Source organism: Equus quagga, chromosome 8 (assembly GCF_021613505.1).
Source record: "Equus quagga isolate Etosha38 chromosome 8, UCLA_HA_Equagga_1.0, whole genome shotgun sequence".
NCBI classification, from domain to species: domain Eukaryota; kingdom Metazoa; phylum Chordata; class Mammalia; order Perissodactyla; family Equidae; genus Equus; species Equus quagga.
In genome coordinates this window covers 102,542,711-102,614,799 of record NC_060274.1, presented here as the reverse complement: position 1 = coordinate 102,614,799, position 72,089 = coordinate 102,542,711, and the positions used below count along the sequence as shown (strand labels likewise).

At 38.3% G+C, this 72,089-nt stretch overlaps 1 protein-coding gene across 1 annotated transcript; it reads right to left on the bottom strand.

Annotated features, from left to right (window-relative positions):
- Positions 1–13,892: 13,892 nt before the first annotated feature.
- Positions 13,893–48,306, bottom strand: LOC124243330 (uncharacterized). Its single transcript, XM_046668940.1, has 6 exons — positions 48,140–48,306; positions 46,796–46,932; positions 45,855–45,980; positions 29,432–29,492; positions 14,046–14,174; positions 13,893–13,941 (listed from the first exon to the last, which is right to left on the bottom strand). The coding sequence occupies exons 1-5, from the start codon at positions 48,304–48,306 to the stop codon at positions 14,051–14,053; spliced, it is 615 nt and encodes a 204-aa protein (XP_046524896.1). The 3' UTR covers positions 13,893–13,941; positions 14,046–14,050.
- Between the last annotated feature and the right edge of the window lie 23,783 nt (positions 48,307–72,089).

Here is a 72,089-nt window from a genome sequence, read left to right as displayed (position 1 = left end):
TAAGAATAAAACTACCATATGATCCATCTATTCCCTTGCTGGGTATTTATCCAAAGAACAAGAAAACACAGATGCGTAAAGATTCATGCACCCATATGTTCATTGCAGCATTTTTCACAATAGCCAAGACTTGGAAACAACCCACATGCCCATCAAGCGATGAATGGATAAAGAAGATGTGGTATGTATACACAATGGAATACTACTCAGCTCTAAAAAAAGATGAAATCTTGCCATTTGTGACAACATGGATGGACCTTGAGGATATTACGCTGAGTGAAATAAGTCAGACAGAGAAAATCAAATACTGTATTATCTCACTCATAAATAAAAGATAGAAACAACAGTGATAACCATAAACAAACACATAGATACAAAGATTAGACTGGTGGTTACCAGAGGGGAGGGAGGGAGGGAGGAGGTGAAAGAGGAGACTGGGCACATGCGTATGGTGATGGATGGTAATTAGTGTTTGGGTCGCACATGATGTAGTCTGCACGGAAATCGAAATATAATGATGTACACCCGAAATTTATATAATGTTATAAACCAATATGACCTCAATAATAAAAGAAAAAGAAATGTAAAAAAAAAAAGATTGTTGAATGTATCTTTTTGCTGACCCATGCTTTATAAGTTTTTGAAAACCTTGTTTCTTCAAAGACAGTGCGTAACATTGTAGAATTCATCTCAAGACCTGTTGGACTAGATGTGGCAACCAAGAAAAGACCCACCTTACTCTATGTGTCACATGGTGAAATGGCATACCCTTGACAGATGTCAGTGTAGGGTCTTCTTAACTACTTATCCTCTCTGAATGGCATGCAAACAATGAGTTTCAGTCTAGCTGATTGTTATGCCTGAATTGAGCAGAGAAAACTCCAGGCCCATGTCATAGCTAAACTATGTAAATATGGTCTGAACTGAAGGGATATGCTCACATCCGCCATCTCTTGGCAAAATGGAATATCTGAATTTTGAGTATACTGAATTCAATTCAGCAGATGTATCTCCCTGCTTTGCCATGCAGCCTGCTGTCCTAGACACTTCAAGGGCTTAGAAAATGAGCCACATTCTCTGTCTGTAAACAGACGTTTGTGACATCACAGATGTTACATGCTCACAGCAGCTTGCCCATTTTCTGGCTTGAACTTTTTTCACGTCAAAAAGACCAATGCCTGGCCTTTTCTAGACAGATAAACAACTCTGTACCTGGAACAAAAAGACAAACCTACCAGCTCCGTAGTTGCCTAACACTCCTCAGTGAGGAACCAAGTGGGCCCTGCCTGGATGCTAATGGCAAGTTTGGCTCTTGGGAGCTGAAACTAAAAGGGACAATGTATTGTGCTCAGAGGTACTATACACAGGAGGAGCCTGAAGCTGACTATGAGCCAAGTCTGTAGAGAGTACCCAAAGTCAAGATTCCTTTAAGTCTCCCAGTCTTCAAAACCAAAGGTGAAGCGTGGAACTGGATCCGGATGACAAAGCAGAAAGGTAAGCGAGACTGACACTCGGCGGGGGGGGTAGGTGGGAGATAGGATGTAGAGAGAGAGCAGAGGCGGGGGTCTAGGACATCCACCACACACAGAGCCTCTTTTATTTCCCAGAGGACTTGGGGCTACAAGAGTCAGCCCAGTTTAAAAGTTCAATTCCAGGGCAGACGGCAGTAAATGAACAAAACTATTATTCTTGCGTTTATATTGTACCTGAATTATTAAATTTTCCTGAGGCTAATTCCAGTGCTGTTGAAAACATAAAGAGGTGCTTTTTGTTTCATTACCTATAGCGTAGAAGCTACAGCACACATCATTTTTTAAAAAATCTTTCAGGCCACATAAACGAAAGCTGTAAAGCAACTATCTTCACCGAACAGCAAGAGAAAATAGTTGTTTCTGAAATGGAATGTAGAAGCTAAGGTGGAACACTTCAGACTTCGAAATGACAAAGCAATTTTCAGATAAACGTTTTACAAAGCATTTTCCAGTAAAGTGACCTTCTGGGTCTCTGGTCAAAAACCATTAAGTCATTTTCTCACCCATTCCGTGAAATGTTTTGAACTGAAGTCAGCTTATTAGAGCAAAATTTTTCAACCTTTGTTTTCAAAATGTTTCACATATTTTATCTGACATTTCTTCTCTAAGGGTCCATCTTCTAATCTGCTATTAACATTGAAACTAAAGTTTATAAGTTAAAAAATAACTGCAGTAGCTGGAATTAATGCAAGTAACAGCTAAAGAAAAAAATCCCCAGTTATGAAAGGACTACAGAGACACTCGTTGTAACAAGTTGTTATTTGCATATGCATTCAACAAATATGTATTGGCACTTACTCTGTGCCAGGCACTGTTCAGGGCCCAGGAGAATAAGCAGGGGACAAAACCTGGAGGCAGACAGAGTAGGGGAGGTGGGAAATTAACAATACATATGTAATAATAGTAAATGGTATATGGTAATATATATAATAATGTAAGGTAGATAATTCTCTAATAACATAAAGCATTTAATAATGGTAAATGCAGGGAAGGAAAAATAAGGCAGCTAAGGGCAAGTGATGGAGGTGCCACTTTAGATGTGGCTCTTTGGAAAGTAAATCTAGAATCAGTATTGTATAATGATTAAGGGCTAGAGATCTAGAGGCAAAGACACCTGGATTTCTTAATCCAAACTGGACAATTTATTAGCTTTGGGTTCGCAGGCAGGTTATTCTGTCTCCCTAAAATTGAGTGCCCTGATCTTTAAAGTGGGGATAATAATGGAACATTCTTCAAAGGGCTGGTGTGAATGCTTAGCCCGATGCCTGGCACACGTCAATGCTCCATAAGTGTTCATTCTTATTATCTGAGATTTGAATCTGTGATTTGTTAAAAAATAAATAAATAAAGTAGGAGGCTGGGCCTGTGGCCTAGTGGTTAAGTTCAGTGTGCTCTGCTTCAGCTGCCCAGGCTAGGATCCCAGACCTGGACCTACACCACTCATCGGTGGCCATGCTGTGGCAGTGATGCACATACAAAATAGAGGAAAATTGGCAGACGTATTAGCTCAGGGCAAATCTTCCTGAGCAAAAAAAAAAAAAAAAAAAAGCATTTCTGCTGTGCATCTCTACTAAAATAAGGAAGCTTCTTTAGCCATCATAGCCCCATGATCACATCTACGGCTCTAACAAATAGACTTAGATTAGAAGCAAACTGCCCGGACCTCATCTTACATCCTGCTGCATGTCTCCAGTGGTCCGTGGACCCACAGTGTCTCTTATGAACTAATTTTCCTTGGGATGGTCCTAAGTCATTTTTACTGATGGTCTGTACTCTAGCAAAGTGAAGTGTTTAATTGTTTAACTGCCAGAGGTTATAGTAATCATTTTATTTTCCTATATCATTTCCAGTATGTAGACATTTTTTCCTACCAATTTTCTAATCTATCTTCCAAGCCCTGTAATGCTACATCCTCCACCCAGTGGGGGTAATTATAATAAGACACAGAAAGAAAGGAACTGGCCTGCACATAAAAAGACAACTCCACATATAACCAGAATTCCCAGACTGGATTCTAGCATTGCCGCGGGTAATAGATGTGACCTTTGTGGACTGCTGAAGCTTTTGTTTTTTTCCTGCTTTTACAGACGAGAACATCCAATAATGATGGCAAGTTGCAGCAGACACAGCCCCTGCCTGCACGCTGCCTGACCTCACCAGCACTTGGGCACCACATCACCCAGGAATACTACTCAGCTTGATTGCATACTCCTCAAACCCCTTTCCACATAACCTGGTCATTCAGATTACCTGGGGCATCATCAGAAAACTACTTTATCAGAGTAGTTCATGAGAGAGGTGAAGTGACTTGGGCAAGTCATAATTGGTGACAGAACTAGAACTAAAAATCAAATTCCCTAATTCCTAATTCTCCACATCCATCCTTTTTTTTTTGAGGAAGATTAGCCCTGAGCTAACTGCTGCCAATCCTTCTCTTTTTGCTGAGGAAGACTGGACCTGAGCTAACATCCGTGCCCATCTTCCTCCACTTTACTCGTGGGGTGCCTACCACAGCATGGCCTGCCAAGTGGTGCCATGTCCGTACCCGGGATCCGAACCGATGAACCCTGGGCCACCGAAGCGGAATGTGCGCACCTAACCGCTGTGCCACCGGGCTGGCCCCCACGTCCATCCATTTTACTCCCAGCTTCCCTGCTCTGAGTGAATATGACAAACTCATCCCATAAGATCAACAAGCAGGACCATGTTAACAGAGAAGGGGTTGATATTTGCGTAGCGTACAGATTTTTCTGCAAACTAGCCACAAATGCCATCAACACAGGCCATATCTAGCTGTAATTTTATTTAAATGTAGTTTACTTTCATAAAAAATTGTGTAGCAATACAAAATAGTAGTCTTAACATTTTGATCAATTTAGCAGATAATGGGATCATGGGTACTGAGTAGTATCACCAAAGACTACAAGGAATCGTATAAAAATCAAGCTGTAGCAAAGAAATTGCAATGTGTCACTATGTTTTTGGTAATTGTATCATTCCAAAATAAACCACTCATGGGATGAGGTTTTATATAGAACCCATCTGGTGCTTGTATCCACAACGGCCCTTTTTAATATTCACTCACATTGGTGCGTAAATTGCTATACATCTGTATCTATCAAGAGAACACATTTTGAATTCCTGATGATCATTTCAATAGGGTAAACATATCCACGAGGCATCCATCATCACAAACAAAAGCAAACCAAGAATTCAAACTGCATGTGCCTCCACACACAGTTATTGACAAAATTCATTGTTAAATATTGCTTGAAAAATGTAGGTTAAAATGTTGCCATCTTTCCTCATTCCGAAATAATGAGTGGGCTTTATTCAAAAGCATACTTAAATAAGGATTGCCTTTATACCCAAGCAAGAGGAGCCCCTGGCCTGGGTCCTGTCCTTTAGGTGGTCCTGCATAACACAAACACAAACAGAAAAGTGAATGTAGTAAAGAACACTTGGGTGCCACTGTCGCTCACAATCCCTCAGTGTTATTACAGCACAGCCGGTCACGCCGAACACCTGTTCTGTAACTAACACCACTCAGGCCGCTGAGACACAATTATCCACACTCTTACCTTGTATTCTAGCAACAAAAGGCAACTGCGTGTGAGGGTTCTGGAGGTCTGTGGGCTGTGCCAATGCCAATGCTGGCAATGGACATCCCTTCAAAGAGAAGGAGAGTGTGAGAACAATGTGTTAGGTCAGAGAAAAGATGAATCTGTCTACTCCTTAGATCCTCCGCTCAGACAGTGTGGATACAACAGTCCTACACAACAAAGTACAGAGCATCCACTTCCAGGAATATATTGTAAAGCAAAAATTCAGAATCTGACTTTTAAAAAAATGGGTTTTTTTAAATCAGAGCATCTATTATACTTTTAGAAAGGAACAATCTAGATTTCCAACAATAAAGCTATGGTTAAACATAAGTATACACCAATATGATGTAATATTGTGACCAAAATTTTTTTAATTACATTTTTAAGGACTATTTATTGACTTAGGATAATAGTCAGGGGGAAAAAAGCAGAACACAAAAAGCATGTTTTATGTGATCTCAAACTTTAAAAAGTATTTATATATTATCAAAAGGAAATTTACACATCTTTACTTGATATGAGTATCTTATTGAGTTAAGAAATAAGCTGTTTGAAAACAGGACAACTTCAAACCCCAACGTGGTATGGAGTTCAGAGGCGTGACATTTCAGGAGGGCTTATAAAGTGAAAATGAGGAGGTTGTTTAACCCTCACAATTATTGATTATTGCAATGGAGGCTTCCAGATGGCAAGGGACTGGTTAAAAATGATTCTCTTATACCATTTTAGGAAAATGACTTTAGTTTCATTTGTGATTATGGGAGACATTTATAAGAATTAACCTAAGTTAATCACATGTTTATGAAATAAGCTAAACTAAGTTTTGCTTATGTAGCTTAAATGGTTTTGTCTTTTTGGCGGATCTTTATGTCTGGTTTCCATTTTTTCATTTTAACAACATGAAAGGAAATACATCAGAAATGCTCATACTAGATGTATGAGTTTGAATGAGTTGGGGTCAATTAACAGTACTCAGATAACAGCTACTTAAAGCAGAAGAATATCTACTGTTAATTTAACAAGAAGTCTTGAGGTAGGCTATAGTAGTATTTGTTCAACAGCTCAACTCATCAATGATCTAACTTCCTTCTAGTCTCCTATTATGTTGCTCTTAGCATGTTAGTTTTGGCCTTCAAATTGTTGCCTCATGATTGCAAAATGGCTGCTGCAGCTCTAAGCCTTATATACTTACAGGGACTGCATTCAAACAGGAAAGTAAAATGGATGTTAGCAAAAGAGGCTTTCCCTTAAAATGCAATCTTCTTTTCAGGAGACAAAATCTTGCCATAACCCTAAGACGTCTTCTGTATCTCACAGGCCAGAACTTGGTCACATGCTTAAACATGGGAAGAATAATGATATTGTTCATGCTTATTTTAGACTAATCATGAGCCATCCTCTGAGGCTGGGCATATTGTCACTTCTAACCTGGTTTATTTTAGATGAGAAAAAAATAGAAATGACCATTGGCTAGGTAATCATTGATATCTCCGAATAAGAATTATCACTGAATAGCAGAATTATAACTGATTTTTACTTTTTGTCTTTTTATATATGCTTCCAAATTTTATACAATAAGCATGGATTATTTATAATAGAAAGATTATCTTTTTCTTAAATAAAATGCCCCCAAACATTGCAAATCTCCTAAAGAGTTCCTCCAACCTGATGACAAATGCATGAATTTACTGGCCAGAGAGTTCTCAAGGGTCACAAAAACATAACCCAATAAATTTGCAGAGACCTATTATGGCTGCACCGCTATTTATGACCTCAAATCAAATTGACCTGCTCAATATGATTTAGCTTACAGCTAGGGCAAATGTTTGTCTTGCTAAATTTAAGGAACAATAAAAAGGACAGGATAAATCTGAATCTAAGTCTAGTCAGGCAAGACTAGTCTTCACACCAACCCAGTTCATGTAAATTACTTCTCATCCAGCTGCTTATTCCCTCCTTCTTTGGTGGCTCCTATCTCTGGGTTCCAGATTTCCCAGCCAATGTAGCTAATTTTTAAGTCTAATAAATATTTAAAAATATAGCCTTAAACAAAAATGGGAAGAGAAAATTCCAGAACAGAATTTCACAGCAGTTTTAAAGCAGCACTCCAATTCAAGCTCCCTGATCTTCGATGCCTTTGGAATAATGGATTTGCTGTGACCAAGAGCGAGCGGAAGCCACAAAGGCAATTAGGAGCTCATTTTGAAAAGATCCATTTCAGTTTCTCATTACAATGTCAAATAAAATCAGAAATACAGTAGTGTTTATATTTTTAAATTTAGATAACAGAGCATACATAAATATTAGCATACATGTTCTGTCAGTGTTAACATTTATCTGCTCCTTAAATTCATCTGTCTGTCACTACAAAATAAGAATTTTCAGTCCTAAATGTGACTGAAAATCAAAATAAGTTAAGGCAGTCTAGATTTTAGAAGGACACTATTTTACAGTAGACTGCTCTTTCAGAAAGATTAAAAAAATAAAAAAGCTTTGTATTAGCAAATAGCGTTCCATCCAATATTAACATGAGAAAGTAAATGATATATAGGTATATAATTAATTTGAAAATATATAAAGTGTTACTCGCCAAATTATTTACCATGGTTATCATATACATATGTAGTTGTATTTCATTTTCTACAGTTAAATAGCATGTATCTCATGCCATTCTCTTCAAATGTTGGTAGGCATCATGGTGCCAGAGAGTTCTCTAAGACACAAAATAAACCTGGCGGATTGACTCCATAGTTAATAATTTAAAGCCTTATTTTTATGTTAAAGTAAATAAGATGCAAAATTTGCTCAAATTATTAATGTAAAGCATGAGACCTCAATCAATGTCATCTTTGCTTTGAGCCACTTAGGGCTCTAGTTTGTAGAAAACTTGAGAAGCCCTAACTCTTCCCTCTTTGTTTTAAAGGCTAAAAGTGAAGCTGGCAGAAGCTTATTGACTTGTCCAAGTCATAAGCTACTGGTATCCATTGCTGAAGAAAAATTATTCTGACTCTTGTTTAAAATGGCAAGGAAGAGTTTATGCAGGACTCTTGCAAGAGGGAGAAAGATTGAGCTCAACGCTGAATACAGCAAAGACAGGAATTTACAGCCAGAGTGAGAGGATCAGTAGATGGAAAATTCCTAAGAGGAGGTATCAAGGGTAGGGGAATTCTTGCTAAACTGGCTTAGCAGGAATTTTGCTAAAGAAAGGTCAAGGTGGAGGCCTACTCAAGAAGAAGTTCGGAAAAGCCTGACTAAAGTTTGGTCGAAGGAGTCTTCATCATTGAGGGCTCTGTTTTCTATTTTGTTTTGCTTTTTTCTTCCAACCAGTATCTTCTTCCCCTAAGAGTTTGTACTGGTTAATTGACAAAACCAGTCTTTGGTAGGGAGAGAAAAAATAGTAAGATATGGCAGAGTTTAAAATAGTTTCATGGACTTAAGAAGATTTTCTAACAATTAAAACTGACAAGAAAAATGTTTTCTGACTTCTAAAATATTTATAAGAAAACAAAAGCATCCTTCCCATGAAATGGTTAAAAAGACGTTTTTGAAATGATTGTCCTTACAAATCTGTCAGAAAATTATACAAGTTTTGACCTCCGTCCATCCACTTCCTACTCAAACAAAAAACATGAAATGATGCCTCTGCTAAAAATGGTCAAGCTTTGCTTTCATCCCTCCTCTCTCAAATTTAAAAACAAATTCCAAGAGGCTGAAGAAAACATATTATTTTGAAAGTGTAGTTCATTTCTCAAAGATGTTATTATTTCCCTCAACATACAGTATGAGGTTTCGTGGGGTAGTCCATGTAATTTTTACAGCTAAGCATATGGTCTGAGGACAAAACAGTCATGGTCCATAGAAAGCCTGGAGACTTAACTCACAGCATCCACTGCTTCACTGAAGAGCGCTGACATTGATTTCCTTATATATCTGGGAAAGTTTATGAAAGAGTCTCTATGATTTAAGTATCTTGGGGCTCTATTCTTCACAGGAACCACGTGAAAAGAAGTAAGTCATGGAACATTTTTATCTTTACAAAGATTTAGTGTTAAAATTCTGATTGCCAATTTGTACCATATTTATGTTTAGTCGTGGAAGGGCTCAATTCTCTCTATGCACCTTGGCTTCTGGATGTAAGGCAGATACCCATTTTTTTCCCCTTGGAAGAGATGTTGGCATTTGAGGTTGGGCCAAGAAAAGCTAAAGAGTCTAGGAAGCGCTTACAGATGGAGATAATTAGCATATAAAAAATAGGCCAGCCAGATTTTTTTTTTTTTTAATCAGGAAGTAGTGGGGTAAATGCTCTCTCTGGCAAGACTATAGAAGCTGTGTGGACAGAGGAAATGTGATTCAAACCCTGGTATGAGAATGGTATTTTACTTGAACCAGGTTTCAAAAGACTGGAGCAGGAGTTCCTTTTACTGAAAACCATGGAGTTGGCGGGCTTTGTAGGGGGCCTCCCTTCAAATTCTGCTCCAAGGCCACTGTTTTGAATTTTGTTTGAAAGTCTTAGAATGGGAGATGCTTGGTTTCAGAAGACCCAGGATAAACATGGTGAACTCTATTGCTTTCCAATGCATGGTAGCGGAAGTGGTATTTCTGATACCACCTCCCATTGAAAGGGGATTATAGAAGAAGGTGGGAACCATGGTGCTAGGACAAAACTGCTCAGGCTTCCAAGGGCTATTTTGCCAATCCTAAAGCAAAGGCCTGAGGCTGATCTGGATTCAGCTGCTATCAATTGGGTATGCTTAATTGCCAGATAATTCACTGTGGTTTCCTGAAGTTCTGATTCAGAGTCAGCCTTTCAGGTCATGTGTTCCACCCATTTTCTGAAGTCTACTGTTATTCAAAACAGACTTAAGGGATGTCTGTCCTGGAGCAGGGCTTCTCAATGGGTGGTATGGGCAATGATGACTGAATACGGAATTATCCATGTGGGCCAGCGGATTTATAACAACTACTAAAAATTAACAATTTCTCAGTTCTCAGTTCTCATGGCCATCTGGAAGTGTGGTCAGCCATCTCTTCCTGACTCTACCATGCATGGATTTTACAAATTCAACACGTTAACAATTCGTATCTTGTAAAGCTTCTCTTTTATTCTACAGGTAATTAAATACTGCAAAAAAAAAAAAAAGATTATGGAATTTCTATGAAAAACTGAAAAAAAAATAGAAGGGAAAATTATTAGTCTCGGATAATTTCATTGGTAACCTACTTAGAGGAAGGGGTTAGACCCAAAGACTCTTTCTTTATTTCAACAGCCCTAACTCTACACTTAAAAAAGCAGCCACTCCTTCTGTTGTCAAGCTTGGGTCTTGGCTTCATTAATGAGCAGAATCAGTGTAGGAGAGAGGTGGGGCAAGCACTGCTTATTTTTAATATGCTTTATTTGACTTTACAAATTACATACACGTTTCCAAATTTACATAAAATGGAAAACTTTAATTTAAAAAATGGGAAATAATGACAACCAAAAAATACAGCTTTGGAATTGTTTAGGAGCAATTTTTATTCTGGTCCAGTTTCCTAGATGTGAAGTGTAATTTTCCTCAGCCCACCACTCATATTAAAGACATAGTTCTGGGAGTTATGTCAAAATGAGATATAAGGCTGTTACAGACTGAAAGTTTGGGTCCCCCCCCAAATTCCTGTGTAAACGCCCTGACCCCCAATGTGATGGCATTTGGAGATGGGACCTTTGGGAGGTAATCAGGGCCAGATGAAGTCATGAGGGTGGAGCCCTCATAATGGCATCAATATCCTTAGAAGCAAAGCTACCAGACAGCTTGCAGTCTCTCTCCCCTCCCCATGTGAGGACACAGCAAGAAGGCAGCCATCTACAAGCCAGGAAGGGAAGCCTCATGGAACCCAACCATGCTGGCACCTTGATCTTGGACTTCCAGCCTCCAGACGGTGAGGAAATAAATTTCTGTTGTTTAAGCCACCCAGTCTATGCTATTTTGTTATAGCAACCCAAGATGACTAAGACAAAGGCCCACAGGGTACTTGGTGTGATTTGTTTGACCAAGAAATGCATCACAACATTAGCTATCCAAAATGTATTTCTTTCACAACCATACCTTTTTGCAAGGGAAAACCCCAAAGAACCTTAGAAAAGCATTATCTCGATGCCTATTGGATACCTTGCTTCTTAAACAGTATTTAAAACGACCATCAATGTTTTACTTAAAAAAAATATCACAAGGGGGCCAGCCCTGTGGCATAGTGGTTGAGTTCATGTGCTCTGCTGCCGTGGCCCGGGGCTCGCAGGTTCAGATCCTGGGTACGGACCTCCACACTGCTCATCAAGCCCATGCTGTGGTCGCGCCCCATCTACAAAGTAGGGGAAGATTGACATGGATGTTGCCTCAGGGATCATCTTCCTCCAGCAAAAAAGAGGAAGATTGGCAACAGATGTTAGCTGAGGGTCAATCTTCCTCACACATACACAAAAAAAACATACAAGGAATATGGCATTCTGCTGTGTTCTTGGCTACATTACGGTGTTTGGTTAAAAGTGCCCCTTAGCAATGGTCAGAATTGTTCTGGCTGGTTTTAAAAACACCAGAGAAATTCTCATTCTTCTGCATGCCTGCTTGACTAAACAGACTTTGAATTGGGCATATTTGGACAGTAGGAGGAAGCAACGGGACAGGAAACAAGTCCTTGCATATTGATGAGTTTTCTTGTTGTGGACGGTGTGGCAGATGAGAAATGGTTACAAAAACTGCAAGTCGGTTAACCCAAGACTATTTGATTCTTGAATGAAATATTGAGGATGACAGGGTTTTTTTAACCCTTATTGTCATTAATTTTTAAATTTACTATTTTTTTCTCCCGAGTAGAATTTAAACTTAAACCATGCTAAGAAAGGCATAGTGCCCTTGATTAATGCAGGAAAACCCTACAAAGATTTCCCCATCTGTCTTACACTCTCTGTCTGACAGCTGCTCATCAAAGTGATAAAATATTTGCATCCATTCATTAGGCAAACAACCTGACCCCCTTTTCTTGAGATATAACCCATAAAAAAGTAAAGTTACTACTATTTCAAAGGGTTTACAAATCCGACAGATTTTTTTTTCTTTATAAGAAATTATCCTTCAACACCATAAAGTAAAATAACTGGTAGGGTGATTGTAGAATAAAAACCAATTAGCATTCAGAAAGGTTCATGAGCTGTGCAACTTGCTCGCATCTCTGGAATGATGTCTGTTCTTGACGTTTATGGTCTACCTCTTCCTTCCATCCACCAAACACCCTACTGTGAAGGTCCTCAGGGACTAACTCTTCTTCCAAATGCTACTTTTTCTTCCTCCACCCATTACCTGGGAGCAAAAACATCAATAATATGCAGAATGGGGTCTTGATCCTACCTGGAATGAAAAGAAATGTAGTTTTCTCAGAGCCAAAGAAATTCTAGCACTACATTGCTTCTAGAAGGGAAGATATTGAGGATTCCAATATCAATGGAGGCTTAGAAATGACAGTCCAAAGCAACTGTCATAAAGAAGCATTTTTTAAAACCTCTCCATGTACTCAGAAGGGAATCTATAAGAAAGGAGGACAAATGGGAATCATAAACCAAGGGAGTGAAATGAGGGAGCTGAAGTTTCAAGGAATCCTCTGGATCTCATAGTCTATGACTCAATCCTGTTCTTTCCCATTTTACAGCTTTAGCATTAAGGTAAGTTGGAAGGGAACTCAATCCTATGTGTAGCAGGGACATGGTTTTCTAGACTATTATTTGTAAGCCATTTAAACTTTTTGTACAGATGATTAAGGCGAAATCCCCAACCTAGGGGGAAAAAACCATGTAAATCAAAGTGCCATTGATCAAAAAAGAAAGAAAGAATGAATGAATGAAAAGAAAGAGAAGAGAAAGAAGTAACTAAGAGCCTGGGAATGTAAGAGAGAGGTAAATTTGGGATTAAAATGAGGTCAGATTCCAATAATAATAGTTAATACTTAGCAAATGCTTATTTAACCCTAGCATTTTGCTAAACATGTTATGCTTACTACCTCATTTAATAGAGGCTGGTACCACTAGCCTCCTTGTTCAGAGAGGCAAAGCAATCATCCCAGGCCTGCTGAATACACATTACAGTTGGAGCTAGAAGTTGAAGCTCCATTCTCTGCCTCCAGGGCCAATGGCCTGGTGTTTATAACTGTGCAGGTGTTTATAATCTGGAGCCTTAAAGTCTGCCAAACAACCTCTGATTTAAATTGTTCAGAGTGATTGCTGTTAGGAAGGTATTTCATTTTCACAAGGAGCTAATTAACTCAAATGAATTGTGAGGTGACTTGTCAGTGGCACTCACAGGGCAGTGACTCTGGCTCTCAGGAGCCCACAGGGGCTGGAGGGTGACATCCCTGGGCTCTTCCCTCTTCGGGGTCTGTACTTTTTGAAGGAGAAGAAAATGGTGCTCTGATCACTACTGCAACCACAGAGACAGAGAGCATATCAGCCTGGGAACAGCAGAACTCATGGCTAGGGCAGTGGCCTGAGATCATGAAAGAAAACCTGAGAGAATAAAAGAAGGAGAGCAATGATTTGGAAGCCGTGACAGGAAAGCGTTAGTGGCCTTGAAAGAAAGAAATCCGTTAAAACAAAGTAAAAATTGAAGAACCTCTGGGAAATAAAAAGAGAAAATACTGGAGAAGTCAAGGATTTCTTCTGTTTTCTTTCCCCTACGTCTGCAGGTAACCGCTCCCTGGCGCAGACACACCTGGTGGGATGAGATGGGACGGCGCCTTCCTCATCTACTCACTTGGTAGAGCTAGTTCACCCTCTGCCCCTGGATGGAAACGGAAATGTTTGGTCATTACAGTTACTGTTAGTCATTAAATAGTCTCACTTCAGTTAAAATGGTCAGTTTCGGATAGTAACCAAAATTCAAACCATGATTAAAAGTTGATGCCTCTCCTTGCCTCTGGAGTATGGTCAGCTTCTCTCTTCTTACACCGTGCTTCTGTTCTTCCTCCCCGCTCACTTGTCCAAAGGTGACCCCTGACCCTTCCAGGGATGGAGCTGGAGGGAAGAGGAGATTTAACAGGGCAAGGGTTCTCTAGGTTACCTGGTTACTTATGCTTGCCTTAGCCCCTAGCAGTCTAGCAATACCTCCCTCCAGCTTCTCTCTGAGTCCTTCTGAAAGGACCTAGGATGCCTATAGGCCCAAGCTCTCTCACCCATGGCCCACATCACACCCACAGGAAACACTCACCAGTTGTCAGCCCCAGTGAACTCTAGGAACACTGGTGGGTCCTAACACACCCCTTCTCCTTCAGCTTGGCTGTCCCAGCTACCCAGCCAATCTACCAACCTTGGGGAACAAATATTAGAGGGGGTCCAGTTACAGGTCCAGCTTAAGGTGAGGGGCAGGCATCCCTCAGAACTTGCCCTGTAGAGGGTGTGGACTCTCAGTACAGCTCTCCAGAGAAATTCTCCTAAGAGGTTATATTTCAATCTCCTTCCCTACCCTTTCATATCCCTGATAAGAGTGAAGTGTGAGAATTATCTACTAATTCTCAGTCTCCTACATTTCAATCTCAGCCCAGCACTTCAGCTTGGAATAGGTATTTGCTGTTTTGCAATCAAGGCTTCCATTCTACCATCCTGTTACAAGGTATCACATATGTTTTATATTTAGCGTTTTCCATTTTAACATGTACCCCATGTTTCCTGGCCTCACCAGATTTGGAAAACAAAATAAAGTTGCAGTCTATTTATATGCCCAAATTATGATGGCAAGAGTTCCAATTGGTTTGATGACTAGTAATCAGTGCAACTCCAAGTGTCCCCAAGTTATTTTGGGGAGTTCCCCAGAAGGATGCCTCACACATGCCCACAAACCAGTCTGTAACTGCGTGGTGTCTGCTCTTTCCTTCTTTTCCTACCCTGGCTTATAATTTTCCACATTCTCTGTCTGCAGATTTGAGGAGTGTCAGATCATTTCTGGTTTCCAAGGGGAAGTGGGGGAAATGGCCTCCTCTTCAACTATGCACCACATTTGGTCCCTAAGACTCTAAAATGACTCTCCTTTCTCAGAAATTAACTTTTGGCCCTCCCCTCCTTCCCACAAACCTTCCACATCCCTCCTAAAAAAATAGTGCCATTAGTATTCTGACTGCCACATTTCTGACCTTAGGCATATAACCCCATCTAAGGTTATAAAATAGTAACTCCCATCCTTAACTCCCCACCAGCCACAGACATCACCTCGCCCCCAATTTCTTTCTTCTCTTCTGCATGCTCCAGTTCAAAACAGGAGCCTCTGTGCATGTTAATGCACGAAAGGGAAGGGGAGCTGGAAGTTTCACTAGCATCAGATGGGCCAGTGCTTTGCTGCCTAAGGAGGGCCAACGTTATCTTTCTTATACTTTTTAAATTCAAGAGCCATTCAGAAAAAAAGCAATGTAGATGACAATGCATACCGTCTGCTGCTAGTGGAGGGGAGCATATAAATATGTAGAAGTATAAATGCAAGAATATCTCCAGAGAGACCCACAAGAGACTGATAACAGTGGTTGCCTCTAGGGTGGGAACTTGGTGCTTGCGGTGCAGAAGAGAAGTCTTTACTTTTGATTCTGTTTCATTATGTGCCTTTTGAATATTTGAATATTTTACATGTGTATGTCTTCCCTATTCAAAACGAAGTTTTAAAGAATGCTCGGTAAAAATATTTTCTTTCAACTTCAATTCTTTAAAAGAATTATGGCCTGATCATTTTTGATAGCTCCATTGGAAAAGGATTTGCAATGAAAAAAAGATAAAAATCCTTCCCTCTTCTGTGTGAGATCACATTTTTCAAAGAAAAACATCCTTTTCTAAGAAGCATTGCTCTAACGTTTTCCCTCTTTTCCAGTGCTATAACAAAATACAAATTCTTTCAGTAAGTCTCCGTGTCGCTGAGGAATTTAGACAGCGACAAATTGCAAACAGTGGCTGACTCATTTACTTGTTCTTGGTAGGCTCTGTATTACAGATTCAAAATCCCCTACTGAATCCTGTCAATGTCCTTTAAAAGGAACAAATATCAAAAGTTTCAAAGAAGCAGAGACTTCAATATTATGGTTCCATACATTTTTAATTTAGCAATTCTGAATTTATGTATAGCGTATCCAGAGTGTGCTTATACTTTCAAGGAGTTAATGTATCACTTGTTATTTTTCTCTGAGGCTCTGTCTACATGATAGTACAAAAGGTGTTTTATAAATAAAAGTGGAGACCAGGATTTGTGGTCTTTATGACACTCAAAGATTTCCACTGACAAGGAAATGTGACCTAGTTTCCTCAAATTCATATCAGTGGAAGTGGGCAGAGGGGAGACAAGGACAGCAATTAGGGGAACAATAGACACCATCAAAATGTGTGCACGATAATAAGACACAGTAACAAAATAATCTTCATTCCAGTCCTCACAGCCAAAAATCACAGAACCTCAGCCCTCTGAGCTCCTCCTTCCTCTAACTAGGTCCTGAGGGCTCACAGCTTTCCCTTGTGACTTCTCCCTTCCCACTGACTCTTTTTTTTTTTAGATTTTATTTTTTCCTTTTTTTCTCCCCAAAGCCCCCCGGTACATAGTTGTATATCTTAGTTGTGGGTCCTTCTAGTTGTGGCATGTGGGGCACCGCCTCAGCATGGCCCTGATGAGCGGTGCCATGTCCGCGCCCAGGACCCGAACCAACGAAACACTGAGCCACCTGCAGCGGAGCACGCAAACTCAACCACTCGGCCACGGGGCCAGCTCCCCCACTGGCTCTTTCTTTTCAACTTGGGAATATGTTCAAGTCTCTTTCACCTTACACGCTCTCTCCTCAAACACACACACACATGCAACTCTCCCAGAGAGATACACACACCCACAGATACATGCACCAATAAAAATGTAATTTAACAATAAAAACTGAGCAAAATGTTTACAATAGCTGTTATGCCAATGTATCTTTTTTTTACAGCCTAGTTATCAAATTCTCTGCAATTTGCTACAAAATAGAAAATAAAGGAGGTAGTTGCATTCACAGCTTTACATGTATGATGTATACTATTTGCATGCATTACGTGTATTATATATACTATTATTCGAGGTGAAAAAGGAAGACCAGATCCATTTTTGTTTAGGTGGCAGCAGCTCCTCTGGCCGTAGTGGACTGAGCTGAAACCAATCATTTCTCTCTACTTTCTAATTTCTATGGGGTGAAAGCACAGTATGTGTCTTAATGCTCTGTCTCCCAACAGGGGCTCCGGTAACTCTGTCTCAGCTGGAAGTAGCTCTTTGCACATGTCTCTGAATCATAATGAAAATAATCTCTCTCCTGGAAAGTAAATGCATCTAATGTAGAGGTCATAGGTACAAAAGAGAAAAAAAATGGTGTCATTAACTATCTTGACCCCAACCAATTGCGTCTCTCTTACCCTCATAACATCATTTCTTCCTTCTTTCAATCTAATGCTCTCTGGTTCAAAGATTCTGGGCTCTTAGTGCCATTAGAAGCAATCTTAGGAGTGTGTAATTTACATGCACCAAGGGTTTTAATGCCAATGAGCTCTATAAAATATGCTGTGAGAACACAAATTTCCAAAATACATTTAAAAAGTAATGATTTCACTCCTCTTTTTTGAATTTAGCTTTAACTATAGGATTTTTTTTTTTCTCTCTCTTTTGAAGATAGTCCTGGATCTATACCACAAGGAGCTATTCTTATGCATCACTATCTCAACTTCTTTCACGATCCTTTCATGGTCTCTGTGAGCTCTCCAAAATAGAATCTCAGGGGCTAGGCCCATGGTGTAGCCGGTAAGTTTGGCATGCTCCTCTTTGGTGGCCCAGGTTTGCGGGTTGGGATCCTGGGCACAGACCTATACCACTTGTCAGTCATACTGTAGCAGCAACCCACATATAAAGTGGAGGAATTTTGGCACAGATGTTAGCTTCCTCAGCAAAAAAAAATCAAAATTTTATGCTACTTTTTAAATTTTTTACTTTTACGTATATTTTTTATTGAGATAACATTGGTTTATAACATTACGAAACTTCAGGTGTATGTCATTATATTTCAGTTTCTGTTAGATTGCATCACGGTCACCACCCAAAGACTAATTACCATCCATCACCACACACAAGTGCCCAGTCACCTCTTTCACCCTCTTCCCTCCCCACTCCCCCTTGGTAACCACCAATCTAATCTCTGTATCCATGTATTTGTTGGTGGTTGTTGTTGTCTTATCTTCTATTTGAGTGAAATCACATGGTATTTGACTTTCTTCCTCTGACTTATTCTGCTTAGCATAATACCCTCCAGGTCCATCCATATTGTCACAAATGGTAAGATTTCATCTTTTTTGTGGCTGAGTAGTATTCCACTCTGTGTATAGATACCACATCTGCTTTATCCATTCGTCCCTTGATGGGCATGTAGGTTGTTTCCAAGTCTTGGCTATTGTGCATAATGCTGCAATGAACATAGGGGTGCATATATCTTTACGTATTCTTGTTTTCATGATCTTTGGATAAATACCTAGCAGTGGAATAATTAGATCGTATGATGATTCTATTCTTCATATTTTAAAGGAATCTCCATACTATTTTCCATAGTGGCTGCACCAGTTTGCACTCCCACCAGCAGTGTATGAGAGTTCCCTTTTCTCTCCATCCTCTCCAACACTTGTTATTTCTTGTCTTCTTAATTATAGCCATTCTGATGGGTGTGAAGTGGTAGCTCATTATAGTTTTGATTTGCGTTTCCCTAATAATTAGTGATGTTGAACATCTCTTCATGTGCCTGTTGGCCATCTGTATATCTTCTTTGGAGAATTGTCTGTTCATATTTTAAATGAGTTGCCAGTTTTTTTGTTGTTGAGATGCATGCGTTCTTTATATATTTTGGATGTTAACTCCTTATCTGACATATAGTTTGCAAATATCTTCTCCCAGTTGTTAGGTCATCTTTTCATTTTGTTGATGGTTTCTTTGCTGTGCAGAAGCTTTTTAGTTTGATATAATCTCATTTGTTTATTTTTTCTATTGTTTCCCTTGCCTGGTCAGACAGAGTATTTGAAAATATGCTGCTAAGAACAATGTTGAAGAGCGTACTGCCTATGTTTTCTTCTAGAATTTTTATGGTTTCAAGTCGTATATTCAAGTTTTCAATCTGTTTTGAGTTAATTTTTGTGTAGTGTAAGATAATGGTCTACTTTCATTCTTTTGCACGTGGCTGTCCAGTTTTCCCAACACCATTTATTGAAGAGACTTTCCTTTCTGCATTGTATGTTCTTGGCTAGCTTGTTGAAAAGTAGCTGTCCATAGATGTGTGGGTTTATTTCTGGGCTCTTGATTCTGTTCCATTGATCTGAGTGTCTTTTTTTGTACCAGTACCGTACTACTTTAATTACTAAGGCCTTGTAGTATATTTTGAAATAGGGAGTGTGATACTTCCAGCTTTGTTCTTTTTCTCAGGGTTTCTCAGGGTTCCTATTCAGGTTTCTTTTGTAGTTCCATATAACTTTTAGGATTCTTTGTTCTATTTCTGTGAAAAATGTCACTGGAACTTTGATAGGGATTGCATTGAATCTGGATTGCTTTAGGAAGTTTGGACATCTTAACTATGTTAATTCTTCCAATCGAAGAGCACAGAGGTTCTTTCCATTTCTTTATTTCTTCTCCAATTGCTTTCAACAATGTTTTATAGTTTTCAGTGTACAGGTCTTTCACCTCTTTGTTTAAATTTATTTCTAGGTATTTTATTCTTTCTGCTACTTTGTTGTTAGTGCCTAGAAATGCAACTAATTTTTCTAAGTTGATTTTGTATCTGGCAACTTTACTGTATCCATTCACTACTTCTAAAAGTTTTTTGGTTGATTCTTTAGGGTTTTCTATATATAGAATCAAGTCTGCGAATAGTGACAGTTTCACTTCTTCCTTTCCAGTTTGGATTCCTTTTATTTCTTTCTCTTGTCTGATTGCCCTAGCTAGGACTTCCAATACTGTGTTAAATAAGAGTGGCAAAAATGAGTTTCCTTCTTTGGTTCCTGTTCTTAGAGGAATAGCTTTCAGTTTTTCTCTGTTGAGTATGTTACTAGCTTTGGGTTTGTCATATATGGCCTTTATTATGTTGAGGTGCTTTCCTTCTATACCCATGTTATTCAGAGTTTTTATTATAAATAGATGCCGTATCTTTTCAAATGCTTTCTCTGCATCTATCGAGATGATCATGTGATTTTTATTCTTCATTTTGTTAATGGGGTGTATCACATTGATTGATTTGCAGATGGTAAACCATACCTGCATCCCTGGAATAAATGCCATTTGATCGTGGTTTATGATCTTTTTAATGGATTGTTGCATTTGATTCGCTAATATTTTGTTGAGGATATTTGCATCCATGTTCATCAGTGATATTTGCCTGTAATTTTCTTTTTTTGTATTGTCCTTGGTTTTGGTATCAGGGTACTGTTGGCTTTGTAGAATGAGTTAGGAAGCTTCCCTTCCTCTTGAATTTTTTGGAAGAGTTTGAGAAGGATAGGTATTAAGTCTTCTTTGAATGTTTGGTAGAATTTACCCACCAAGCTGCTTGCTCCTGAACCTTCATTTTTTTGGGAGGTTTTCCATTACTATTTCGATCTCCTTACTGGTTATCGGTCTATTCAAATTCTGTATTTCTTCTTGATTCAGTTTTGGAAGGTTGTATGATTCTAGGAATTTATCCATTTCTTCTAGATTATCCAATTTGTTGGTGTATATCTTTTCATAATATTCTCTTATAATCTTTTGTATTTTTGAGGTGGCTGTTGTAATTTCTCCTCTTTCATTTCTCATTTTATTTGAGGCTTCTCTCTTTTTTTCTTGGAGAGTCTAGTTAAAGGTTTGTCAATTTTGTTAACTTTCAAAGAACCAGCTCTCTTTTTTATTGATTTTGTCTATTTTTTTTATTCTCTATTTCATTTGTTTCTGGTCTGATTTTTAATATTTCCTTCCTTCTACTTATCTTGGGCTTTGCTTGTTCTTCTTTTTCCAGTTCCTTTAGATGCATTGTTAGATGTCTATTTGAGATTTTCCTTGTTTGTGAGGTAGGCCTGTATTGCTATAAACTTCTCTCTTAAAACTGCTTTTGCTATATCCCGTAAATTTTGGCATGTCGTATTTCCATTTTAATTTGTCTCCAGGTATTTTTTGATTTCTCCTTCAATTTCTTTATTGTCCCAATCATTGTTCAGTAACATTTTGTTTAATCTCCACTTATTTGTGGCTTTTCAAATTTTCTTCGTGTAGTTGAATTCTAGTTTCATACAGTTGTGGTCAGAAAAGATGTTTGGTGTTATTTCAATATTCTTAAATTCATTGAGACTTAATTCGCAGCCTAATATGTGATCTATCCTGGAGAATGTTCTATGTGCATTCAAAAAGAATGTGTATTCTGCAGTTTTTGGATGGAATGATCCGTATGTATCTACCTAGTTCATCTAGTCTAATGTGCCATTTAAGGTCAATCTTTCCTTATTAATCTTCTGTTTGGATGATCTATCCATTGGTATAACTGGAGTGTCAAATTCTCCTATTATTGAGTTACTGTCTATTTTTTCTTTTGTGTCTGTTAATAATTGCTTCATATATTTAGGTGCTCCTATGTTGGGTGCATAGATGTTTACAAGTGTTATATCCTCTTGTTGGAATATTCCCTTTATCACTATGTACTGCCCTTCTTTGTCCCTGTTACAGTTTTTGTTTTAAAGTCTATTTTATCTGATATAAGTATTGCTACTCCCCAGCTTTCTTTTCATTGCCATTTGCATGTTTCCATCCCTTCACTTTCAGTTTGTGAATGTCTTTAGGCCTGAAGTGTGTCTCATGTATGCAGCATATGTATGGGTCTTGTTTTATGTCCAATCAGCCACCCTATGTCTTTTGATTGGAGCATTTAGTCCATTGACATTTAAAGTAACTACTGATAAGTATGTACTTATTGCCATTTTGTTACTTTTTCCTGGGTGTTTTAGGAGTACCTCTCTGTTCCTTTCTTCTTCTCTTGCTCTCTTCCCTTGTTGTTTGATGGCTTTCTTTAGTATTATGTTTGGGTTCCTTTCTCTTAATTTTTTGTGTATTTATTATATGTTTTATTTTTAAAGATTGGCATCTGAGCTAACAACTGTTGCCAATCTTCTTCTTTTTTTTCTGCTTTATCTCCCCAAATCCCCCCAGTACATAGTTGTATATTTTAGTTGTGGTCCTTCTAGTTGTGGCATGTGGGATGCTGCCTCAGCATCACCTGATAAGTGGTGCCGTGTCCGCACCCAGGATCCAAACCTGTGAAACTCTGGGCCGCTGAAGCAGAGTGTGCAAACTTAACCACTCGGCCACGGGGCCAGGCTCTATTACAGGTTTCTGGTTTACAACTACCATGAGGCTCATATGTAATAACCTACATATATAGCAATCTGTATTAATTTGATGGTCTCTTAAGTTTGACCTCTTGTTAAAAGCTCTACTCTTTTACTCTCCTCCTCCCACATTTTATGGTTTTGATATCATATTTAACCTCTTTTTGTGCATGTTTATTCACTGCCCTCCTATCATGGAAATAGAGAATTACAGTACTTTTGTCTTTCGACCTTCATGTTACCTTCATAGGTGGTTGATCTGCTACCCTTGCTGTATATTTGCCTTTACTAGCAATCTTATTGTGATTTTTTTGTGGTAATTTTCTTACTCCTATTTGTGGTCTTTTCTCTTCCACTTAAATAAGTTTCTTTAGCACTTCTTGTAAGGCTGGTTTATTGGTGATAAATTCCCTTCGTTTTTGTTTGTCTGGAAAACTCCTTACCTTTCCTTCCAGTCTGAATAATAACCTTGCTAGGTAGAGTATTCTCAACTGTAGGTTTTTCCCTTTCAGCGCTTTAAATATTTTGTGCCACTCCCTTCTAGCCTATAAGGTTTCTGCTGAGAAGTTATTAAGCCGATAGCTTAATGGAATTTCCTTTGTATAGAATTTGTTGCCTTTCTCTTGTAGCTTTTAGGATTCTCTCTTTATCTTTAATGCTTGACATTTTAATTATAATTTGTTTTGGTGTGGGTCTCTTTGGGTTTATCTTGTTTGGTGCTCTATGTGCTTCCTGTACCCAGATGTCTGTTTCCTTCCTTAGGTTACGAAAGTTTTCAGCTATTATTTCTTCAAATAGATTCTCTGCCCCTTTGGCTCTCTCTTCTCCTTCTGAGGTACCTATAATATGGATGCTGGTGTGCTTGATGTGGTCTCAGAGGTCCCTTAGACTGTCCTGATTCTTTTCCCTTTTTTGGGGGGGTGGCCTGAGCTGACATCTGTTGCCAGTCTTCCTCTTTCTTTTTGTTTGAGGTCAATTGTTGCTGAGTTAACATCTATGCCAATCTTCCTCTATTTTTGTATGTGGGATGCTGCCACAGCATGGCTTGATGCGCAATGTGTAGGTCTGCACCCAGAACCTGAACCCATGAACCCTGGGTTGCCAAAGCAGAGCTCGTAAACTTAACCACTACACCTCTAGGCTAGCCCCTATCCTTATTCTTTTTAATTATTTTTTTCTTTATCTGTTCAGCTTGGGTGATTTCCTCTAGTCTTTCATCCAGCTCACTGATACATACTTCTGTATCAGCTACTCTGCTATCGATTCCCTCTAGTGAATTTTTCATTTCCATTATTTGTATTCTTGATTTCTGATTGGCTCTTTTTTATATTTTCCAGTTTTTCCTTGAAGTTCTCACTGAATTCACCCATTTGTCTCTCAAAATCACTGAGCATCCATATACCTATTAGTTTGAAATCTTTATCAGGTAAATTGTTTATTTCTGTTTCATTTAGTTATTTTTCTAAGGACTTGTCCTGTTCCCTTATTTGGAACATATTCCTTTGTCTCCTTGTTTTTACTCTTTCTCTGTGCTTAGGTCTATGTATTAGGTAGATGAGCTACATCTCCAAATCTTGGAGAGGTGGCCTTATGTAAGAGATGGCTTATGAGGCTCAGCAGTGTGCTTCCCTCTTGTCACCAGTTCCAAATGTTCCAGGAGTGTCCCCTGTGTGGGCTACATGTGTCATTCTGTTGTGGTAGAGTTGCTCTTGCTACAGGTGCACAGGGAAGCATGGCTGTCTCCCTGGCCAGCTGGCTGTAATGCTTAGCTGTGTGTGGCTGCTGTGGACCCTTCAGTCACTTTATTGGGCATGGGGAGCCCCAGTACAGTTGACTGCAAGGTCTACTAGCAGAGTCTTGCTGCAGTTTTTCTGTTAAGTGAGTAGGCCCCCAGTGTAGACAGTTGCTAGGTTTATGGGCTTACAATTTCTGTGGCCTCTGGCCTGCAAGGCTGTTGTCAGCTCTCTCAGTAATCAGCTGAGTGGGGCTGGCCCCAGGCACGGCAGTATACAATTGTTTCAGGTGTTGTAAGGTGGGGCTGATCCCCTATGTGGCTGTTTGAGAAGCACAAGTCTGCTGCAGCTGACAAGCCCCACTGCCCACAGGCCCTCACAACCGTCAACATAGTCCTGGACTCTGTGCATGTCCCTAACCCCTGAAGCAAACCCAGTCACCCCACTGCAGAGGCCCCCCACACATCCCACCTCTGTGGGCCCACAAGTTGCATGAGGGCTTGCTGTTGGGTGGGACCAGTCCCTAGGGCAGGTGCCTACCTTGCTGAGCTGGATTAAATCAGTGCTCTAGTGGGTGGGGCAGAGCCCTGTGCTAACAGGCCAGGGGAAGAATTCCAATGACATCTGCCAATGTCTGTGTCACCTTGCCTGTACTAGGTTATAATAATGGCTCCTGCCAAAATCTCAGTCTTTAGGGAGGTAGTCCCAGCCTGGGGAGGTCTTGCCTCTTGCTGAGATGTGCCCAGAGCCTATCAAGTGAGTCTCTTTTTGCCAAAGGACTGTGCATGTTTCTTTCTGGTGGTTTTATGTTGCTTTCTGTAATGGGTGAATTTGTGCATGGGCCCTTTAAGAGCAGGCTTTTTTCCTCTTATTTTTGATAGCTTTTCTATATTTAGCTGGCAAAGCCAAATATTATTACACTCATTTCAAGTGTCCAAATATGAGTCCAAAAACTGCTTATTGTGGCAAAGCTCTCCCACTCAGATCCCCCAGTCCTCCAGGGAGTGCTTCATACCTTATGCTTGCTCCCAGCCATGAAGGACCATGGCTAGAATGTGGTTTTTTTCTCCTCAGAAAGGAATTTCTGCCTCTTCCACCTCATTCAGCACTGTCCCTTGTTTTGGGGGTTCTTTTTATCTGGTTTTCAGTTCTCTCTCAGGGGTGATTGTTCCAAGAGTAGTTGTAAATTTGGTGTGTCCGTGGGAGGAGGTGAATTCAGAGTCCTCCTACGCCTCCATCTTCCTAGCCAGAATCTCAAAATTTTAGAAGGGACCTTAGGATCCTATGTCCCAACTGGTTCACTTTATTATAGATAAGGAAACTGTAGCCCACAAAGATTAAATGATCTACTCAGGGTTACAGAGATAATTAGCAGTAGAAGAGGGTGGAAATTTAGATCTCCTGGTTCCAAATTGGATACTCCTTTTGTTGTATCACACAGTGTCTCTTAAATAAATCAGTAAATTCGTTATGAGGCAAAGACTTTTCAAACAATGTGACAGCATCAGAGCAAACTTTTTCCTGTCAAGAAAGCCAGTGCCATTTTACCAAGATTCTCCAGAGTTCTCCTTGCAACTTAGGGTCCCTATGACATTAATAGCAGCCATTTATTAAAGAACTACTGACTGCCAAGTTATTACATGCATCTTCTTCAACCTTCAAAACAGCCTTCAAACTATTTATCAAAATTCTCATTTTGCTGATGAGGAGACTGAATCATTGAGAGACTTAAACAATTTGCCTAAAATCCTATAGCTGATAATAGCAGAGCCAGATTCAAACCCAAGTCTTAAATGCTTTTTGCTATATGCTAGGTTGCTTCTTCTTCCATGATACCAGGTCTTAACTCCATGGATAAAGTGATTTATCTATGCTGCTCTTTAAAAGGAAGAAAAAGTATTTAGGGTTTGCAATAAAACATATGCATGGTATACTGCTCTTGCTTTTATTCATTCATTCAATAGGTAGGCATTGGAAACACAGGCATTAATGGAACACTCCAGAAAGAAACCTAAAGTAAACTTACCAGCGTATTCAAAAGAGCAATCAGATACTCATGGACTTTGATCACTTACTTAATGAAAGAAATGGACTTACTTAATATGTTGTTCTGGGCTGCATACTTAAGGAGAAAAAGGACTTAGAAAGGAATCTGAAGGTAGAAAAATGATTAAATGGTTGGAAAGTAAAGAACTACACAAAGAAGGGAATTATTTTTCCAACTCAAAAGAAAGCAACATGATAATAGCCTTCCAGTGTATGAAAGATTGTTATCCTGAAAATGATGACAGACTGTTCTCTATTTCCAAATAAAATGAGACAAAAAGAAATATAACAAATCATGGAGGGTTTGGCTAAATGTACTCAATAGTGCTGGGCATGAGAGAGTTACAAGTTGGGCTTAATTTATGGAAAAAAGTGTCAGTGTCATGATCTAATGTACACACCAGGATAGATGTGGAGAGGGCTGATGGCCACTCTGAGTTTATTATAACCAGTGTTTCAATATATACATAGCTTACAGCTGTTAAACATACACAGGTGTTCTGGACAATGTAATTAGCGAATGCCAAGAATTCTTAGTGATTTCTCAAGGAGCCCTCCCTCGGCCTCTGTTTTGATATTATCATGTTATTGCTGTGCTCATATATTTTTATCTCGGAGCATGCAAGCCCTCCTAGGCAACGGCCCCTCCTGCTCCCAATATCGTGTCTCCATCTGTGCCCCTGGGCGACCGTGCCTGGCTTAGGTTGCCTCCCACTGGAGATCTTACCCATCTTTGGCTAACTGGCCTTCTCACCTCCAGGTCACAGTTTGTTGGCAAGCCTTTTCCAGTGAATATTAACTCTTCCTGCATCAGGGGCGGTTACAAAAAGGATCATGGAATTTCAAGAGCAGTGGAACCTCTAATCATGCAAGACTTCATAAATTAGTGGCTAATACTTGATAAAGCTATGATTTTCTTTAAGTAAGTTACATGTGTGGAGAAGAAAGAGACAAAATTGACATTAAAGTCTCTGACATCTTCACAGTTCTATAAAATGAGGCATATTAATATTGCTATCTTACAAAATGTCTACTCTTACTACTTCCCATTTAAAATTATACTGCTGATTCCTACAGAAGGGCTAGTCAGCATTTCCATGATCATTAACACCTTGGTGGCCACAGCTCCGGCCCTCTTCTCTCTCTCATCTGCATGTGATTTGGAGCAGGTGGTGTGTGAAGAATCCCTCCACCTCCTGCCCCCTTCCCCATTCTTCCCTGAGGGAGGAATATTAAAGTTTTGTAGGTATAAAGACACCTGGGTAATCACTGGTGTTGGCTCACAATCATGGGGCCCAGAAAGAACTGAGGAGAGGAAGTGGGGAAGAAAAAAGAGAGGTCAGTAATAAATTTAGAAGAAGAATGCAGGGATGGCACTTAAGCAGGCCTTATATCTTTTAAACTATTGTGCAAAGTCAATTGCTGTGCTGATTAGTGTCTATCCATAATGTTGTGAGGATAAATGAAAATGCTTACAATAGTGTCTGGCATAGAGTAAGCCAAATATTAACTACCATTACTATCATAATTATGACAGTCATGATCCTTGCCTTAGGTTGGATTTCCTAGAAGCAGACTCTGCAATAAGGATTCCTGAGCAAGTGATTTATCAAGGATATGCTCCCCAGAGGAACCAGTTAGGGAGAGAGGGAAGCGGGGTAAAACGGCCAAAGAAGCCAAGCTTAGTGGACTTCGGGCAGAGTCCCAGTTCCAGCCTGATCCTGTGAGGAGCTCTGGAACATCAATTATACCTCAGTATTTGTCCTGCCTTGATGCAATGGAGTTGGGTTTTCATGTTCCTGCACCATAGGCATCAGCTACTGGCTGCCCTGGACACTTCTTGCTGTCTATGCATACTAGCAAAGCAGCTCCAATAGCCCAAGGGCAGTGTCTGAAGACAGTCATAAGAGCAAAGCAGTTAGAAGCATAGCACACAGAAGTTGAGGATGGACAGGTGAAAGCAACCCAAGGGGATCTGAATGGAGCACCAAGAGTGTTCACTCCAGTACTCCAGGGATATTGTGCTATCTCATAGCATGCAGGGAGCCACTTTTACTATTGTATTTATATTCCACCAGTCAGCTAGTGGCCGCGCGATCAGCATGTGCTCACTCAGGCAACGCTTGCTTGCCTACATCTCTTCCCTGACACTAGGAAACTAACAACTATTTCTACCAAAAATATTACTCTTAGCATGTTAAGTGTAGATTTAAATAATAGTTGCTACTCCTATAACTCAATAGCAAATAAACCCAAATAACCCAGTTAAAAATCGGGCAAAGGACCTGAATAGACGTTTCTCCAAAGAGGACAGACAAATGGCCAATAGGTATATAAAAAGGTGCTCAACATCAGTAATCATCAGGGAAATGAAAATCAAAAGCACAATAAGATATCACCTCACACTAGTTAGGATGGACATTATCAAAAAGAAAAAAAGATGTGTTGTTGAAGATGTGGAGAAAAGAGAACAATGTACACAGTTGGTGGGAATGTAAATTGCTGTAGCCACTATGGCAAATAGTATGAGGTTCCTCAAAAATTAAAAATAGAACTACCATATGATCCAGCAACCCTACTTCTGGGCATATATCCAAAGGAATTGAAATCAGGATCTAAAAGAGATATCTGCACGCACATGTTATTGCAGCATTATTCACAACAGCCAACTCATGGAAGCAACCTAAATGTCTATCAACAGTAACGCATAAAGAAAATGTGACATATACATACAATGGAATATTATTCAGCCTTTAAAAAGAAGGGGGGCCAGCCCCGTGGCTGAGTGGTTAACTTTGTGCAGTCTGCTTTGGCAGCCCAGGGTTCATTGGTCCAGATCCTGGGTGTGGACCTACACACCACTCATCAAGCCATGCTGTGGCAGCATCCCACATAGAAGAACTAGAGTGACTCACAACTAGGATACACAACTATGTACTGGGGCTTTGGGGAGAAACAAAGAAAAAGAGGAAGATTGGCAACAAATATTAGCTCAGGGCCAATGTTCCTCACCAAAAAAAAAGCAAGTAGAAGGGAAATCCTGCCGTTTGCAACAACATGGATGAACCTAGAGGGCATTACGCTAAGTTAAATAAGCCAGACAGAGAAAGACAAATATGTCGTGATACCACTTACATAAGGAATCTAAAACGGCCAAACTGATAGAAACAGATGGGTGAATGGTGGTGTCCAGGGACTGTGGGGAAGAGAAAATGGAGAGGTATTAGTCAAAGGGTACAAAGTTTTACTTATGCAAGATGAGTGATGTCCTAGAGATCAATTGTATAGCAAAGAGCCTATAGTTGATAATATTGTATTGTATATGTAGAAATTTGCTAAGAGGCAACACTTAATGTCGTGTTCTTATCACCAAAAACTGATAATAATAATAAAGAGAGTGGGAGGAAATGTGGAGGTGATGGATATGTTTATGGCATTGATTGCGTTGATGGTTTCAAAGATGTATACTTATCTTCAAACTCATCAAGTTGTGTACATTGAAATATACAACATATTAATCATACTTCAATAAAGCGGTTTAAAAAAAATAGCAATTACTCCTTTGAATAATCTCAGTTGTTGGAATCTCAGAGCAAGAAAAAAATTAGTGAAGGAAAGGAAAGGCAACTAACTGAAATACAGCTATGAGATGGGGCACGACAAATCTCCTCCATGGACAGTGCCATGTACTGGGGCCTTTCTGAGAAATACAGAAGGGGCGTACAGAAGGGGCACTGAGTCTTGAGGAACATTCTTACCTTGTCTGTACTCCATTTCTCTGTCCTTTCTGACATGAGAGTTTGCACAAAGGAAGGACTTGGTGTCCAAATGTCCAAGATATTGAAGATGTAGAAAAGCAGGAATTAGAAGTGGGACAAGTGCGCAGCCACAGAGCCACCTATTGCTAACCCTTTCTTACACACGAAGGAGGGAATTGATTGATTAAACAATTTATAACAAAGCTAGTTTTTCAGGTTCCAGATTCTACACACCTTCCAACTCTCAATCTACCACTCATTTATTTCACGGATCTTACTCCTAATGAAATTGTTTCTCTTGAATAATCATATTCTGAAGAATATTTGACTTTTCAAAATCAATTCCTAAGTTAACTATCCCCAGAGCACCTGAAGAATTGACTATCTGATGAAAAAAACATTTTCATTTTTATGCTCCAATAACTCAAAATTAGTCACACTGAAATTTTATCAAACATTTCAAAAGAGGGAAAAAAATCAGTTCCGGATTGAAAGTAAGAATAAGAAACTTGGAGCCCAGGGGGGACAAGAAACAGAATGAAAATGCTTTCTCAACCAGAGCATTCCTGTGGAGACTCCATAATAAACGTTCACAGTAGTGGAGACAATATTCCTACTTGGCACTGTCTGAACAAAACAAAAAAAAATTATATTTCTGGAAGCGTATCTGTTTGTCCAGGCATTTAGGTCTTTCTTTAGACAAACACATGTCACTTTTTATTGCTCATCAAATATTAAATTGTTTGGATTAAATCTTTTACTTTGATTTTGTTCCATAAAACATGGGACCATTTTCCTACAGTTGAGTAAGCCTATTGATGGATGGCATGTATAATTTGATACTTGTTTTACAATGTAGCTGAGCTAACAGACTTGCAATATCTAATCTATTTCCCCATTGTGTTTAAATTTAAAAAATAAAAAAAGATTTTTCTTTGAAAAGATTTAAAGCCATCTGCAAACCTAGTTAACAGGAACTCTAAGGAATTGTTTCAACTCTATTGTCATACTAGAATGCTATTATGTTAAGTATTGTTTGAAATAAGTGTGCCATAGCTAGGGCTGGAGAACAGGTTTGGGTATTCGGAAATTTTCATTGCTCTAGTGGAATTGCACTTGAAATAAAAATATGATTCAGTGTAAAGTTTGCTGTTTTTCATTAGCCGGGAAACCATTCATTAAACAGCTACGATATTCAATTTACAGTGGCAGGTTAATGGAGGGACACAAAAGTAATATACCATAAACAGAGTATACACAATTTTTTTAAGGAATAATAGCATTTGTTGGACAGTTTTCACTTATTTAAAAGAATCTTTCTAAAATGGGGAGGATAAGCCTAGGCTGTAGTTGAAAAACTAAAACAAATATGTAACATATGATGATGTGGTTGGAAAAAAATATATATATACGCCAATATTTCATAGTTGTGTATGATAAATGCCAACTAGATGGCCAGATTAAAAAAAAGTTCGGAAGAGATCCCGTCACATTCAGGTGGGAACAACGTCACCTTCCCTATAAGAAATGCTTACCTATAGGGATGGAATTGATTGGGACCTTAAAATGAGTGACCAGAATGGTAGAGAGAACCCTCAGACTCCAGATAAGTTTAGGCAATTTAACTCTAGATAGATTTAGGCAATCCCAACACAGAGAGAGTGTGTGTTTTGTTTCCTGAGGTATAACCTAGGGAGAGTGAAAGCGTGATGTCAGAATAGCAGTCTGTAGGGATGGTGAGTGTGGTGCCCAAGGAAAGGCTCACAGAGTCTGAATAACCTAGAGGTAAGCAGGGAGAACAGCGAAAGATTTCTTGGCTTCTAAAAAGGCACAAAAGATGCCGAAAGCAGATCACAGACTCAAAGGAGTCTATTAGGGGATGAAGAGAATGCAGAGTAATTCACAGGGGCATATGAGTGAGGCTACATTGGGATTGCAATTGTCTCAGCATGTCAGGTAGAAAGGCCAGTGCCCAAAGACCACGGGATCAATTACAACACAGTGGTGGCCAACAGACGCCGTGGGATGGTTGAAGATCTGAGGTTGCCTCACCTGGGTGACACTTAAGCCTCCCATGACTCAAATGATTAGAAGGGTTAAGGGGAGAAAGAGAAGCAGGAATCAAGTTATTTCTTTGCACAGTGAGTTCCATGGCTATAAAATCTTTGTTGGCTAGACACAACTACCCAATAACCCATTCATTCACTCAACAGCGTTTATTGAGCTAGAACTTTGAAATACTGATATTGTCTGATGATAGCCACTACAGTAAGTTCTAGGAGGCATAAGCATTAATAAGAAAACGACCAAACCTATCCTCAAGTTGGTTACAGCTAATAAAATAGAAAAGTATGTAAATAAATAATTGCATTATGGAGTAATATGTTCTTTGATGGCGTCTAAACAGTACAGTGAGAGCATAAAGGAAAGCACAGTCATAGCTTCTTGGTAGGATGTATAGGAAAGCCTCATTGTGGAGGCGACGTGGAGCCGTTTGTTTTAGAAATTGAACAAGAAATGAAATATTTTACCAGCCAGAGGAAACAACAAAGAGTAAAAGCATACACATTCATCACAACATAGAGAGTGTAAAAACAGTGTAAATGGTTTAGAATGGATGGAAAGTAGACTCCAGTTGTGGCAAATAATATTGGCGAGGTAGGCACAGACTAAGGTTATGGAATTTCTTACCTATCTAAGGAGTTCATCTTTTGCTTTCTGTGTTTGTTTTTTAATTAAGGAAATACTAAAGAATTTTTAAGCAATTGCTAAATTATCAAGTTTATGTCAGATTAGTTATTATTTTTAATCACTCATGACCTGTTTTAATCACCTCCTATTTACCCTGTTGGTGGGGCAGGGACTCCTACCCTACCGTTATGGGATGGCCAAATACATGACACCCTGCACTGGACAGATGAGATCAACACCAGTTCACTTTTCACGTACACTCATAGCAGAACATTGCATGCCACACAGGGCCAGGGCTGCGTTCAGGAAGACAGTGAACAAGAGGCTGTGGGAGACAGGCTTTCATGTAGTATCATGTACAATAGGTGCCCCATGGTTCTCGTGGGAGGATGTGATTGGCCTGTTTGCATACTTCCATAAGCTGACAGGGAACTGAAATCCCTACTCAGAGAAACAGCACCTGGTCCTCTAGATAAGGGGTGTTGCTTGACTTGGGGACCTTATCTGCAGGAGCAGAGCGGGAAGGGGGACTTGCAGTTGGGCATTCGAAGCCCTCATGGTTCCACTAGATATTAAGACAGCACATAATATTGGGCCTTAATTTTAGGACTCATGGCACATGGCCCCATTTAACTAAATAAAATTTAATAATTGATTAAAATTAAACTCATATCAGACAGTACTATTTTTAGATGGAATGTTCCAGAATCCTAGTGTATTATTTGGACTCTCATGGTATGTACTCAGTAAATCTTCTGTTCCCTTGCCGTCTTCTTCTCCTGATCTCTCCATGGAATAGTTTTTCTCTCTTCTTTGAAATTGCATAATATTCTACATCTCCCTTATTTTTTTTTTTTTTTGCACTTGTCCTACTCTGCTTTGTCATATGATTGCACCCAAGTTATCTACATCTTTAGAGTATAGGCTCCCCATTGCACATATCTCCAGATTCCCTTCACGACTGGCAGAGTGTCATGGACATAGTAGCTACTCAATAAATTTATCAAATTGAACACCAAAGCAGTTGAGCAATTTGACTAAAACAAGAAGTAGCAGAGCTAAATCTCTCAACAACAAGCACATCTTTTCTCAACTCTACAAATCGTAGGCTGCTTGTACTGGAGATTTGAATACTTTCCGTAGAATTAAAGTGATTTTATTTTTGGAGACCACATTGTCTCTAGCAAAATATTCCAAAAAATATTTGTTAATCACTTGAAAATGCCCCTCTAGTAGGATATAAAAGGAAATAAACGTGAAAAATTAAATACTAAATTATGATAGAGTATTTTTAACCTCAAAATGTTAGAATTTGATTAGTCTTTGTACATCCTATTAAATTACTAGTCTTCTCCTCTTCACTGTAAAAAATGTGGCTATATACTACCTCTTCTCCCTTAGTTAGATATTCCTTAGTATACCTCTGTTAAGTTGTTCAATATAAAACTGATCAATGGGAAACATATGGGTCCATCTCTGGAAACTGATTGGTTGGTCTAGGGTAGGGTCCAGGCACACATCTATGTCTCTAGGAGAGATCCTACTGAGATTCTGAGACATACATCCAACTGCCCCCTGGACATTTTCACCTTCTGTTCCACAGACACCTAAAATACATACAAGACATTTCAAACTCATTTTTTTCTCTCACACTTCTCCCTTCTCTATATTCCCAATCCAGGAAATCACCATCACATCATCCAACACCCAAGTTCCCCGAGCAGGAAACCTTGGAGATATCCTTGATTTCTCCCTTTTCCTCACCCTACTCCCACCAGAGTCAATTAGGAGCAAGTCTCACGCATTTTCACTCCCTAACATCTCTCAAATTTCCCCAAGTTCTCCATATCCACTACTCACGGTTCAGTTTACATTTATCACCACTTGCATCATCAGAAAATTCTTTTATTTAGCTTATATCCTTGAATCTATCCTCCATAGAACTGCTAGAGAGTTTAGGGGAGAAAATTTTCCTTAAAATTCAAATCTGTGTATGTCACCTTTTTCTGAAGACTGCTCTTCATCTCAGTAATCAATTACGAGGCCCTCAGTACCCATCTTTCCCCTCTAATCCTTTCTTTCATGTTCTCTATCCCATCCTTCTACACACACCCTAAGCTCCAGTCTCAAAGAAATATCTGGAGTTCCTGGGAATCCCTCTGCAATTTCAGAGTTTTTCATATTGCTTTCTTTGCTAAGTATGTCCTCCACCAGATACCATGTGAGTGGAAAAGATCTCATGCTCAGAAATCACACAACTGCCAAAGTTCAAATCTTAGATTTGCTTCTTACTGGTTGTGTATCATTTAACTTCTCTAAACTCCGTCTTACCCTTTTGTAATACGGGGTAATACAAGAACAAACATTAACTATAAAATACTTAGATAAGTTTTCCCAAGATTAAATAGAACATGGTTTCCCTGTTTCCCAAAGGTTGAGCTCGGCATAGTTTTTATGTGAACATTCCTTCCAATAAATACACAAGCATCAGATTAAAAACAACCAAATCTGCTTAGCTTTGGGAAAACATACTTAAGTATTGTTTGTATTTGAAGAATGTGGAAGCTGAGCAAAAGCAGACGTGTTTATGGACAAGAAACACGATGATGACAAATGGGCAAGACTTGAACCTCAGACATGTGCTGACTCTAGGCTGACCGCTCTGGTCTGACTCAGCATCTTAACACACTGACTACTCCAGACATACTTACAGCATCCATCACCACCTACTGCCACCCTGTCCAAGCATCTTGTTAGTTTCTGCTTTGCTTGATGGAGTGAGGCTGGGGAGGGAGGTGCAAGTGAGCAGAGCTGAGGTTCCTTGGAGCCTTCAGAAAGCCATCTGCTATCTTAAGTAGGATTCCTCAAGGTTTGATTGAGCTCTTTTACTCAAGTACCTGAATAGCACTGATCCCCAGTCAAGGCATGCAATGTGCTGATTAAGTGTTGCTTTGTAACCATGGGTCTGAGGCAAGTTTGTACCCACTTAACATTGGTTTTGGTAAATGATGAGACTGATGATTTGCACCTGTTCTTGCTGAGATCCCCAGAAGGCTGTGTCATTGGTTACACAGGGAAAAAGAGATCCCTGTGTGACCAGCATAATCTAAGAAGCCCAGTTTAGACTCCATTTGATCTCTTGGTTTCAAGGTACTACATGCACATATTGGGCATTCTCGATTAGAGAGAAAAAGTGCACCCTGGCACAGCCCTGCAGGGGAGGACAACTGGAACTTGTTCCTGGCCTCTCCAGACGCCTTGCTGTGAGGCAGCTTTTGGCTGAGATGCATGGCCTTATTTACCGCTGTTGCTCTATTGCATGCTTCCCCTGCAGTAAACCATAAATCCGTAAGCTTTAACATTGGGAAGCCTATTGGTCTTCTTTAGTAACCAAACACTATCTTCCTGCCACGATTTGTACAGTTGGGTTTACAAAATCACCCCAGCTAATGAAAGGTGCAAATATATAGCAAACACATAAAATCTATATCTGGAAATCTATAGATGTTATCAATGTATAGGGGTACAGAATCACTACCTATTAAAAAAATACCATTATAGTTAAATTACTTCCTAAGTATGACACATATTTTGAACTTAAATATGCAAAAAGTGTTTATAAGGGTCGAATGGAAAAAGTAGCTCACAATATGAAATAAAGTAAGGCTTGATATTCAAAAGTGAGTGTCACAAGACTCAAAGACCTAGCTAGGAAAGTCAAAGAGAATTAGAGAAATGTGGGAGCCTGTCTTTATGAAACTAGGAGGATAGAAGGGCTTCTGAGACACACATCCCAAAATAGAAAACACAAAGTGAAAAATGGCATATTTGATTACATCAAAATTAAAGTTAGACAAGGTTAATAGAAAACAGAAAACTGAAAGAATATAGCAAAAGCTAAACCAGTAAAAAGATTTTATATCTAAATATATAGGAAACGTGTAAATCAATTTAAGAAAAAAAAGAGAAACCAGATAGAGGTTTTAACCCACTGGTAGTCAGATTAATGAAAACTGAAATAACAATGACAAAATATTTTATTCCTATCACATTAGCAAAACATAGAGTACAGAAAAACACCAAATGTTGGGAATGATGAGAGAACGGGGATCCAGTGCATTGCTGGTAGGAATGTGCTCGGATGTCAATTTCAGGAGTAGTTATCTGACGGTACCTAGAGAACTTATGCTTCAGCAAGCCCCTTCTTGCATTTATATCACAGAGAAATTCCCATACATGTCCCTAAGAGTAGTGAGCAAGGAGAATCCTCATTTTGTTTGCACAATTGAGAGTCTGAGGCAACGATGGTGTCCATCTCTAAGGCATTGTATAACGAAATGTGGTGGATACACACTAGGGAATACTGGATAGCAACTAGAAACAATGAATCATATATATAAATGTATATATATATAAAACATGAATAGATCTTAAAACGTATGGCATGAAAATTAAGTCTATGGTACGATGCCATTAGTAAAGTAAATACAGTAAATAAAATAAAGTAAATAAAAAACCAAATATATGCTTGGAATGTTTCATATTTATCAGGAATCATATATATTCAAGGATATTTATCAAACTTATGTAGAGAGGGGGATGAAAAGATCAGGATGAAGAGAAAAACAGAACAAAACAAGAGGAAACTAGCATGGATATATATTGGTAGTATCAAATAAACTGGGTATCATATATTTAACAGAATTTTTTGCACGTGAGGTTCAAAAAAATGCGTGCAGTTCTGAATTCTGCCTTAGTGCCAAGCTTTTGATAGAATCCTCTTATACATTTTGAAAGCTTTATTTAATTAGGAGCAATTATATGATGCTGTTTCAAAGTTTAATTATTGGGCTCATTAATCAACGCATATGAAAGAAATTAAGATGTTGACACACTTTCTAATTTTACTTAAATTAAAATATATAATCCAAAATTTTATGAGTGATTTTAGTACTGAATATTAACAAATATTGTCAAAATACTACAATTAGAGTTACCATATAATTTATCATCCAAACTGGGATACTTTTGTGAATAAAAAGAGACATAAAAATAAGAAAAATTGTGTAATATATGCAATATTTACTTACTGACTGATCACTTGATGTTATTATATTGGTGGACATAAGTAACGGTTCGATTCACAAACCATTTTCGGGGACTTCTGCTTCCAGCCTTGATAAAGTAACAGCAACTGGATTTACCCTCTCAGCTTAAGTAATTTTAAAATGGACAAAAGGAAGCAAAAGATTTCAGACACTGGGCAACAGGCAGTCAGGAGAGGGATCCCTGTGAGAAGAGGAACAAAGGAGGCAAGCCCGCAATTGTTCCAGCTTACTACCCACAGAGAGCTTCCAGAGAAGCAGAACCCAAGCCAGATGCCAGCGGACTTGCTTACTGAAAAGACAGAGTCGAGAACTGGGGGAAGCCAAAGGAATGGAATTTGCAGCATTCCATCCCTTAAATAATTTGATTAAACATTTTCAATTGATTTTGAACAAAATGCAATGCAAAAAAAATTTAGAGAACTTATTTTTTAAAAGTCCAATACCATGGTAAAACACTAAAGGAGATTTATAAGGTCAATCATCAAAGGTCAACATTTCAAAAATCTAGTTGACGATGGGCAGCAAAGAAGAAAGCGTGTACTGCTATGGTAACATATTTTTTTATATTCAACATTAACTTTGCCACAGAAAGTTTATACTTCAGTTACTCAATTGTGTATATATACAAATATGAGTAAATTTCAGCAACTACAGGTTTTTTTTTTTTATAGTTCAGACTTCCAGTGAGAGATTTTGTTTTTTTTTTTACTTTATTTTTTTTCCTTTTTCTCCCCAAATCCCCCCAGTACATAGTTGTATATTCCTCATTATGGGTCTTTCTAGTTGTGGCATGTGGGACACTGCCTCAGTGTGGTTTGATGAGCAGTGCCATGTCCGTGCCCAGGATTCGAACCAACGAAACACTGGGCAGCCTGCAGCAGAGCGCACGAACTTAACCACTCGGTCACGGGACCAGCCTCTCAGCAACTACAGGTTTTAATTAATACAACATAGATGCAGCTATGAGCTGAGTGTGCATGGCAATTAATACCAACTATTTCTGCTCTATAAATTTCTTAATTTAATGATAACATTGTTTTTACTATGAACTTGTCCTCCACAAATATTCTATTCCTACTATCACATCAAAACATATAAATTTTTCCTCAAAGCTGAACTTCTGATTTAATTTACAGTACCAATTATGATAGTGGCAGATATTTCACTTTCAACTAAATGAAATTCCAAAAGCTTTTTATTGGTTCCATGAGTTGAATTAAAAAATCGAACCATTGGAATTAATTTATCTGGCTTTCTCTTTGAAGTATCTGGTATCACTGACATAAAACAGGCTTTATTTAACTGTTTGTGAAGTTTTGATGAGCCTAACATATTGATATCTATTGCTTCACTTTTTGTACATGTTTAAAAAAATGGAAATTGGACATGAGTGAAATTAATTTGAAGAAGATTCATTTGATTTTAATGAAAAGTTATGCATAATCTTCGTAAAATAACTACCCACTATCCACTTCTGAAGTAGATGCTGATACATTTTAAGCATATTTTTATTTTCTGGTGTTCACATGGTCAGTGACATCCCTACACCCTTCATGGTTGGATGGTAAATATCTTCAGAACTTGCACAATCTTATAACGTTCATCATCAACCTTATTGAGAATTGGAAATTAGGTATTGAGTTTTTCATTAAATACACACTGTTGGGTCTTTGTTTGTTTGTCTGAGTTCATTGGTGCCAAAAGTGTATACTGCAATAAAAAAGAAGACTTATACAAACACTTTCATACGCCATATAATAAATGACAAAGATCACTGTAGCAAGAGCATTCAGACGACTTTTATCCACTCTACAGAGTGACTGGGCAGACTCCATTTCTCCCAATTACTTCATGTGCATCTAATTTATAGTTTCCCGTGTTTCCTAGTGAAGCTGAAGATTGACAGCTCCATAGGTTTGTGCATCTCAAGACTAAAGCAGAGGCCATGGCACAGTGGGCTCATCACCAGTGGCCAAGAGAAGAAGCTTTGACTATTTGTCCAGACGACTCTATACTAGGAGCTGCCTGTCCCTTGTTGCTCACACCCTAACACACTTCATTTTGTCAGTGACTGTCTTTAATGCTGTCATGAAAGGAAGGGGATAATCGTGTTTTCTCCGGAAAGACAAGGGAAAAGAAAGATGGGCAGCTGATCATCTTTTAGATTTAAGTACAAATTGAAGTGACAACTCTGTTCACTGCACACCAGAAGCTGGATGTACAAAGCGAAGGTGCACCAAATCCACCCCAGCTTATTTTAACGCAACTATTAATGTTGATATTTCATTTTAAAAATAACTAAACAAACCAAATCCAAGATATATGCTAAAATAGAAAGGATGCCAGAACAATGAGAGTAAATGAGAATTGTTCTGGGCAAATCAGATTAAACAACTGACTAGAATGGTGGATACTGTTCCTAGCACAACTATTTATTATTTTTTGCTTTTATTACTTCTATACAGATTTTTTTTAAGTTAAGCGTTGATTGCTTACTTTGTGCCAACTGCACATGAAGCACTTTCAGCCATTATCTCTCATAACACTTACACAAACCTATTAGAGGTTATCTAAATGGCACAGCTAGTTCATAGCAGATTCTTACCCAGCTCTAACACCAAAGCCTGTGTTCATAACGCTGATTATGTTTTGTTCAAGTGTTATATATTCTATAAAGCCTTGCCTGAAATTCTCCTGTTCTGTTATGTATCGCTGCCTAACACACCACCGCAAACTTACTGGCATAATACAACCACAATTTTATTATGCTCATGGATTCTGTGAGTCAGAAATTCCTTTTTTAAAAATATATTTTATTTTTTAAATAAATTTTTTTACTATGGTAAGAACATTTAACATGAGATCTACCCTCAATAAAATTTTAAGTGTACAATATATTATTGTTGACTATAGGTACAAAGTGGTACAGCAGCTCTCTAAAGCTTATTCACCTTGCTTAACTGAAATTTTATGTCCCTTGGTTAGTAATTCTCCATTTCTCTCTCCCTCCAGCCCTTGGTAACCACCATTTCACTCTTTGATCCTATAATTTAACTATATTAAATACCTCATATAAGTGGAATCATGTGGTATTTGTCCTATGGTGACTGCTTATTTCATCTAGGATAGTGTCCTCAAAGTTTGTCCACGTTGCCACATATTGCAGAATATTTTGACAAGGCACAGCACAGATGACTTGTTTGTGTTCCATGAAAACTGAGTTCTCAACTAAGAGAGACACAAGTGGCTCTGGTTGGATCACATGTCTGGTGATGGGACTGGATGAGCCAGAGACTGAGTTCAGTAGAAACCAGAAAGCCTGCACATGGCCTCTCTGAGTAGCTTACACCTCATTGAATGGCAGCTGGTTTCTGAGAGGAAGTGCAACAAAATGGAGTGCCCAGAGACATTACAAAAGAACCAAGAGGAAGCTTCCTGGCTTTCTAAGACCCAGCCTCAGAAGTCACATAACTTCATTTCCACCATACTCTGTTGGTCAAAGCTGGCACAATCCTGCCCAGATTCAAGGGGAGAGGATTTAGACCCCACCTCTCAAAGAGAGGAATATCAAAGACTTTAAGGCCATATTTTAAATGACTACATTCTCCTTCTCTCTCTCTCACATACACACACAGATAGATTTGACCATTCCTTTGTGTTCCCGTAGTACTTTGTACAGACAACGGTTTCATCCCCTCTGACCTATCACAGCACTTATTTGTATTTAGACAGACTTTCTTTACCAGACTATCAGTTTCTTGAAGTGAAAGTTTCTTTTATCCCAAGAACTTAGTACAACTTACACATGGCACATAGTAACCACTCAATAAATGTGTGTTGAATGATTGGCTGTTGGACAGATTAGTTAAATAAACAAACAACAACAAAACCACTACTTCTTCCAGTTCCCAATATAGTTAAGTTTTATGCATAAAAATAGAAATGCCTCCATCCTTCCTCCAGTCCAAAAGGATTCCATGAAATCTCTCTTAGTGAAGAGTATACGAACAAATGGTCTACCTTCTTGTCAGAGATTTCTTTTCTGAAGGTGGAAATCATGTTGTAGACTAGGTGTAATCTTCCGAGAGGAAGTATTGGCATCTCCTTTCCTCTTCCCTTCCTTCCAGGTAAGGAACAACTGGGGCTCCTCCATCTCTCTCCAAACACCTTTTGGTTTTCTGACTCAGGCATAACAAGGTCCTAACAAGACCCCTTTATGCCCAGGTGACCTAGGCATGTAACCCTGGAAAATGTGGCTCTTTGCTCAGCCACAGACGGGGCCCACGGCTCCTCCTAGGAGAGTACTGACTAAACCCCTCTGCCTTCTTGCCATCCACTTTCTTAGCTCTGAACACCACTCAGAGATCTGAACTCTGTTCAGAATTTCCTAGTCTCCACTGAATTTTTAAGAGTTGGTCATTTTGTAAGACATATATGGAAGAAAACACAGAAATGACAATCTTTACTCGACATTTTCCATCTTGAGTTTTTTTCAGACTTACGAAATGCACTTGTTTTACAATACTTAGGAACTTCAGATTTTCTTTCCCTCATTAAAAAAAAAACAGTGTTGAAAATATAATGAAATGTTTTCGTAGATTAAAATTGTATTCCTGTTTGCTGTCATTCAATCACTCAACATGTTGAATTTTTCTGGATCAACGAATATGCCTAAATTTAATTATATTGTTCAGTTGGGTATGTTGTAATACTTGTAAAATATAAAATAGATTGTTCAGCAAGATCCTGCTGCCAGAGAAAACATTACTAAGTGGTTCCTCTAGATAAGTTTGGCCAGAGTGTAACACCTAGGAGCTGCCTTCCTCAGCTCTGGAACCCCCTCACCTGATTCACTTCTCATGAAGCTATAATGGGCCTGAAGGGAGATGGGTTTATCAATGTGGTCCCATGGTTGTCTGTAAAATTTGCAAAAGTAAAATGCTTTTCCTGCAATTTAAGTGCAATAGAACTATCTCTTTTTAGTCTTATCTCCTTTCCACCAAACTCACTTCGTGCTGGAGATGTTAGAGTGGCTGCGGCATTTTTCGGGTTCAACTAAGCAGAGGTTGAGTTAAGACGATGACATTTAACTGTATTTTTCAAATATGTTTTAGAATGTTTCAATCAAACAAGTTAGAAATGACAGATTCCCAATTTTCTCATATAGGAGAAACTTCACATTTTTAAATTTATTCATTAAAAAATGAAAAAAATTAATTAATGAAGTATAAGGAAACAGTCATAAAGATGAGTAAGAAATCAAGAGAAATTAATCTGTCATCGAAAAGTGAATTGTCACAAAAAAAATCAGATTATACCAAAGGAAATAATTCATTAAGAAAAAGAGATATATTTATAAGAAAAGTAATGAATAGACTCTTGGATTATTTGATAATACAAATAATGAAGAGAAGCAAATTCTATGCACACATTGGAAAAATATTTAAAATTCTCCTCACTTGACATGAAATATTGATATGTACATATATGTAAAATCACTTGGAGGGCTTGTTAAACACAGATTGCTGGGTTCTGCCCTCAGAGATTCTGAATCAGTGGCTCTGGAAAGGTCGGTGGGTAGGGTCCGGAGGAGATGAGAACTTGCATTTCTGATAAGTTCCTGGGTGATGTTGATGCTGCTGATTCAGGGGCCACACTTGGAGAACCACTGATATTTTTTACACAATGATCTCATGTTTCTTCTTTCTTTTGCCTTTATTGTTGTAAACTTAGTAGCCTGTTCCATACTTAAACAAATGGCTATCAGTAAATATTGTCTTACACTAAAAGGGATAATATTCTGATTGCTTCTGCTTATTTACTCTCTGCTTTCTTGTATAGAAATCATTGTCTCCAGAATATGTTTACCACCACCTGTTGTCTTCCACCAGTTAATTTCTGACCTTAATGGTGCATACTTGAATTCTGAAGAATTCAGATGGAAAATTACTGCCATGTTCAACGTTTTCAAGAGTTTGAATGAAACCACTTAAATATTTTTTTAATTCAAAAGATTAAAGCAAAACCTGAGAGTCATTGCATAATGAAAAAGCTTGTTATTTTCAACATGGTCAGAATGATCATATGACCGAATGTGACAATTATGCTTACTGAGGGGGTAGTTATATTTTATGAAATTGAGGTTTCGGTTAACTGTTCCAGAGAACCCACATGAGTGAGTGAATTTAGGGCATTTAAGTCATTTTTACTCAGTTGACAAGGTGATAATTGATTCTAGATTACTTGGCACATGTAACTGTCCCTGGCAAGTTTCTGAGTTCTACCAGATGTTGCGCACTGCTTTTAGAATGGTCATGAACAGCTTCTCATGAGTTGTGTGTCACTCCACTGCTGCAGGGAAACAAAAACTTCATGCTTCATTTCATCAAAATGTGAATCCTTGGGCATCCGTGTCTTATATAGCGCATCTCTTACTCTCTGATGGGGACAGAAACCAATTCACTGATCTGCACAGTGGTTGTATGTCACTGATTTAGACCCAAAACTATAATTTAAGCAGATTTAAGTGAAAACTCACCTCCTTCCATGACAAACTAATGTTTCCATTTTTCATCTTTAAAGTTTACACGCAAAATGTAACACAGATGTCCTCATATGTTTTATAAAGGAACATGAGCAAAGTTTTGTGACTCATGGAAAAAAGCAGACAGTCCCACTTGCAACCTTCCTGATATGGTATTGAATTTTATTATTGCTTCCAAAAAAGACTTTTAAGCAGCAAGTAAGGGACTTCTGTGAAGATGAAGTGCACATGCTCTTCCCTATTCCTCCTGTTAAGTGTCCCCTGGACATTATGTATAAGACAAACGTAAGAAAACTCTGAAAGGTTGAGAGAAAAAAGCAGACCTCCCGTCTCAAAGAACAATATGGTGATGAGTTCTTGGGGATTTTTCTGTTTTGTGGTTTTTGGCTTTTTGCCTCACGTATCCCCAAATTTGGAACTGAAGAATCTAGTTACCTGGAAAGGCCAATGGATACAGACAAAAAGACCAAAAAAACAAAAACAAAAACAAACCAACAGAAGCCTGTTCTCTATAGCCAAAAGACCAGGTAAGGGACATCCTAGAAAGACAGAAAAATTTTAAGCCATAACTGCATGACTTCAGTCAAACACCACAGAAGAAACTTTGACTCCATCACCACTTATGCAGGCAAAGGCCAAGAGGGGAGCCTAGACTTCACCCCATCCAGCAGTGACGAGTCTCCTCGCTGTCCCTACTGGGCTGGATCAGAGGAATGGAGTGTCAGGACGCGCTCCACTACCCACTGGTAAAGAGGCCACTCCCCTCCTCCAGAGGTCAGTGGAGGCCACTTGCAGAGCAGTTAGGAGGAGCTCCTGCCCCTCCCAGACAGGGAGGTATCCGTGGCTCATCGTGTAGTGCTGGAAAGTAAGAAAATACTCAAACAACAACAGCAACAACAAGAAAAAAACCACATTGATGCAGGTATGTCAAACGGGCAAAGGAGCCAACTGAAAGAGCTCCCAGGGACCAAAGCTGGAAAACCTTGAGGAGCAAGATAAATTTTTTAAAAACCTTAGATTGTAACCCAAAGTACAAAGTAAGTATCAGTGAGTCCATCCTGATATAAATAAATGATTGACTAAATTAACAAATGGAAGAGAAGAGGCAAATTTCCTATGCAGAAGAATTCCAAATACTTTATGTAGAGAGGGGAGCATAACTCCCCACTCCTTAATGTGGCCTGCACATAGCGACTTCCTTCCAAAGAGCACAGCATGGAAAGGGGGAAAAAACCATGACCTTCAGTGCAGAAACGTCACACACACTACCTCAGCCAGGTGATCAAGGTCAGCATCAACAGGAATAAATCATGTGTACCCTGCATATGTATTCTCGATATGATGTGGTGAAAATGGCACTTTACCTCTGTGGTCTTCCTCCCCAGCACACATGACCCTAGTGTAATCATGAGAAAAACATCATAAAGTTCCAATAGAGACATATCCTACAACAATACCTGGCCAGGACTTCTCAAGAACTGTCAAGGTCATCAAAACAAGGAAAGTCTGAGAAATTGTTGTAGCCAAGAAGAGCCGAAGGAGAAATGGTGCCTTAATGTAAGATGGTGTCCTAAAATGGGATCCTGGGAGAGGAAAAGGACATTAGGTAAAAACTAAGGAAATGTGAATAAAGTATGGACTTTAGATAATTGGTTTATTAATTGTAACAAATATACCATAGTTACGTAAAATGTTAATAGGGGAAACTGGGTGCATAGTATATGGTAACTCTGCACTATCTTCTCAAATCTTAAATAAAGCCTATTTTTAAAAAGTAAGAAGAGACTTGATGTTACTAATCAGAATTTAATTAAAAGTCAAATCTAGAGTTCCTAATGATAACTTTGAGCAAAGCAAACTTAAGAAGATCTACACGGCAAATTACCATCTTATTGCACCTATGTGAATAATCAGGCCAAATTTAATAAGATTGAGATAACCATTATTTTGAACAAAAGTAATCTTTCTTTTTAGATTATCTTTGATCACAAGGGGGTGACTATAGAGAGAAATTTTATTTCAATAGAAAACCATGAACACCGTTCTGGGTTATCAGATTCTAGCCCTGCTCATTGTCTTTGAAATAGTATTTCATACCTGTTTATAAATTGTAGGTAACTGATGAATACACAAACTCTGTCTTGTTTGGTTGAGATTTAGTTGACTTCCTTCTCCGCTCTCAAAAACTAGTTCCATTACCCACCCGTAAATTAGACTAGGTACTGTTACATTGCACAAATTGTCAACCCTTACCAAACTTGCGATTCTTCCAGTTCCCTTCACTATCTGGCTACAGCCCTCCAAACTAATGTTTCCAACTTTTCTCCTTCCCTCCTGACTCGGTATCACTGGGAACAAAAACGCGACTGCACGTGCCCTTATGGAGACTCTAGGTTACCTTGTTGCTGGCCTTTCCCCCAGGATCCGTAGAAGCACTGCAAGCTAAAGCCTGATGACATAGTATCAGTAACGAAGGACTCATCACCACGGCGGGTCAGATTTTTCCCCGGACACGTTGCTCTCTGGGCATGTGACCTGTGCAGTCACAAAGGGCCCCGCACTCAGAAGGGTTCCACACTTGGTTCAATACTCTGTTGTTGACATCTCGAAATTCTTAATAATTTTTGAACAAAGGGACCTGCATTTTCATTTTGCACTGGGCACCACAAATGATGTAGCTGGTCCTGACTATGAATACTACAGTGGTATTTGTGGTAAGAACTTTTTCCGTTGATCAACATTACACAGGTGGAAAAGTGAGGGTAAATGTTTACCAAATAAAGTCCTGTCATATTTCTTGATCATCAACTTTCTAAGCCTACAATGCAAATCGTATTTACACTGTCACTGATGTAACACACATAAATATGAATATGACTCTAACCAACTATGCATTGTGAACAGTCAATCATAGGACACAAGCCCAATTCACTGACTTTAATAACTGATGTGAACAAAATTGCTGCTCATAGAGAAAACTGTCAGTGAGGTCAACTTTATCCTGGAATCCTCCACATTCCCTTTCTGCCCACCTTATCCTCTTGCACTTTCCTTCAGGAAGAAAGTTCCTCCCATTTCCAATCTGTTTTCACGATAAGAGTCTCACATGTTGTTTTCATCTTACAATGAATTTTCTCCAATTAGTAGCTCATTTTGGAATATTTTTATTTTGTCAACTCACTTCTAATCCTGGGATGCAACATCCTCTCCAGTCAAGAAATTAGAAAGATCGAGTTTGAAACCGACAGAGACTTTCCTGAGGTCTCTGAAGCTTTGCTAAGGTAAAGTATAGACCTACTATTAAATGATATATTTATAAAACGGCAGAATTTTTCCAAAAGGATATTTGCCATGATTATTTTAGATTAAAATTTTTGTAAACTATAAAAAGAAACTGAATTCATATGTTACTAATATAGTTTGACTTAAACAGAAAAATTATTCCAAACTTCTAGATGTTTTTTTTCTTTAGAAGTTTCATTTATTTCTTGGTTTTTATAAACTATTGGTTTTGTAAGGGTTTAGATTGAGATAAATAGATGGATTATAAATCTCTGTCTCTAATGAATTGCTTTACTCAATTCACAAAGACTTACTTTATTCCATTCACAGGTAACTTTACAAAAGAGGGAAAATATCTAAATTTACAGTATAGCTGTTGGCATAATGTCCTTATCTGACCAAATTTTGACCAGAAAAAAATGCCATATTTCTACTAAAATAATAAAGCATCCATAAATACCTCAATGCATGAGATAGCACTTCACTTGGCAACCTGTCCCGGGAGGTGGGACAAATGGAAGATCTTTGGTGCTCGGCAATTCCCTGCTGTTCCAACAGCTCAGGATCACCCGTACGTTGACCTGGTTTATGACAGATAGAGCTTATCGAAGAAGGAACTGAAGGCATTTTATACTGCTATGTATTTTTGTATTTTTGTCTTAGGTAAATTGACATATTGCATTTCAATAGCTCTTTGAGATACTTAATATTTGTTTGTGGTATTAGAAATCAAAACACTAAATGTTTTTATATCCAGCACCTCTTCTCTGACCTGCACAGTTTTCAACCTTTTCAAAGCCAACTTCATCTTTCTTTTTAATGTACCTGTACTGTAATAGAAACATCATTTACACATAATCAAGGGTCTGTTTTCTAAAAGAAAACATCCTATCTTTTTCTTCCATAAGAAAGTATTGCAACATGATAGTCCATATAGAAGAGTTAAATAAAATAGTTTCTTCCTAATTTCCGCATTACAACATGCATTCTGGTTCAATTTCTAATCTCAAATATGTATTCTAGCCTTTTATTAATTTCACTGGGAAATATACTCAAAACGTATTTGAAGAGAAAATTGCACCAGAGGTTGATAAACCTTTCAAGGATAAAGGTACAATTGAAATATGCAGTGAGATCTATATCTTCATTATTCAAATGATGTTAAATGTCCATCAGGGTTATACAATGACTTTTCTTAGTGTCTCAGATACTTGATGTGTAAGTAGAGGTTATGCTGTTCTGCTTTTCTGCAGTCTGGTCTCCCGGATGTACAGAGCATACAGGTCAGATACTGATGTCATTGCTTATACATCTCACTAGATGGCGCCAGGAGCATCTAAAATAGCTGACTACCACACACCAGTGTCCTGAAATATTTATGTCATTTCCTTAAATCGCAGAATATTCCACTTCCGAATGAAAAAGATATTTTTAAATTACTTCTGTACATTTTGTGTGTTTATGTATACCTAACAAAAGCTCTTCTTTCAATATTTAAAAACACCACAGAATTTCATTAGAAATTGTACATTTTTTACCTATTTAAGCATTGCCAACTTTTTTCAGACTGGCTTTCCTTCTTTGCTTAAGAACTATTTATGAAGATTACTCTGCTGAGTATCATTCTGCCAGGCTGCTAAGGCTGCACTTATAGTACCTTAAAAGCTTATTTTTTCAGAATGTATAAATGTCCACAAGAAAATTAGAAATAGTGGCTGATAGAAGGTAAAGTGCTTTATCTAAAGTCAGATAAACAAGCTAATGGCCACACTGGACCCAACTTTTCAGCCTACATAATCAGGAATCATTAAATTACAGTTTTTCTGACCCTAAAGACTTAGTGCATGAAGCAAGCAGTGAAGTGGGTTGGAAAATCATGGCCTCAAACAAACAGAGTGGAATCCTTCATTTTGCTGATGTTGGGAAACAGTTTCTAATTTCCAGACTGCTGACTCTCCATTAAATAGTTGAAGTTTATCGGCGTATAATTTCCACTAGTATATGGGACAGATTGTTTTTCTGCTTATTTCTTATTTGATTAAAGTGTCAGTGTTATGGATCAAGTGAATGTGAGGGACTGGATGTTCGCAGGGTTGGCATGAGCTCTCCTTTGGTACAGGTAGAAGGATAGACTGAGAAGGGGGGCGAGGAGGGAGGAGCACAGAGACAGCCCTACACAGTTAAGCCCAGGAGGATGTTCAAGAAGACAACGAGAAACCTAGCATTCGCTTGAAGGTGTCAGTTACACCAGATGCTCTCTCACAGTTGGCCCCAGGGATTTTTGCAATGCCTTAAAGGCAAATTCTTTGGACACAAATATGTTTTGATTTGTTAGCACCTGCTGATGTTTTGCACAGAACTGTCGTGGAACGAGATACTTTCTGATCAAATAGGTCAAATAATTAAAACCTTATTTTGGTTATCAATCGAAGATCTTTGCTTTGATTCAATTGCTCATTTATCTCTATATTTATTTAATAATCTGAAGGCTGGTTTGTGCAAAGAATATTCAAAGCGGTGAGGACTACTTTTTAAAAATAGGTTTAAATGAGTTTGACTTCTGGAAAAAAAAATCTGCCGTTTTGGAACAAAAAGGCAAGTGAATGGACATCTTTTGTAACATTTAATAGGTCTCAACAATATATACTACACAAGTAGAAGGCAAAGATATGTGTTTGTCTTAGGAGTGAATTCTAAATTCATAGATTGTTTACTGATTTCCAAACAATTAGCTCTGAAGCCATATCCGATATTGAGAAAGCATGAAACTCTATACTGGTTGCTAGGCATGTGATCCTAGGTGGGATATTAACACCTCTAAGTCTCAGTTCCTTGTCTCTAATGTAGGGATAATACCTACCTTTCACAGGTTGTTAAAAGGATTAAGTGAATTTAAATGTCTAGCTCAGCCTGGCACTTACTGGATGCTCAGCCGATATGATATAATTTTCTCCCTTCCCCCAGCTCCCTTACTTACTCAGAGTGATGGGGGTATTATTTAAAAATGGGCAGGCATGCACTAAATGAAATGCATTTAAAAATAGTAAAACAATCTTTATTTTGTCAATGGGAATATTCACTATAACTGAACAATGTAAATTTCTTTAAAAACATATAACTGCCTGTTTTCCATTTCTCTAAAGTAGAAATTACTCAAACAGAATATATCAGTGTCTCTTGTAGTCTTACCTAACAGTTCTATAAGATGATAGCTGTTTGCCTCCATTTTTTCACTTGTCTAGAAAGTGGAAAAGAAAGGGAATGCAACTGCCCCTGGCACCCACTCCCCTACGCCACCTGGGTAATTCCCCTTGGTACTGCATAAGACAAAGTGAATCAGACAATTAAAGAGATGATTTCATTCAGGCTATTACAATAGGAAGAGCCCCTTCTCCCCCTAGATGCAAAGATCAGAGTGTCTTGGAAGGTCGTTTGGCCTTAGACTTTTACAAGGAGGAGCAGACAAGTTACAAGTAAGGGGATTTATGGTTAGGATTGAATTGCCATCAGGGGAAATTCAGTGATTAGCTGAATGGGAAATGTTTGTCTCTGAGTCTAGCTAGTTTCAGGAGGACAAACAGTTCTAATCTTAGCTAATCACTCATGAGACAAAGAATAGAGAATTGGTTAGGAGTGAAAGGAGACAGATTTGTGTCTGGTTATGTCAGCAGTTTCAGGCAAAAGGGGAAAAGTCTATATTTGTCCTTGTTACAGGTAAACAAGGGAGACCTCCAGGAGTCTTCTAGGACTCACGAGAAAGAGTGGACAGCAAGTCTCATCTAAGTCATATGCGGGAGGGTGGTTCTTTTCAATAGGCTGTTTTCCAGAACACAAAATTGTGGGAGATTTTGGGGAGATCTCTTAGCCTTCACTATTTTCTGGAGCTCAGGTAAAGTTCAACATTGTCAGTCCCCTCTACCTTTTTGTTCAAGAAAAATGAATATCATTCACTGCTGAACAACTCAGAGGTGACCATGAATCTCCACAGTGAGATGAACCGGGGTCTAAGAAATACTCTTGTGAGGACTCCTGTTGGAGTTGTACCTGCAAAATTAATTGAATCCTCTACTGAGAAGTAATGGCAAGGTCAGTTGTCTTAGAACCCTGGAGATCAGTCCTGTTAAACGGGAGAGGGCTTAAATGAAAAATAGAAATATTAATATAAAAAGTTAGGTTAAAGTGAAGAGCGAGGAGTTAAACTCTGAGAATATTCAGTCCAGTGGATTCCAAGGGTTGGTGGATGGAACTCTTGATTATGGAGCACAGCTCATTGAGTTTCTTGAAGTTAAGACATCAGTGCTCTTAGTGATGTCTAGTCTTGGTTACTTCTTGTATAAGGACATGCACAACTCAAGCGTTTCACAAAACTTCCTTAGTGGTCCACACAGTGACTTGTTCAGGGAGAAATCCAGCCCATGCATGTTCTTCTGTGGTGATATGTCTTTCAGGGTTGATACCATGTCGACAGGCTTTAGCTCTCAGTGTTTCTTCAGATCCTGGAGGGAAAGGCCAGCAATAAATAACGTAGAGTCTCTATAAGGATCTGCGCAGTCAGGTTTTTCTTCTTGGTGGTGCCAAGTTAGGAAGGAAGGAGAAATGTGGAAACATGTGTTGGAGGACAGCAGCCAGATGGCAAAGGAACTGGAAGAATTGCAAATTTGGTAAGGGTTGACAACTTGTGCAAGGTAGCAGGATCCAGTCCAATTTACAGGTAGGTAATGAAACTACTTTTTCCACAGTGGAGAAGGAAGTCAATTAAATCTCAACCAAACAAGACAGAGTTTGCATATCCATCAGTTGCCTGCAATTTACAAAGAAGTACAAAACAATTCAAAGACAAAGAGCATACTGCTATGTCAATGATCATTAGCCATCCTACTCAAGCCTCCACATTGAAAGACCATCTTAAACCAAACATCAAACTCTCAGTTAATATCAGAACTTGACCTTGCCTTTGAAGACACAGCCAAAGCTCTAAGTGGTATTCTCTCTTCCTTCCCACAATAAGCAATACACTTAACTTTGTCTTGTCAACAAGTTGTGTGAATGATATATGTGGCAAGATGGCATTTGACAATTAAATATCAAATTCTGTTGGGTTGAGGAGTTGAGTGGCTTTTGGGTACCAATAACGAAAAGGAGGCCTAAATATGGAACTGAGTCAGATTTTCAACTGAAACATCTTCCTAAGAAGAAGATCTTGTGTCTTAATTAATCTTAGACTTAAGAAATTTGAGGCAAGTTAAATTTGAGGCAGTGTGAGAAACAGATAACATTTTGTGTTTGTATATCAAACAAAATTTACTCAAGTCTTTAGAGAGGTTGATTCAGTTAGGTTAAGTTTGTTTTATGCAATGTTAAACTCTATTAAACAGGCTTTGTGAACCTTCTCTAGCATGGTCATGAAAAGGAAATCTTTAATCTGGGACTAATCATAACATCCAAACAAATAAAATTCTGATTTTAAATTTAGTAACCATTTGTGTTGCATTTAATTATGCTTAAAATCAACATAATTTCTCACTAAAGTTAATTAACCACAACCACCACCATAAAAATTCGGGAGAGCAGCTTCCATGTAACAATTTTAAAATATATATTTTCTGACTCTTTGAGGTTATAGGAGACTCTTTAAAAATTAGAACACTTGAATATAAAAATATTTCCTGATTTCTGCATCTGGTAATTCCTTTAAATAATGTTTTTATTCCAAATTTTGTTTGAAAAAGGTTTATGTAATTCCTATTAAAGGGGAATACTTATTATTCATATGAATAGACCTGTGAGATTACATGTTGAATACCCAAGGGCACAGATGAAACTCCGGCCTATGGTCACTGCATTTCTGGGTACAGTGCTTGTTCATATTCTGAGTTTCTTGGGTACACGAGTATAAAATGATACTATCTTTATCATTTGGTCATTTCCACCCAGTTCAGAGCCAAGCTCTTCACGGCTTCCATGCTCTTTTAGTAGCTTCAGTCAAAACTCAGTTTGCTTAGAAAATATGTGTGACACAGAGGGAGGAAACAATGATTTTAAAAAGATGAAGAAAAGGATAATAAATTAGAGATACCAAAATGTAGCTCTGAAGCTAAGATATTTTCCAAAAGTATTATAAATGAGAACAAAAGTTGGTCCTGTCTTAATATAATCAAAATCTAGGAAAATCTTTAGCCATGAAATTTCCTGTTTTGTTCCCAGTGTTTTGTCAATATTATAAACACATAGACAATAAAATAAAAACAATTGAAAAAATACAACCACAGCCAAGGGGGAAAAAATCAATAAACACATCTAGAAACTAAAACTTGTTTTCTGTTATGTTTGGACAATCATAAACAGGAGTGTGTTAGGAGAAGATTATTCCCCTCCCCTGCCTCAGGCTTTAATTTCTGAGGTTGTGACTGTAGCTCGGCAAATGGATTAACAGCTCACTTTGGCTTTCAAGTCACTGGTGAGGTACAATTGTGACTGAGCTAGTGGGAATTACCGAGTAACGTTTATGAGACTTACCTAACCATTGTGCTTGTCTGTAAATGTCAGAATGAACTACTTATTAGTATTTCATGGGTACAATCAATACCACTAAAGGAAGTTAAACAAATTTGACTAGAAGTTTAAAACATACTTCTGGGGCCAGCCCGGTGGCGCAGCGGTTAAGTTCACACGTTCCACTTCGGAGGCCCGGGGTTCACCAGTTTGGATCCCGGGTGTGGACATGGCACCGCTTAGCAAGCCATGCTGTCGTAGGCGTCTCACATATAAAGTAGAGGAAGACGGGCACAGATGTTAGCTCAGGGCCAGTCTTCCTCAGCTAAAAAGAGGAGGATTGGCAGCAGCAGATGTTAGCTCAGGGCTAATCTTCTTCTTCTTCAAAAAAAAAATACTTCAAAGGTACTTTGGATTAGAACTGGCAACATTTTTGCGAAATAACCATTGGAACACACTTCAAGGCTACATACTTCAAGTTATTCTACTGTGACACTCTTAATATTTTCACTAGGAGGTGTATTTTTTATCTTTCTAACTGTTCTATTTGCCTCTTTTATTTACTTGTACATAATATACACCTATATGTGTCTATTCATTGAGATAATAATATTTTTTGAGTGTCTCCTATGCCACTCAAATGATGGAGATCTGCTCCTGCCCTCACAGACCTTCTGGTCTAGAGACGGACGCAACTACAATACACTGTGGTGAAATGTGATAAAATGGAGAAAGTTCAGTATGATTTGGAAGTCTCAAGGAAGGGCACCAAACAACTTTAGGAACGGAGAAAAGAGGAGTCAGGAAGGCTTCCTGGAGAATGTAGCAAATAAGGTGAAAAGGTAAGTAGGAATAAGGCGTGTAGAGGTGGCAAGAGAGGATGGTCACCAGCAGAGATCTTCATGGGCCCTGTATATTCGTAGGCTGTGACTGAAATCAATCAATACCAGACTGTGAGCACTTTCAGAGCTAGAACTCTCCCTTATTTATTTATGTAAACTTGCTGCCCTGTTCAGGGGTTGGCGCTTAATAGGTGTGCTGTAAACGTGTGATCAAAGAAATAAAGGGAGAGATTCAGATAGTTACAGCGTATCCAGGAAGCAGGCACGAAGCTGTTGGAGGATGAGGTTTCCTGATACCCTGGTACAAGTGATCCTAGTAGGTCACAGAAGGTAAGTTCATCAGGTCAAAGATCCTTAAGAGTCATGCCTTCTGACAGGTATAAATCATGACTCAGGCGAGACATGTTTCTCGTGCTAAGATGGGCCATAGGACAAGAGTAGATCGAGATGAGAGAGGTTGGTGCATGAATCAAAGAAAAGTTGTGAACTAGCTGGAAGAAAGTCATGAGAGCAGGAAAGAGCAAAAAGCAATAGGTTAAAAAAAGGTGGAAAGTAAATATAAAAGTTTTTGACTCATAAGTTTAAGAAAAACTGGGAATAGAAGGATGAACAAGTGAAGGAAGAACAAAAAACAGCAACAGAAAATAAGTCTGAATATCCATTCCAAGTCAAACTCGTGAGAACAACTACAAAAGGAATACCCACCGGACTCCTTTGTCTATCTTATCAAGGACCTTTGACTAGAAAAAAATATACATTTTATTATGACAGGAACCAAGAGTTTCTACAATATTATTGAATGAAATGTTTGTCAGACAAATAGCTGTTGTTGATAATTGTTGGAAACTATTGCCCAACTTTTTTTCCTTCAAACAACATTCTTTTTCCTAACATATGTTTATGACATTTGCCTAACCACAAGCAAACAGTCAAATTATTTTGTTTATAACTTCAAACCCAAAAGCTTGTTCCGAACAGAAATATGAACCAGAAATAAATTACATGGTAAATCAAACCCTCGTTTTGGGGCTAGGACGCTCTGCAAAGTGGTTTACAATTTGTTCTCTGCAGTGTAAACGAAAACCCCAAGATACTGGCAGGAGAGGAAGGCTTTTTCTTCTTTTTAAATTATGTTTTTGTATGCATGAGAAGCAGACTTCGCAAATAGAAATCTCCTCATTTTCCATAAATTTGAAAGAAAAGTGACCCTTGAGAAAGTGATCGTTTTTTTTTCCAAAACATATGTTCATTTATTTCTTTTTCAGGTATACATTATTACATTTTGATTTCTGTGTAGATCACACCATGTTCACCACTCAAAAACTAATTACCATCCGTCACCACACACATGTGCCCAGTGATCCATTTCACCCTCCTCCCTCCCCACTTCCCCTCTGGTAACCGACAATCTAATCTCTGTGTCTATGTGTTTGGTGGTGGTGGTGGTTTTATCTTCTACTTATGAGTGAGATCATACAGTATTTGGCTTTCTCCCTCTGACTTATTTTGCTTAGCATAATACCCTTAAGTTCCATCCATGTTGTCACAAATGGCAAGATTTCATCTTCTTTACGGCTGAATAGTACTCTATTATACATATATATACCACACCTTCTTTATCCATCTGTCCCTTGATGGGCACCTAGGTTGTTTCCAAGTCTTGGCTACTGTGAATAATGCTGCAATGAACATAAAGGTGTATGTATCTTTATGCATTTGTGTTTTCATGATCTTTGGATAAATACCAAGCAGTGGAATAGACGGATCATATGGTAGATCTATTCTTAATTTTTTGAGGAATCTCCACACTGTTTTCGATAGTGGCTGTACCAGTTTGCATTCCCACCAGCAGTGTATGAGAGTTCCCTTCTTTCCAAATACTCTCCAACACTCGTTATTTCTTGTCTTGTTATAGCCATTCTGACTGGAATGAGGTGATATCTCATTGTAGTTTTGATTTGCATTTCCCTGATAGTTAATGATGTTGAACATCTTTTCATGTGCCTGTTGGCCATTTGTATATCTTCTCTGGAAAAATCTCTGTTCAGATCTTTTGCCCATTTTTTAAGTGTGTTGTTGGTTTTTTTGTTGTTAAGATGTATGAGTTCTTTGTATATTTTGGATATACATGGTTTGCAAATATCCTCACCCAATTGTTAGGTTGTCTTTTTGTTTTGTTGATGGTTTCCTTTGCAGTCCAGAAGATTTTTGTTTGATGTATTCCCATTTGTTTATTTTTGCTATTATTTCTCTTGCCTGATCAGACGTGGTATTTGAAAATATACTGCTAAGACTGATGTCAAAAAGTGTACTGCCTGTGTTTTCTTCTAGAAGTTTTATGGTTTCAGGTCTTGAAAGTGGTAATTTTTAAATATAAAAATGCCTTTTTCAAGAGAAACACAAATTAAAACTACACTTAGATATGACTTCTCACCCATCACATGGGCATAAATCCCAAAACTTGAAAACCCACTCACTTGGTTAAGCTACAGGGAAACAGTGCCCCTGATTTAGAGCTAGCACTACTGCAAAATGTGACAACCCCTGTCATATATGGAGGAAAATCTGATGATATCTAAAAAGAAGTACATATGCATTTACCTTTTAATCCAACAAATCCGCTTGCAGGAACCCACTCCAAAGATACACTGACAAAATATGAAAATACATATGCACAAAAGATTCATTGACATTTTGCTGTAATAGGTAAAGAATGGACATAACCCAGATGTCTGATTACAGGACTAGTTGAATAAAAATGATGTTCCACACGATAGAGTATTTTATATCTGTAAAAATAATAATAAAAATATGTTTAAAAAATAAGATTTTCTATATAGTATGGAGTTATCTGCAGGACACATTGAATTAAAATAGAGATACAAAGGAAAAGGATGCATAGCATACTACTGTTTAGCTTAAAAAGGAGACATGAGAATATTTCTACATTTTCCTTTATTTTGTCTATATTTTAGACAATGGAAGGATAATCTATACAGGAAATAGGATGGAAGAGATAAGGACAGAAACTAGATTTCTTAGTATGCATGATATTTTGTAGATTTGACTTTGAAACCATGAAAATATTTTACTTAGTTATAAAACTTATTTTTTAACCCCTAAATATTTAAAGGAAGGGAAACAAATGAAACTGAATTCACTGGCAGCATCTCCACACCAAGTGACTCTTTCCTTTTTTTTTTGTGAGGAAGATAGGCCCTGAGCTAATGTCTGTTGCCAATCTTCCTCTTTTTGCTTGAGGAAGATTGCCACTGAGCTAACAACCATGCAAATCCTCCTTTATTTTGCATGTGGGACGCCACCACAGCATGGCCTAATAAGCGGTGTGTGAGTCCATGCCTGGGATCTGAACCTGCGAACCTTGGGCCACTAAGGTGGAGCACAAAAATTTAACCACTAAGCAATCTTGCCAGTCCCCTCAAGTGACTTTAAGACACAGTAATTTAATTGTACATCCTTAGTGGTATGTACCCTAAAAATAAAAAAGAGTATTGAACTGTATTTAAGGAACGTCCTATTGGCATGGTAACATTTGCATTGTTATTTTGAGGCTAGGATGTGTATTGTGGAACAAAGTAAATACTTTTATTAACAAGGATTTTCACCATAAGAAAAAGGAGATACATATAGAAGAACTCAAGGGCTGGCCTGGTGGCACAGTGGTTAAATTTGCAAGTTCTGCTTCAGTGGCCCAGCTTCACCAGTTCGGATCCCAGGTGTGGACCTATGCACTGCTTGTCAAGCCATACTATAGCAGGTGTCCTACATATAAAGTAGAGGGAGATGGGCACAGATTTTAGCTCAGTGCCAGTCTTCCTCAGCAAAAAGAGGAGGATTGGCAGCAGATGTTAGCTCAGGGCTAATCTTCCTCAAAAAAAAAAAGAACATGAAAGTTAAGTAAAAGTTTCTAGTCCTGAATTTTATTGGAGTATCAAATCAAGAGTCAGTATAAGTTGACATATGATATATTTCATATATAAAGGTTGATAAGCTTAAGGTCAAGTTTACAGAAACTGTACAAATTGAAACACAGAAAGAAAAAAAGGACTAAAAATATAAACAAAGCCTAAATAACCTCCAGGAAAATATAAAGCAGTCTAACATCAAAGACGTGTCTAATTGGAGTCTAAGGAGGAGAGAAAAGAAGATAGCAGAAAAAAATACATAGAAATAAATAAAGGCAAACATTTTTCCAAGTTCAATTTTTAAACATTCAACCAGGAATCCAAAAGCTCACCAATCCCATGCCCAGAAAATCACATGTAGGCATAGCACAGTCCAATTGCTGAGCCCCAAAGAGAACAGAAAGTCTTAAAAGTGGACAGAAAAAAACACACATTACATTTGTGAGACAATAACAAGAATAATCAGAGACAATGCAGGCTCGAAGACAAGGAAATCACATCTTCAAAGCATCCCGAGGGAAAAAGAAGCTATAGTCAAGAAATCACCCTTCAAAGATGAAAGTCATGTGAAGATAGGTACAGAAAACAAAAGCTGAGAGAATCTACCAACACTACAAGATAAGTTAAATGAAGTCCTTCAGGCTGAAGAAACGTAATTTGAGACAGAACCGTGGATCTAAACGAAGAGATGAAGAGCACAGGAAATGGTAAATATGCAGGTAACCATAACAGACTTTTTTTCTCACTTTTTGATTTTTTTAAAAAAGTGTTGACTGTGAAAGCAAAAATAATGACTCCAGATTTGGGAGATTATAACATATTTAGAAATAAAATGCATGATAACAATGGGAAGGAGGGAGTAAATGGAAGTATACTCTTGGAAGGATTTTGTAATATATATGGGGTGGTGCAATATTAATTCAAGGTGGACTACAATACGTTAAAGGTGTCCAGTATAATCCTTCCTGAAACCAATTAAAAAATAGTTTCAGCTAAAATGCCAACAGAGGAAATAATAATACACTACTAAAAACAAATAATCAATAATTCAAATCAGGAAAAGAGGAAATGAATAAATAAGAGATGAGACAAACAGAAAACAAATAGCATATAGCAGACTTAAGCCAAATATATTAATAATTGCATTAAACATAAATAAACTATAACTCCACTAAAATGTAGAGATTGTTAGATTGGTTAAAAAAGCAAGACCAAACTAGGTAGTACTTATAGGACATAAACATTAGATATGAAAAAATAAACAAATCCATTGTTACAACACATCTTTCTCAGTAATTGATATAGTGACAAACGAAGCAATTTAGATATAGAAAATTTGAGCAACGCTAGCAACCACCTTGATCTAATTCATATTTGTAGAAGACTACCCCCCCAAAGTAGCAGACTAGACTTGCTTTTAGTGCTTAGGGGGAAAAGGATGCGGTAAGTGTTACAGTGGTAAAGAAGAAAGATCATAATCAACTATATTAACTTCCACCTAATAAAAATAGTAAAGGATGAAATTAAACCCAAAGTAAGCAGAAGTAAATAACCAATAAAGGTAGGAGTAGAAATCAATGAAATAGGAAACAGAAGAACAATAGAAAATCAATGAAACTAAAAGCTGGTTCTTTGAAAATATTGATATAGTTGATAAACCTCTAGTCAAATTGAACAGAGAGGGAGAGAGCGGGAAAGAGGGAGAGGCAGAGGCTGAGAGAGAGAACAAATGAACAACGTCAGCAAAGAAAGAGGGGGCTTCAGAAATTTTGAAAAAATTAAGTGGGATATAACAAACATCTTTATGTTAATAACTTTCACAACTTAGATGAAATGAATGAATTCTTTGAAAGATATTATTTCTTTAAAGAAATAAATTCATAATTATAAGCCTTCCTTCAAAAAACCTCTAAGCCCAGCTGGCTTCATCAGTGAATTATATCAAACATTTAGGAAGAAATAATATCAAGTTTACACAGACTCTAACAAAATAGAGAAGGAAAAATCGCTTTCCAATTCATGTTATGGCTCATAAAACATAGTCCTGATATTAAAACTATATGAGAACTTTACAAAAAAGGGATATTAGAGACCAGTATCACTCATTAACACAGACATAAAAATATTTTTAAATATATTCCTAAATCAAATTCATTAATTTATAAAAAGGATAATACATTATGACTAACTCAGGTTTATTCTATTAATGCAAGATTGGTTTGATATTCAAAAATCACTTAACACATTAACAAATTAAAGGAGAAAAATCATACGATCATTTTAATAGATGAAAAAAAAGCATTTGCAAAACTCAATACTAATTCATGATTTTTCTTAAACTCCCAGCAAACTATGGAGAGAAATTTTCTCAATCTATTCAAAGGAATCTTCAAAAAAACAAATGGGCCAGCAAGTGGAGCAGTGGTTAAGTTCACACGCTCTGCTTCAGCGGCCCAGGGTTCGCAGGTTCAGATCTCGGGTGCAGACTTAGCACTGCTTGTCAAGCCATGCCAGGGTGGCATCGCACATAAAATAGAGGAAGATTGGCACAGATGTTAGCTCAGGGCCAACCTTCCTCACACACAAAACAAAAACAAAAACAAAACAGACCCCAAAACTATGAAAAATTTTCATATCTAACCATGAAAGGATAAATACTTCCCCTCTGAGATTAGAAGCAAGGAAAGGTTGGCACTCTCACCACTTGAGTTCAGCGCTACACTGGAGGTGCTCTCCACGATGTGGGTGCAGAGCTGTCTCTCTCCCCAGAGTACTTCTGCGGTTCATCTAGCCTGCTACCCCAGGTAGACCCCTGCCTGCTGAAACTTTAGCCAATGCACATTCAGAACATCTACACCCAGCTCATACTGTGGAATAATAAGACTTCAGGGGACCACATGCACTGTACTATTTCTCTGATTTTAAGTTATCGCCAATAAAGCCTATATTATATCTACACTGTAAAACACTAGTGGTGGTGTGTCTGTGATCCCCTTGCATGGTACTGAATACACTTGTATTTATCCATGTGCCTTTTATCCATACATGCTCTAAATGATATTTGTGAAAAGTTACATGATTATTTTTAGTAATAGCAAAATATTGAAAACAATCTAACTACCCTATAATAGAGGAGTGGTGAAATAAATCATGTGCATCCACCAAATACAGCTCTGGACAATTACATAAAAAAGAATGAAGAAACTCATTGTGTAGTAACATGTAATGATTTCCAAGATATAATGTCAAGTGAAAGGGTAATGCAAAAAAAAAATGTGTATAATAAAAGAGGTGAGATAGATAGATATGCTTTTACTTGCATATGTATAACATATCTCTGTAAGGATACACAAAAAATGTTTAATATTAGTTAATTCTAGAGAAGGGAAGTTGTTAGCGGGGTAACAAAAATGGAACAGATTTTTACATGAATAGCCTTCTCTTCCTTTTGAATGTTGAACCATCTTACTGTATTAACTAATCCAAAACTAAATCAAATTTAAATTTAAAAAATAAAGTAAAAACTCACTTCTATGAGTCATAGTAATAGGTAGTTCTTTATCTAGCACATGGGGTGTCTCCTGCTGATATTCATAGGACAGGTTGAGGTGTGATGGTAGGATTAGAGTCTAGACAAGGAGAAAGAAGAATGCAGAGTAATATGACAATGAATGTTGTGTGCCAAGTTCCACGACACTGTAGAGGCAATTCTCAGCATATGGGAGCCGCACTTGAAGTCTCTTCAATGAAAAGGCTGTGCCAAACAGGCATGAAGGATTGCCCTATGATCCCTACCCTTTTCTCCATTGCCACTACAATCCCATCCTCCAGCTCAGTACCGCTGCCGTGTAAACACAGCTGTCTCTCACTCCTCCCCCACCTGACCTCATTTTATCTGATGCTTTAAAATCTCGCTCCCGTGCAGGCCAAGCTATCAAAGAAGATAAAGTAGGATTAGGAAGGAAGCAGATAACAGAAAGGAGAGGAGGAAGAGATTTTCTATAATCAAATCTGGGAATCTCACCATCAAATTATAACATAATTTACATAGGAAAATTCATTTCTATTTCCTACACAACCAGTATATATATAAAAAACACTTTGCTTGGGGAGGAGTTTTTGGATTTGACACCACAAGCAAAGGCAGCAAAAGCAAAATAAACAAGTGGAACTACATCAAGCTAAAAAGCTTCTGCATAGTAAAGGAATCCATCAACAAAATGAAAAAGCAACCTATGGAATGGGAGAAGATAATTATAAATCACATAGCTGATAAGAAACTAATATCCAAACTAATAAGGAACTCGTACAACTCAATAGCACTATGGAAAACAGTACGGAATTTCCTCAAGAAATTAAAAATAGAACTACCTTATAATCCAGCAATCCCACTTCTGGATATATACCCAAAGCAAAGGAAATCACTATCTTGAAGAGATAGCTATACTCACATGTTCTTTGCAGTATTAGTCATGATAGCTAAGATATGCAAACAATCTAAATGTCCTTTGACAGATGAATGGATAAAGAAAATGTGACATACATACACACACATATACAATAGAATATCATTCAGCCTTAAAAAATAAGGAAATCCTGCCATTCGTGGCAATATGGATGAACCCAGAGGACATCATTCATCTGGCTGAGTGAAATAAGCCAGACAGTGAAAGACATGGCATCACTTATGTATGGAATCTAAAGAATGAAACAGGGAGCAGAATGGTGGTTGCCTGAGGCAGGAGGGTGGGGGAAATGGCAGACGTTGATAAAAGGGTACAATTTTCAGTTATAAGATGAATAAGGTCTGATGCTCTAACGTACAACATGGTGACTATAGTTGATAACAGTGTACTATAGAATTGAAATTTGCTAAGAGAGTAGATCTTAAGCATTCGCACAAAAAAAAAGAAAAAGAAAAAGTAACTGTGCGACGGTGGATATTTTAATTAACTTGACTGTGGAAATTCTTCCACAGCGTATACATATATATAAAATCATGTTGTACACTTTGAATATATTATAATTTTATTTGTCAGCTATACTTCAATAAAGCTAGAAGGGAAAAGAAACACTCTGAAAGATAACCTGTTTGTAAATCAGGAAACTTCCATGTTTATACTCCCATATGGAGACATCAAGACTGAAGGTCATAACAACAAATAAAAATCAAGGCTGTTATTTAGACCCAACTAGTAAGGATGCATTTTTTTCTTGAAAATAAAACTTATATTGAATCTCATTTATGCATAGACAATGCTGGCCAGTTTATAGAGATTGTGGCAGAAACAAAAGATACGTTAGCACAGGCTTTAAGGAACAGCAGACAATTTTAAAGGGCTTCAAGTTAGCAACTTTAAGTAACTTTTTTTCCTCCTATATCGCTGACACAAAACTATGCGAAACAGATGGTACTGCTTGGCTATTTATAGTTTGTGTTGAAACTTGTCAAAGACAGTTTGGATGATCATTAAGAAATCTTATCACCTCTTAACTGAAACAAACCACAGGGTTTTTCTTAGAAGGTGTTAGAAAGACAGCTGATGATTATAGTCAATGTTTCCTCTTTCTACAGATAAAAAACCTAAAATCACCAATGGCCTTCTGGATGCAAGCAAATATACACAGAAAATCAGGTACAAAATTGGAAGATAGTCAAGTCTATTAAATAAGCATGTGTGCCTTGGGTCCCTGACACTTAGATACAGAGATAGATGATAGATGGATAGATATATAGACAGACAGACATATTCTACTTCAATGTATCATCTCCCTTGAACTAGCTGTAGCAGTCATTGGAGCTGGTCAACAGCTATTTCCTGTTCTTGCCCTTTGGGCCATGTCGTAGATTTATAGTTCTTTCCTCCTTTGCATTTGAGTGCGGCTGTGTGACTGCTTCAAGAAGCTGTGAACAGATGTGCAGTGTGATAGCTCTGGACTCGTACACTTAAGTGACAATGCCAGACCTCAGAAAAAAATTTCCTTTTCTCACACTAACCAGCAGCAACTGAGATAGTGGCTTCTCTCACAGTTTTGGTCATTGAGTGGCCACAATAAACAAAGCTCCTTTACCAACTATGATGGGTATATAAGAGCAAGAAATAAAGCTGTGTTCTATTAAGGTCTGATATTTTTCGGTTTGTTTGTAACTGAAGTACCCTCTAGCCGATCCTGACTGATACAGGTCATGCTAAAGTCAATATGCAATAAAGCAGCACTGGTGACTGACCCACGGAGATGGTCAGAAAGAAGAAGCCTAGTCCTAGAGAAGACATTTCTTCCTCTCTATGAAGCAGGACAAAAAAACCCCACAATAACAACAACAACAACAAAACAGACACTCCCAGACAAATACCTGCGATGCTACAGCTGCCTTATAAGAAGAACTCTCTCATTTAAGTTCTCTTGGTTGCCAAAACATAGAAGCTCCTCAAACTAACCTGAGTAAAGGGTATCATGGAATTATTAGTGTCTCACAAGCAGAAGAAACTTCCAGAAGGTAGAGGGAAAAAAATAGATATTAGGAGAAAAAATATAAGAAAATCAGAGAACCAGTTCAGGAGGTTGACTAGCAGTTCCAGAAGAAAGGAAAATAAGAATATTAAATTAGGAATGAACTAATTTTCTAGAAATGAAGGAAAGAAACTTTTGAGAAAAATCCAGTAAAAATACAGTATGAGTACTCTGCATAAAGATTAAAAACCCACCAAGGCCATACTGAAATTTCAGAATCCTAGGAACCCTGAGAAAATCCTAAAAGGTCCAGGAGAAAAAGGAGTAGAGAGAGAGTGGGAGAGGAGAGAGGAAGAGGAAGGTGGGGAGAGAGGGAGAGGAAGGGAGGAAGGAAGGAAGAAATATTTCTGACAAAGCATCAAGAATCGGAATGCTTCTGTGTTAAAATGACATTAAGTGCTGCATAAAATAGACCCCAAATGTAAAATGGCTCATATATATTCATTTATTCCTCACTCAGGTGAAAGTCTCTGGTTTAAAAACTTTCTGGTTAACCAGCAGCTCTTTCATATTTAGTAATTTAGGGACTAAGGCTTTGTCTTAGATTGGGGGTTTCTGTTCTCTAGAACCTCATTCTCATCCACATCCAGCAGGCAAAACAGGAAAGAAAGTATGTAGGAAGCATATCCCTTTCTTAAAAGCCTTGACCAGAAAAGAAAACACATCACTTTTACTGACATTACATTCATACCAGGACAATCATAAATACAAGAAAGGCTGGGAGATTCAGTGTAGTTGTGTGACAAGGAATAAGAGGGACAGGATTTTTGGTGAATAGCTAACAGTGTAGGGAGAGTTACAAGGCCCAGTGAAGCCACTAGCAGTAAAGAAGACTGCTTCCCTTCAGGATCTAAAGAAATGAAATGAAGCTTCCATGCAGATGGACAACTGCACAATAAAAAAGCTTGCTTGGGGCTGCATCATTTTTATATAACTGGTCACAAAAGTACGGCTTTGCATGTATTAGTACACTGGCACCTGCGGGCTTGTACAAGTTTGAAGGCTCCTTTTGGGGATGTTGTTGGCAAGACCTCCCCTGCTTGGGAAATGCTTAAGGCAGCTTTAACGGAAGAACTCCAAGACACGTGGGATTCTGATTCTCTATCATCTTGCATCTTTTTCTGTCAAATAAACTGCACACTGCAGAGAAATCTGGAATAGTGCTTTTGTTCTGAAACAACAATGGAGAATTACCTTTAAATTTTCATGTGGAAAAAAATTCTGATCAATAATTCAGTACCCTGAAAAACTATCAATTAAATCTGAGAATAGAATAAAACATATGCAGAGTTTCAAAAACTTTTCCTTCCATTAACCCTTTCTCAGAGACATGCTGAAGGATGTTTTCACCCAAATGAGGGAATACGCCAAGAAAGAAAAAGACATGAGCTGTAGAAAACAGGTGATCCATCCCAAGAGGCACAGAGAATCCCCAGGACATCTGCCAAAAGCCCCTTAGAGAGATGTTGCCAAGAAAATGAAATCAGTAGATAGCGATGTGTTCGAATGATTGAGGTAAGATTCATTCATCTGGAGAAAAGAGCTAGTGGCAGCTTAATTGAAGTTCACAGAAGAGAAAAAACAGCACAAAATAATCCCCTGGTACAGATTATTCCTATTCTTACTTCCCTCCTTTTGTCCTTCTTCCATCTCTTGATCCCTCTGCCCCTTCCTTCCTTTCCTTTCCGTTTTATTCCTCAAATAATTTGAGGTTCTTTATGTGACGTATACACAGCAATGAAGGCTAAGACAAAAACTGAGAAAGTTGAGCAAAGAGGATGAATGAATCCAGAACACAAATAGATAAGACTAATTTATACCTCTGCCACGAAGAGGTGGAAAGTAGGGGCTGGGTAGACTTGCAAACAAGCCTGGCCAGAAAGTTTCAGCATTTACACTGGTTGGTTATTGAAAGTGTCCAGTTCATCTTCTGTAAAGTTCCCCTTATTGTCAATCAAAATGAGCACACATGTAAGCAAGACTGGAGCCTGGCTGTGTTGCAGGTGAATGGTGGTCCAGTGGCTGCCAGGCATGGTGCTTCTAGACAGATGACGTTAGGACCTCCCCTCTACACAATCTTAAGGTCTCTGGAAAGACCAAGCACCTTAGCAACAGCTGAGGAGACGACCAATACATAGTTTTAAATGAATGAATAACATCTGTGTAATATATAAAAATGCAATTACATATGTGTTTTATTATTTTTTAATTTGTTTAAATGGTGACATTTTGGGAGTGTCTCTCTATCTCAAATGTTTGTCAGTCAATTTTGCTTACAGTATTTTCCCATAGGATCTATTTGGATTAATTATGATATAAAAACATTTTCAGAAGCTTCTATTATGATTAGGTAAAATAAAATTTTAAAAATGTGGTACTAATAGTCAGGTGATAGACTCTTATTTGTCTATTTTTTTATTAAAGGCAACATAGTCTAGTGAAATGTGCATAGGCTTTATAATCAACATCCATGAATTGATGCTTTTTTTTTTTTTTGGTGAATAAGATTGGCCCTGAGCTAATATCTGTGCCAATCATGCTCTATTTTATCTGGCACACCGCCACAGCATGGCCTAACAAGCAGTGCTAGGTCCATGCCCAGGATCTGAACTTGTGAACCCCAGGCTGCTGAAGCAGAGTGCACGAACTTAACCACTATGCCACTCCGTGAATTCAAATCTTTGCTCTAAGTAGTAATAAGTATATGGCCTCAGGAAAGAGCTTAAGTTGTTGGAGCCTCAGTTTCTTTCCTTGTAAATGTAAGGATGAAGACGGCAACCTCTCAGGGTTTCTGTGACGACCAAAGGAAAGCATGTATGTGGAAGCACCTGATAATTAGATAGATATTGAGAGAATGTTGTTATATTTCTTCAGAATCCTAGCCCATGGAAGTGACAAACGCTCTCCAACTTCCATCTTTTACCTTTCCCATGCGTGTTTAATAAGAATTCTTCTTTTTACTTAAAATGTGGGGCTTTTTTATCCTCACATCCATTTATATATAAGCACTTGCATTGTGGGGAAGACCATTAATTAAGTGACCTATGATCATTGTGGCAGAAACCACAACTATCTCCCAAAATATGTTTTCCTTCTTTGTGGTCATACAGCCACTCTCATAGTTAAAGATACGACTATGTTCTCTCCAATGCAATGTGAGAAGTGACATGGGCCACTTCCAACTACAAAATACATCCCATTGTGCCACTCCTAGCTCTTTTCTTCTTCAAGATAACTGGGATAGTAACCATCGAGCTGATCCTGAAATCAGTATTTTCAGGATGACATAGGCACTATCAGTCTGAGTCTTAAATCATATTGTGTAGAGAAAAAACACCCTACAGAATTAAACAAACTCCCAAGACTGTGAAATGAGAAATGAATGGCATTTAGTCATTGATATTTTGTGATCTGTTTGTTTCAGTAGCCTATCCTAATTAATATGTCAAATGAACCTACTATCCTGAATTTTCGTATCCACATTTTTAAGATGAGAGAGTTGGACTAGATTATTCTAAGATCACTTTTTACAATAACATACTATGATCCTTAACCTTAGGTTAGTAAAGGTACTCTATAAATATTAATTTATTCCAACCTGTAGTGAGCTCCACATTAAATAGAAGACAGGGGCCAGCCTGGCGGCACAGTGGTTAAGTTCGCACGTTCCGCTTTGGCCGCCCAGGGTTCACCGGTTCAGATCCTGGGTGCAGACCTACACACTGCTTGGCAACCCATGCTGTGGCAGGCGTCCCATATATACAGTAAAGGAAAATAGGCATAGATGTTAGCTCAGGACTAGTCTTCCTCAGCAAAAAGAGGAGGATTGGCAGCAGATGTTAGCTCAGGGTTAATCTTTCTCAAAATAATAATAATAAATAATTAAATAGAATACTTAAAATTCAAGTATTAGGAAAAAGTAGAGAAATATGCATAATAATAACAATAATAATAATAATAAAAAGAATCTGGGAATCCAAGAGACTAAGAGGAAAAAGATTTGGGTAGGAGGGAAGAGTGGGAAGAAAGACTATACAGGGTGGCTAGAATACCCGGAATTCTGCTTGGCCCGAAGTCTGAAGGCTGTGCTTCTCAAACCAAAGAGAGGGAGACTTGTGCCCACATAGAACAAGGGAGTGTGGCCTGATAGCTTGACTGAAGATAGAAGCAGGGTTAAACTGAGGGGAAAAGAAAGACTTGAAGAAAGTCGGACAAGAAAACCCCATGTTCAGGAGGACTGAAATTAGAAACCCAGTTAGAACCACTTGAACCTAAGAACGGCCTCTGAGTCAGACCAGCAGATCTAGCAGTCCACTTTTCTTTTGCCATCATCAACCTCAAACATGTGCGTTCTTTGCCTTTTCTGGTTTTATTACACTCTTTTAAATGTGCAGCAACAAAGTGTAAGCAAAATGCAGCAAAAAAAAAAAATAGAAACCAAATTCCACAAGAACATAAATAGTGGTTTTTTAGAGAGATGAAACAATGGTTGCAGTTTGTTTCCAAAAGCATTTGCCTTATCTCAAATGGGCTAAGAAATGGAGAGAGTTAGGATGTTCACCCAGTGAGGATGATGAGCAGTGGTGACAGGAACAATCGGAGAGAAAGTTAAAGGCAGAGAATCTTCCAAGGAATCAGACAAAAGACCAGGGTCATTTATTATTATTATTGTTATTATTATTATTATTATTATTATTTGTGTGTGTGTGTGTGTGAGGAAGATTGGCCCTGAGCTAACATCTGTTGCCAATCTTCCTCTTTTTGCTTGAGGAAGATTGTTGCTGAGCTAACATCTGTGCCCACCTTCCTCTATTTCATGTGGGATGCCTCCACTGTGTGGCTTGACGGGTGGTGCTTCATCCACATCAGGGATCTGAACCCATGAACCCCAGGACCCCCAAGTGGAACATGCAAACTTAACCACTATCCACTGGGCCAGCCCCTCTCATTTATTATTGAGGGAAGAGAAAATTTGTTCAGCCACTTTAATATTTTTCAGTATCTACTGAAGTTATACACATGCTTGATATAGCAATTCTACTCCAACATATATCCAAAAAGAATACACCAAAAGAAGAGTCATAGTAGTAGTATTAGTAACAGCCAAAAGCTGGACTCAGTCTAAATGAAGGAATCAAGTGCCCTAAGGAAACTCTCCCTTGCTGGAAAAGACTCTAGAAAAGCTAAAGTCAGGACAATCGTGATAGTGATCTCTTGGTGGAGCTCACTTAAGCTATGCTGACTCCCTGAGATACTTCCCGGCACCCAATTCTACCTTCTCATCATAAGACGGTCCTAGGTGCCTGGTTTAAAACATACCATGAGCCCAGAGCTGTCGTGTAAAGAAAGATTGGGAAACAAAGTTAGTCTGCTCCACTCCATCAGGGTCCTGCACCTAGTGCCATTATGAGAACAAAGTGGATGAGTGGGTGGCTCCTGCTAAGCTACAACTTCACCAGTACCTCTCATATTGCTTTTAAAGCATGGAGCACTTCGAAATGAAATCTAGCAGCAGCTCACTAAAGTTCTATGTAAGTTGTAGCACCAAAAAAAATATTGCAGGCTGGAAAACACGGGACTGTGCCTGACTCAGATCAGCTTATCAAGGAGTTTGGCCATGTCTGACAGTGATACGGACACTAGTAAAAAATACACTACTGCAGAAGGTACCCTGCTCCATGAGGGCATTCTCCCTGACATCCATCTCATGGGTGACTCTAAAGAAGAGTGAAAAACTGGAAATCTTCCCAACAGGCAATAAAAAAGAATAGCGAATTTGCTACTCAAGGAGCTCCATCTACATGCAGGGAGTGAGACAACACACTGGTGCCTATGGCGTTTGCTGATCTAACTCATCATAGAGCTCACAGCTGCTGGCCTCGGAGTGCCAGCTAAGAAGGCCATTGCAAGGTTGGGCTTCTTCCCTGAAAGCTGTTAACATAGGCTCAAGATCAGTGATTGATATAGTGTGCTATAAGAGGTTTCTTCTCCAATACCTCCCTCAACCTCTTCCACTATTGATTATTGGGTGTTGTCTTATTTAGGAACCAGCTGTTTTCAAGGACCTTACGTTTATTCAAAATATAAGCAATAATTTGGAATTCCTCAGAAAGATACTTAAGGGCAGGATACACACAGATTTTAAGAGAGATTGGCACTAGAAAATTAAAAACTTGAAATTGACTTGATTCTGTTCTTTCTAAGTGTGCATGACATGTCATTACTGCTTCCTCTTTCTCTGTTTCTCTCACTTTTTCTCTTGCTCTCTTTAGATTGCCTTTCTCTACCTCCCTATACTTATGGCCTCCATAGCCTTAAGCCTCCCAGTTCAAGCGCCCAGTTGAAATTAGCAAGAATAGATGCTGGTCAGGGGATTCTACTTTGTAACCACTCATTTATTCCGCAGTCTGCACACTGGTGAAGACTGGATTACAAAAGAACGAGAGGAGGGCTAGATACCACCTGGTGACAGAAGGCCCTGATAGGTAGCAACTGCCTGTAACTGCATCTTTCCCCACCAGGTATGAGGTGAGCACTTTTCAGTTGCATGTATAACAGTTAGGCAAACATTAAAAGTATATTTACTTATGTATTTGTATGTTTGGAAGACAAAAAGAGCAGAATGTACTAAACAGGT

Excerpts from the sequence above, each read along its gene's own strand:
- LOC124243330 (XM_046668940.1), bottom strand. The coding sequence starts at position 48,306 with ATGCCTTCAGTTCCTTCTTCGATAAGCTCTATCTGTCATAAACCAGGT. Across the intron at positions 46,933-48,139 it reads GTGCTATCTCATGCATTGAG|GTCACATGCCCAGAGAGCAA; the intron begins GTATTTATGGAT and ends GTGACTGCACAG. Across the intron at positions 29,493-45,854 it reads TCTTGAGAAGTCCTGGCCAG|TCCCTGGACACCACCATTCA; the intron begins GTATTGTTGTAG and ends TCTTCCCCACAG.